Source organism: Peromyscus californicus, unplaced genomic scaffold (genome assembly GCF_007827085.1).
Source record: "Peromyscus californicus insignis strain IS unplaced genomic scaffold, ASM782708v3 Scaffold_15__1_contigs__length_86483966, whole genome shotgun sequence".
In the NCBI taxonomy this organism is placed as follows: Eukaryota; Metazoa; Chordata; class Mammalia; order Rodentia; family Cricetidae; genus Peromyscus; species Peromyscus californicus.
In genome coordinates, this window is record NW_026294447.1 from 6,831,572 (window position 1) to 6,903,660 (window position 72,089).

The 72,089-nt window shown below is 37.8% G+C and overlaps 1 non-coding gene across 1 annotated transcript; it reads left to right on the top strand.

Moving 5' to 3' along the window:
• Nucleotides 1–43,188: 43,188 nt before the first annotated feature.
• On the top strand, nt 43,189–43,292 carry LOC128111289 (U6 spliceosomal RNA). The gene has a single exon (XR_008218555.1). It is a non-coding gene; the product is annotated as a U6 spliceosomal RNA (small nuclear RNA).
• The last annotated feature ends 28,797 nt before the right edge of the window (nt 43,293–72,089 follow it).

The following is a 72,089-nucleotide window of genomic DNA, read 5'->3' on the forward strand; positions in this document are numbered from 1 at the left end:
GATTCTTGGTAACTGTTTTTTCTCTGGTAGGCTCTATTTGCTGGCAGTGAGTAGAGGCATGGCTCCTTTAAGAGACAGCTTCCTGATTCGGCGTTAGCAGCAAAAACCACACAACTCTTTTAAGAGGCCCTGCTGCAAAACATTTATATGGTGTTTATGAGCAGTCAGCAGCATGCTACTTGGTGGCAGCATGGACCTAAATCCTCCCAAGAGCTGGGGCAATAAATGTGGCTCCTACTAGTACCTCCACCATGAAGCTAGATTCTTAGGAAGCCAAGGAATAGGATGGAGCCAGCTGCATTAATTCTAGCCACACCTGCTTAGCAGATTAAATACTCACGTGGTCAGAAAAAGGTAGAGATATGCAGTAAGGATAGATTCAGAAAAAACAAAAACCAATCTCTAAATGGTTCACAGTATGTTTAAAAATATATGTAGGCCTCTCTTTTCAAGAGGGCATAGACAGTCATTAAAAAAGAACTATGTAGTTTTAAAATAATAAAGTCCTTAAAAAGGGAGTAAAGTAATATTACAAAACCACATAAAAATAGAAAATACACAGAGTGTCTGGATATTGTATGTTATTATGTTGTCTTTGAATTGTTTGGCAGCTGAGGATAGAGCAACAGCTGCTAAGAGACATTTGATTATAAATGTTGCTGGATTAATCCAACCTATATATTTTGAAAATGCCTTGACTTCAAAATTTAAGTCAGTCAAAAGATATGTTACTTTGGAGAAGAGGTTATGCTTTTATTTCCACAGGAAATGAGAGGCTGTGGATTCATTCTGTGTTAAGAAAAATCAGATTTAACTTAGGAACACCTCCTGAAAAATCTCCAATGGGAACAAAGGGCCCAAATGATTCAATGTTTCAGAGAACCTCTTTTGCAGTTTCCTCTGAGTTCTGCATCCAGAAAGGCTTCAGGGCTCCTTGTTGAGATGATCCAGCCTCATAGACTACTCCAGTCAGGACTTTACCATAATCCTAAATTTTCTCAGGGTCCTCATAAGATTAACAGCACCCCCAATCAGCAGTAAGTTATAACATGACCTTCTAAAGCTATTTTAATAATAAAAAAAAAAAAACTTGGAGTCAGATATTAGGGTGAAAGCTGAGAGATCAGAGGAATAGATCAAGCCACAGCCAACCTCACCTCACCAAATCCTCAGCCTATCCTGTTTCCACGAATCCTCAGACTGAAAGTCACTGAGCCCTCACCCCTGAGGATCTTGGTTGAACTGCTAAAAAGCTTCTAGTTCCTGGTCCTCATGACTTTCTGCTTCCTGCCTTCACTTCCCGGGATTAAAGGCATGTGTTCTTCCCAAGCAAAGACATGAGATCTCAAGTGCTGGGATTAAAGGTGTGTGCCACCATGCCTGACTCTGTTCTCAGTATGCCTTGATCTCACAGAGATCCAGATGGACCTCTGCCTCTCCAGTGATAGGATTAAAGGTATGTGCTACCATTGCCTGACCTCTATGTTTAATATAGTAGTTGGCTTTTTCCTCTGATCATCAGATAAGCTTTATTGGGTTGCACAAATAAGATATCACCCTAGGAAGTAGTCTAGAAAACTATGCCTACATTCTCAAAAAAATGGATTATGGATGTTTGTCTTTGTTTAGAGGATTTGTTACAAATTGTTATTGGTTACAGTCAATCTCTTTCTAAAAGAAGAAAGGGGGATATGATATAGAAATGATAGGGGAGAAAGGGTAGATTACTAAATCTACTTTAATCTGGAAAACAACTGTTAATCTTACATATTTTATATGAGTATGGATTTTAGTTTAGTGACATAAATTTAAAGTTAATTTTGTTATACTTTATGTGTATTTCTAATTTTGTTTAGAGTGTTATATTTGTGTAGCTCATTTAAAACTGTAATATATAATTAAGAAATAGAAATTAATAGTCATCTATAATAGCAAACTTATAGTCATGTTAGCATGTTTTCAAGGTCATACAGAGATATATTTCAGATAGATAGACAATCTTCAAATACTTCAAAGACCTACAGAATATGACATTTAAAATGTTTTAAGAACTTAGACTTTTCTTGACAGCGAGACAGGTCTGCTCCTGGCAGCACTAATTTCTTCAAAGAGAGTGATAGACAGTGAAGAAACTCCATATAGAGTTTGCTTTTTTATGGCAAAAGCTACCCATGTAGGCAAAGAAAGTGCTCTTGCCTTGACTGCTGTCAGCATGCTGTACAAATTGGACAAACCAGACACAAAAGAAAGTGACTGAAGAATTTTGCTCAGACAAGGTGGGACAGTCCTTCAAAAATCCTGCTTCACAGATAAGTCTGTCAGATATGCTAGGCCTGTAGGCCAAAGATGGGTGCCCCTACATTGCACAGGAACTTTGGGTGACTGTCCAGGCAGTCTAATGTCCTTGTCATTAGGTAACATTCTATCCTTCTGGGGTCTTTGATGAAGTTGAAGATGAAATAATTATAATTATAGTTTTCCTTAGTCATAATAGAAAGTAAATTAGATATAAAATTTTAGACTCACCAAGATAAGATAGATAATTAAGTATTTTTTCTAATTTTGTCAAATACAAATGGATTGTATATTGTTACTGTAATTTTATTTAATAACTGTTTTTGTTTTACTATATTAAGGTTAAAACCTTCCTTTTCAATCAATTAGATAAAAAGGGGGAAATGCTGTGGCTGTGTGATAATGCTCTGGTACACTGTAAAGATTTGTCACTCAAATTGTTTTAATAAAATGCTGATTGGCCAGTAGCCAGGCAAGAAGTATAGGGATAATCAGTCTAGGAAGATTCTAAGGGCTGGATGATTCTTCAATATGATGAGCATTTAACTGCTCCTGTACCAGCTGTTCTAAGGCATGTAATTTCTCTGATGTTAAAGGCCATTGCTGAACCCATACAGGTTTGGCTGTTAACCATTTTAAAGGTAGAGCTGTTGGTGTCTTTGAAAGATCAGCAGCTGTTGTGCCTTTACCTTTTGATATTTTTCACTGAAACATATGTTAGTTTATGGTTCATTTCTGAGATTGGAGGAATGTTAATCTAGGTATTCCATTGCTGTAACAAATCACACATGCATAAATTTGTTGCAATGTTAGTCACATATGGCATTAATTTTCCTCTCTGTCCCTCTGACCCTATACATTCAAGCCATCACATGCTCTGTTTTACCTGAGATAATATTCCAATCTCTAAAAACTGAACATTTACCTCCTGAAGAGACCAATTTGGATACAAAGATTCTTGTATAATTATTGTTACATCCACATCTGTGTCTATAAGACTTTCAATGACAAAATCATTTATTTCCTTTTTTAATTTTGGTCTTTGTTCATTTATAGAAGTTTGCCAAAATATTTGCTTTATAGTTTCTCCTGAACTTTTTGTTCTCTCTTCTATAGCTGTTCTAGCATCTACAGAAGTATGGTTTCTTACAATAGGCATTAAGTTCTTTAATTGCTCTGGGAAGGAGTTTCCTCCATGATGACAGGAAATGACTGAACTGAATTTAACATGCTGGTCTGTGAGAGGCCCCTGTAAGGCATTTCCCAATGGCAAAAGGTTACCTTGTCTGTCCCTTGTTGATCTACATTTGTTAGTCCAATGCCTACCTTTGCCACACCTTTTGTATACTCCAAAAGGGAGGAGTGTTCTGTAATTATTCTTAGCAAAAAACATTGTTTCTAGGAATGCCCTGTTTAAAGCCCCTTTTTAGGTGACCTTCTTTACCACAGTTGAAACTTCTAACATTTCCATTTTTCTTCAAACCTGAAATCACCTCTCCTATCCAAGCATCATCATGGTTATGAGATTCAATATTGATTATATCTTGGATGCATCCCTTCAAGGGTGCTGATCTTGCATTTATTGGCCTAATTCCCCTTTTGTATTGTGCATTAGCATTTTCAAAAGCCAGAGATTCAATTACTATTTGTCTAGCTTCTGAATTTGGTATCATTCTATGTGACATGAATTGCTAAATGGTCTTATTAATAGAAAACCGAGAGCCAGATACTGGGGTGAAAGATCAGAATAGCCAGCCACTAGCTTACCTCTGTGAAATCCTCAGCCTCAAGAGAGCAAGTTCCTATTTCCTCATACCTTATATACCTTTCTGTGTCCTGCCAAATTACTTCCTGGGATTAAAGGCGTGTGTTACCACTGCCTGGTTCTGTTTCTCTCATGTAGCCCAGTGTGGCCTTGAACTCACAGAGATCCTGTAACATGAATTGCTAAATGGTCTTATTAATAAAAAACTCAGAGTCATATATTGGAGTGAAAGCTGAAAAATCAGAGGGATAGAACAAGCTACAGCCACAAGTTCTTACCACTAGGAAATCCTCAGCTCAAGAGAGCTACTTCCTGTTTCCTCTTGCCTATATACCTTTCTGTGCTCTGCCATCTTACTTTCTCTTTCTGCCTAGCTACATCACTTCCTCTTTCTGCCCAGATCTATCACTTCCTGTCTTTTTGCCTAGCTACATCACTTCCTCTTCCTGCCCAGCTCTATCACTTCCTGTCTGTCTTTATAGACCTCCAGATCTCTATGGTTAACTAGTGCTGGGATTAAAGGCATGTGCCACCATGCTTGGCTCTTTTCCCAGTGTGGCCTTGAAGCCACAGAGATCCAGATGAATCTCTGCTTCCCGAATGCTAGGATTCAAGGCATGTGCTACCACTGCCTGACCTCTATGCTTAATATAGTGGCTGGCTTTTTCCTCTTACCTCCAGGAAAGCTTTATTTGTTAGAGCACAAATAAAATATCACCACAAGATCCAGAAGGATTTCTGCCTCCCAAGTGATAGAATTAAAGGTGTGTTTCTTACAATAGGCATTAAGTTCTTTAATTGCTCTGGGAAGGAGTTTCCTCCACGATGACAGGAAATGACTGAACTGAATTTAACATGCTGGTCTGTGAGAGGCCCCTACCTGACCTCGATGTCTAATTTAGTGGCTCTGTACTCTGATCCCCAGGTAAACTCTATTGGGGTAAACAATATATCACCACAATTGTATTTGAGGACCAGCCTCCAAAACTGCTGTAACCAAATCTTGAGAGATAATTCTATTACAAATTGACCACAAGTTTAACATCTGCTTCACAGAAGGTGAATGCATACCATATGAGACAATTACTTCCTTGAATCTCCTCAAATATAACATTTTCACAAGAGTCCATTCAGCTCTTATAATCTGGGGGATATACATCTTTTGGTAGTTGTTCCTGTAAGGTTACTGGATAAATTAAGTTTGGCTATTTGAAAACCTTAAGGTGCTTCTCTGTAACCTTATAACTCAGTGTTAAGATTGATTCTTTCATTTCCTCTGTCTGGGTCTGAATATCTCTATGATCTGATTTAACAAGTTTTTCTAAAACTTTTATCTTGGCGTTCATATTGACCAATATTTTTAATTACAAAACAAAAATGACCAAACAAATAGTATTTATAATTGACATTACATAAATCCCATTTAAATTATACTCTCATTTAATTGATCCATTTTTTAAAGCATCTAGTGTATTATCAAGTAGAGACCTAACTCTGTTCATTGTAAAAATGTTTCCCATTTTTTAATGTGGGAAAAAACTATCTCCCTGTCTTCTTTAAAAAAACAAAACCAAACAACAACAACAAAAAACTAATTCCCCCTTTTAAGAAATCCTAATTGACTCACCAAATCTGCTATGATGATTTGAATATGACAGTGAAGTGAGGCAGCTGCCTGGTGTAGCAGCAGCCTAAGAGAGGGCCCAGAGAAAGCCACAACTCACCAGGAAAGGGAAGAAGCCAAAGAGCCAGCAATCTGCAGGGGGGATGTGTGAAAGCAGCTACTCCTGTGGCTTTTGGTGGAGCCTGCTGCAGAGAGGCTGGAACAGAAAAACATTTCAAACTCCCTCAGAGTGCTTGGGAAAGAAAAGGAAAATCCAACCAGTGGCATAGTAACTCCTGTATTTCCAGACTGAGCCAGTGGCTGCAAAGCCACAGGCAAGCAGCTTTTTCATGAATTTGTGCCACAAAAGTAGGATGCCAGATGTAGCATGAATCCTAATTGATCTTAATAAAAACCTGGAGCCAGATAATAGGGGTAAATGCTGAAAGATCAGAGAAGCAGGGCAGCCAGCTGTTTGGGTGGAAGCTCCACCTCAACCCTGGGCACCCTGGCATCCCTATACCCACAGAGTCTGGAATGTTCTGGATTTACCTCAACTCCTTCCCCCATCCTTTCCCCCAAACCCACCCCTTCAAAGCCCGGCCAACACAGCTCCTCTCTGAGGGGCCTGGAAATCACTTGGGAGCACTTTACCCATTAAACTTGGACTTTTCCAATTTGGTCTGATTCGGTTTAATTACTGTGTCAGCAGAGAGGCTTATCAGGGTGCAAAAGACTTATCTCCAGCCACTAGAGTTCTTACCTCTACTGAATCTTCAGCCTGAAGATTGGCCAGTAGCCAGGTAGGAAGTATAGGTGGAGTTACAGACCAGGAGAATTCTGGGAAGAAGAAGTGTAGAGTCAAGAGTTACCAGCCAGACACAGAGGACGCAAGATGAGAATGCTGCACTGAGAAAAGGTACCAAGCCACATAGCTAAACATAGATAAAAATTATGGGTTAATTTAAGTGTAAGAGCTAGTTAGTAATAAGTTTGAGCTAATGGCTGAGCATTTACAATTCATAGAAAACTCTGAGTGATTATTTGGAAGCCTGATGCAGAATGGGGTGGGACACAGAAAAGCCTCTCACTGTAGCTATTATTGGACAAAGAGTAGCACTTGCACAAAAGAGGCAGAATCCCATAGAGTTTGGAAATGCTAGTGGGTCTCTGCCAAAAAAATCATAGGACCAGGAAACTGGCTTGTAAGGGACAAAGCAAACACAGGAGGACTCTGGAGCCACAGTCGCCCACACAGGTGATTGCCTGGGATGGGCCTAAGCTGCACCTTCCATACAAAGTAATAACTAAGAGTAGAGATGACAAATGTGGTAGGTTTTACTATTAACCCAATCAAGCTGGTACTCTGATAAACACTTCTGCTCTACAGTGAACTAGGAATGTTATTCTGGAGTCAGACTGCTCAGAAACACACATTCACCTCTCTTTTCTGATTTTTCTCTACGAGTAAAACCACTTCGGCAAAGCTTAGGCTCATTTTCCATTCTTAACATAGGAGTTTTCAGGGAAATTATACATTTAGTTGCTAAAGAGCATTCTGACAATGCTTTCATATCTAAATAAAGGAGCAGTTGTCCACTACCAGTGCAAGATGAAAAACATGTCCCTGAGCTTGAACGTGTTGCTGCTGTTGTTCCATAACTAGTTCCTGAGAAATGATTGAAAATACGAATATTTGTCCTTTTGTGAATAACACATACTCTCACAAAATGCTGTGGTGCTGGCATATTCCTGAAGGCTTTGGTATTCAGTACTATTCTGGGCTATTTAAATCCAAAGGAGTAGAATACTGCTGCTGATTTTTTTATACATCATCATCTGTGATGTTTAGGAAGTTGACTGAAAAAGTTTAAGAATGGATTGCTGTGAGAGGTGAGTAAAAGGAAAATGTCAAGGATGATTCTAAAATCTTGTCTTGAGTGAGTAGACTTTGATTTCATGAAATTAATTAGGGAGCATAGTCAGAGAAACTGCTTAAAGTGTTGGACAGGAGGTAATGAGTTCAGTAAATAATTGTCATTATGAATAGATTGATTAATGAATCTAACCAAATACAGGTATGCTGAAATAAAAAGATGATGTAGTTTATTTAAAATGGAACCCATTCAACCAATTATTTCAACATTATCTAATAAATTTGAAGCACAAATGACTTGTGTGTCTTCTGCTAGATGATAATGAGTAGAACAAATGTCTACATTTCATATTTGTTCTAAAACATGGTCACGGTACATATTTAAGATATAAGCAAGATTCCATTGAATAAGATTTTCTATAATTGTGATTTTTGTCATTAAAATGTCATCATTTTGTTTGAATATGCTGCATGATGCTTTGTTAGGAAAGCATTTGTTCAAGGCTTGCTTTACTATGAAAGTCTTGTCTAAAATGATTGCAAAAATCTTTCCACCTTTAATTAGATTTTTACTATGTTCCCAAAGATAAATGGATCCCTAGTTTAGATGGTAATTTTTGAAGCTACTTTTAAAATGTCACTAAATATTAATTTCCCTGGTTATCTTTCCTCGGCCAATGATAACATTCTTGCTGACGTACTCATATTGCCTATTTGTATCCCAAAGGTGATGAGGAGATTTGAAAGATAGAGACACCTCAGCAACCATGCCAGCTGGCTGCCAGCTTGGACATATGGACAGAGCAGAGAGCATACCAGTTCCCTACGCAGAGAGCCAAGAGCTCACTGACATTTGCCAATGACTGAAGAACATGCCAATATCACTACAGTGTAGTCAAGCGTGGAGTGAGCCATGTTAAGGATTCTAGAGAGGAGAAGATGGCCACCTAGGTCGGGTACCACTTTGTGACATAAATGTGCCTCATTTGGCATCCATTTTGCATGTCTGCTGCTAGGCTTCCATCTGTGGACATAATGTCAACATAATATCAGAGATAAAACTGAAGACTCCATGGCTTCAAAATATATTTTCTGCTAGCTACCCGATGGCTGTTTGGGGACATAAAGTTGAGAAAGCAATCCTTTCTGACTGATCTTTTTTTTTAGATAATAGACATTTATTTCCTCCTGGTTCTGGGGTCTGGAAAGTCTACGATAGGGTGTCAGCAAGTTTGCTATCTCGTGACTGCTGCCCTCTGCATCAAGATGACATCTTCCTTCTGTGTCCTCTGAGGGACATGGTTGAGAACACAGGGAAAAAGGACCAGGATGCTGTGTAATGCCTCTCTTAGAGGGACTTTAGTGACATTCCCATGTGAGAAGCCCTCAGTAGCTCTTAAGCCCCCATGGGCTTCACTTCTTAATGCTATTGCAATGCTGATAAAATTTTTCACCTGAAACTTGGAGAGAATACATATGTTCAAAGCAAATCTATTGAAAATAGATTCTTCTCTTGAGGTGGTCCCTGCAGGTGTCCAGGCAGGGACGTGAGCCATGCAAAGAGATTAGAATGAAAACCCAAGCCAGGTGGTGGTGGTGCACGCCTTTAATCCCAGCACTTTGGAGGCAGAGGCAGGCAGATCTCTGAGTTTGAGGCTAGCCTGGGCTAAAGAGTGAGTTCCAGGAAAGGCTCAAAAGCTACACAGAGAAGCCCTGTCTCAAAAAAACCAAACAAACAGAAAAAAAAGAATGAAAATCCAATGCAGATAGACTAGGTTAACTTAGATAATACTTCAGGGAGTCTAATCACAGTCAATTTATTCCCAATATAATTAAGTCGAGTACAATTTGAAAAAGAAAAAGTTTCTTAGTATGATACAATCCCTGGTACACAAAGAAGCATAATTACATTGAAAATCAACTCAGAGAACATGTCATTTCTTCCAAAAAGATGGATTCTAGAGATAGACTGCCTGTACTAGCTTAAAGGCCTAAGGGTTTGTCCTGGTCTCAGTCATACAGATAGCATAGAGGTCATTCGGGCTATTAGCCACCTCTGGTCCTGTTCATGTAAGCTCATTGATATGGCCTGGCCCAATAGAAAACACAGATCACCAAGTTGTTAATCACTTCCAGCTCTCAACTTTCTAGATGGAAAAACAGGTTGATCCATCTTTCCCGTTGGAAAGACAGTTCTGTATACTTAACATTCCCAGTTTCTCTGAAGATCTGTGGGCTTTAGGACCTTGGTGCTATGCTCCCAAGATTCTCTCATACAATACATCCCAACCACAGTTTCCTCTCCCTCCACTTTTCCGGAGTTGTTTAGAAATCTCTACGGGACCTCCTTGAGAAACAACTCAACTGATTATAACCCAGTCCCAACACTGAAGCCGTGCCTTACTATACAAGACGGCAGGTTCAGACTCCTTATCTTCCTTTATTAGGAGTGCTCACTAGGGCCCCCGCACAGATTCCAGGAAGGTTCCACTGTACTAGGTTTCCACATCACCATCCAAGTGTGCCCCAATTCCAGCTGTCACTCCCCACATTCTCTCTCCAACTCTTTCCCGATCTGATTCCTCCCCCTCCTGTCCCCACCCATTCCCAGTCTGCCTATAAAATCTATTCTATTTCCCCTTACCAGGGAGATCCAAGCTTCCCCGTGTAACACTCCTCTTTACCCAACCTCACTGGTCTGTGGATTATAGTTGATTATTATTTACTTAACAGTTAATATCCACTTATAAATGAATACAAAACATATTTGTCTTTCTGGGTCTGGGTACCTCACTCAGGATGTTATTTTTCTAGTTGCATCCATTTGCCTGAAAATTTCATGATGTTATTTTTTTTAACCACTGAGTAATATTCCATTGTGTAAATATATAACAGTTTCTTTATCCATTCTTCAGTTGAGGGACTAATTTTTTCCAGTTTCTGGCTATTATTAATCAAGCTTCTATGAGCATAATTGAGCAAGTGTCCTTGCGATAGGATGGAGTATCCTTTGGGTATATGATGAGGAACAGAATTGCTGGGTCTTGATGTACATTGGTTTCCAATTTTCTGAGTAACCACCATACAGGTTTGCAATGGAGGAGTGTTCCCCTTTCTCTACATCCTCTCTACATGAGCTGTCACTTCTGTTATGGATCTTAGCCATTTTGACAGTATAAGATAGAAACTCAAAATAGTTTTGATTTGCATTTCCCTGTCGATTAAGGATATGTAATACTTCTTTAAGTATTTCAAAGCTGTTTGAGATTCCTCTATTGAGAGTTCTCTATTTAGATCTGTATTCTCATTTTATAATTACATTATTTATTTTTTAATATTTAGTTTCTTGATTTCTTTATATATTTTGGATATTAGACTTCTATTGGATGTGGAAGTGGAAAAGTCTTTTTTCCAATCTGTAGGCTGCCTCTTTGTCTGATTGAAGTTGTCCTTTCCCTTACAGAATCTTTTCAGCTTCATGGGACTCCATTTATTAATTGTTGATTTTAGTGCCTGCATTTGATGTTCTGTTCAGGAAGTTGTCTCCTGTGCCAGTGTGTTCAAGGCTGTTCCCCATGTTCCTTTCTATCAGGCTCAGTGTATCTGGTTTTATGTTGAGGGCATTGATCCATTTGGACTTGATTTCAGCAGGGTGATAAGTATGGATCTATTTACATTCTTCTACATGCAGACATCTGGTTTGACCAAACCACTTGTTGAAGATGTTCATTTTTCCAGTATGAATTTCTGTCTTTATCAAAAAATCAGCTGTATGTATCATATGTATGTGGAATTATGTCTACTGACCAATGTGTCTGGTTTTATGCCACTATCATATGGTTTTTATTACTATAGCTCTGTAGTACTACTTGAAACCAGGGATGGTGATAACTCCAGCCTGCCTTTTATTATTCAGGATTGTTTTAGCTATCCTGAGTTTCTTGTTTTTCCATATGAAGTTGAGAGTTGTCCTTCCAAGATATATAAAGAATTGTGTTGGCATTTTGATTGAAATTTCGTGAATATGTAGATTGCTCTTGGTAAGATGGCCATTTTTACCATGTTAATCCTACTGATTCAAGGTCATCTTTCCATCTCCTGGTAGGTTCATCAATTTCTTTCTTCAAAGACTTGAAGTCTTGATCATATAAATATTTCAATTTCTTGATTAGAATTACTCAAAGATATTTTATATTATTTCAAGCTACTGAGAAGGGTGTTGTTTCCCTGATTTCTTCCTCAGATCTTTGTCATTTGCAAATAAGAGAGTTACTTTTTTTTTTAGTTAATGTTATATCCAACCACTTTGCTCAGTGTTTATCAGCTATAGGAGTTCCTTGATGGAATTTTTAGGGTCATTTACATATATATATATACGTATATATATATTATCTTATCATCTGCAAGTAATGATACATTGACTTCATCATTTCCGATTTGTTTCCCCTTGGTCTCCTTTAGTTGTCTTACTGATCTAGCTAAAACTTCAAGTACTATATTTGATAGAATGCAGAGAGTGATCAACCTTCTCTTGTTCCTGATTTTACTGGAATGGCTTTGAGTTTCTATTTATTTGATGCTGGCTATAGGCTTGCTGTAAATTGCCTTTATTACATTTATTTATGTCCCTCATATTACTGATTTCTCTAAAACTTTCATCTGGATGGAGTGTTTGATTTTGTCAATGGCCTTTTCTGCATCACTGAGATAATCATGTGGTTTTTTCTCTCAGTTTGTTTGTATGGTAGATTATATTTAGCTGTAGTAATTTTTACAAAATTTTACAAGAGTGGGTGCCCTTGTATTTGGGGTATAGATGTTAAAAATTGAAATGTGTTGATTTTTCCTTTGATAAGTATATAGCATCCTTCCCTATTCCCTTTGATTAGTTTTGGTTTAAAGTATATTTTGTTAGATATTAAAATGGGACACCGGCTTGCTACTTAGGTCCATTTGCTTGAAATACTTTTTTCCAACCCTTTGTTCTGAATTAATGTCTATCCTTAATTTTGAGATGTGTTTCTTGGATACAGCAGAAGGAGGGACCCTGTGTTCACACCCATTCTCTTAGTCTGTGTCTTTCTATTGGGGAATTGAGGCAAATGATATCGAGAGATATCAATGAGTGATGATTGCTGATTCCTGTTATTTTGTTGTTGTTCCTGTCTCCTCTCGATTTATACACCTTTGTCCGCTCACCATATCACATCCTTCTTAGTGCTGGGATTAATGGCGTGTGACTTCCCAAGCAAAGACATGAGATCTCAAGTGCTGGGGTTAAAGGCTTGTGATTCCCAAGTACTGAGATTAAAGGTGTGTGCCATCACTACCTGGCTGTTTCTCTCCTAGACTGAGTCAATCTCATGTAATCCAGGGTGGCTTTGAACTCACAGAGATCCACACAAATCTCTGCCTCCCAAGTGCTAGCATTAAAGGTGTGTGCCACCACTGCCTGGCCTCTATGTTTAATCTAGTGGCTTGTTCTGTCCTCTGATCTTCAGGCAAATTTTATTCGGGTACACAATATATCACCACACTTTTTATCCTTGCTAATGTTAAAATTCTTTTCTATTGAATATTATAATAATCAGGTTAGGAAAAATGTCTTCTATAATGTTGGTGAAAATATTTTCTGGACCTTTGAGCTAGTGTTCTTCCTCTAATCCTATTATTCATAGGTTTGGTCTTTTCATAGTGTGCCAGATTTCCTGGATTAGATTTATTTTTGACAGATGTATCTATTTCTTCTATCATATCTTCACTACCTGAGATTTTCTTTTCCATCTCTTGTATTCTGTTGGTGAAGCTTGCTTCTGTAGTTCTTGTTTTCATTCTTAAGTTTTTCCAGAATTCACTCAGTTTGTGTTTCTTTTTTGCTTCTATTTCCATTTTCAGGTCACGAACAGTTTTATTTGTTTCCTTCAATTAGTTTATTTTTACCCCCTTGGTTTTCTTTAAGGATTTATTCATTTCCTTCAATTGTTCATGTGTGTTTTCCTGGGTTTCTTTAAGATATTTATTGATTTCCTCTTTAAAGACATCTATCATCTTCATTTAGTTGGCTTTATGGTCTTTTTCTTGTGCTTCTGCTATTTTGGAATGTTCATGGTATGCTGTGGTAAGATAGCTGGACTTACATTGCTCTAGCTGTTGTGAAATCATGTTCTTATACTGGTATCTATGCAACTGGGTTTGGGGTGATTATAGGACTAGGTGCTGATTTCTGTGTTTGTCTTTGTTGGTTGGGAGTTTCATTCCTTGGTTTCTATTTCTTCTTTGGATTTTCTCAGAGTGTGTTGGCTGAGTGTTGCCTGTTTTACTGGCCTGTTCAGTTGTTGTATTCAAGGTGAAATGGTTGCTGATGTTGGAGAATGGGGGAATGGGAGATCTGGGGATGATAGTCAGAGGGATCCACAGGAGGCATGGACAGGAAGGAGGGGAAGCTGTAACTGTGTCTGTTACAGTGCTTGGGACAACCTTGAAGATTAGGTCTGGGAGAATCGAGAGAATGGGGAGATCCATGGGCAGCTTACCTAGTCTTCTGGCAAGCATGTCCTGTAGTTGAGCTGGGACTGTCTGTCCAGGTTGGGGACAGGGACACCTATTTGTTATTCTCAAAGACTTATTTTTGAAAGGACTTACACTTCAAAGTAGAAGCTCTCAGTGAGGACAGCCTATATCTCTTGGAAATCTGTTCCTGGTGGTTTTTGGCTTTCTTTATTCTCTAGGCCACATGTTTAGCATGTTCTGAAGTCTTCTCCTTGTTTTTCTGAGTGCATTGTTCCTTCAGAGCAATACATTTATTGTGTTGTAGAATATGTGGAATAAAAGAAAGCTGAATCTTGGGTGCTTTGGTCCTGGGTTTCTTACTTTTTTTAAATTTAAATTCTTTCTGACAGCATATTGGTGGACATCATCTTCATTTGGATTTTGGTAGCTCTTTTGTCTCCCAACAGATGAGGCACAGTAGCAGCTATCTTGTCAGAAATATGCTTCTCTGCCTGTTTTTTGTGTTGTGTTGTTTTGTTTTTATAATAAGCAAGTTGAGATCCCTCATAACGGCATCCACAGTGCATCTGTGGACAGATTTGCATTCCTCTGCGTAGTCTAGAAAAGGAACGCCCCTTATTCGACAGCAAGCACACTCTGCTGTGGCTCAAGTCGCCTTGCTTCGTGCAAAAGCCTTCTTTGTCATTCCCACCACTGATTCAGACCACACCACCCTCCCATTCTTCACCCAGGGCATCAGTACCACTTCTGTGGCTGTATGTTCTCCATATAAAGCACATAACTTGCATTCATTGTCCTCTTCAAGGAGTTTCTGACAGTCAGTGGCTAGGAAGGAGATACTCATCTTCATCTTGACACAGTCAACCACCTGGGAGATAACACAAAAGGATATACAGCATTAAAAAAATGTGGTGCTCTGGGAGACATGTAAATGTGGAATTGAGACTAAGAATTTATTTCAGAAATTATCAATAATATATTTAAAATATTTTTATATTATTGCACATGTAATATAAAATTATTAAGAAAATGCAGAGTGAGTGGAATATATGGAGTTACTAGTTTAAACAAGATATTGCATAGATTTTGTTATTGGCATTAATATTTAGTAGCATTAGCTAAAATAACTATAATAAAACAAGCCAGATGACACAGTTGTAGCAAAGTCTTACTTTGATCTGCATGGTATGTATATGAGGACTTCATTGGACTCTGTCTTGAATAGGTCTCAAAACTATACTACTTAAATTATCCAACATTGGTCACAAGAACTTCTCCCAGAGAATTTTGGCCATGACACTCATAACTGGCTGGTATCAACACAAAGGAGAAATGTAAATGTGGTTACTTTTATTATGAAACACTAAGTAAATATTTTTTCTGTAAATGCATTTAGTAACTAAAAAGTAATTACAACATTCATTAAAAAGGAAGCAAAGTTGACAACTGCTGAGAAGAAACTGCAAAGAAAACATATTCAAAGTAGGAAAGGAGACCAAAATTGTACAATACAGGAAAGCAAACAAATATCACCACTAACAAAATCCTGAAAGAAGAGTATGGAAAAATTAAGATGAACTTTAGACAACATTTTCAGGTTTATTTTGTTTTATTTATTTATTATTTGTGTGTGTATACACACATGGGCACATGTGCATCTGCTGTGTGTGCTAGCAGAAGGCAACGGATTCCCAGACTGGAACAGTTGTGAGCAGCTATTATGGGAAACTAGCTCAAGTGTCCTGCAAGAGCAGCAAGTCTCTTAACTGTTCAGCCATCTTTCCAAACACAAAATAACTTTCATGAAACATTTGAATAAGTTATATTTCTATTATGAAACTTCACAAAAAGTAAAACTCTGGCACTTACTCATCGATTACTGCTGAGAGAGAGAGACTCAGTCTTCGTTAGGAATGAGTCCATGATAGGTTATCCAATTCCAACTAGTCAATCCTAAACATAAACATATACAAGGAACATCAAATGGACACCACAAGTCCATAAACATGAGACTAATTAAGTTAGAAGAGGTCATGAATTTGAAAAGAATTGGCAGGCATATGAAGAGTTGAGGGAGAGAGGGGAAATATGTTAATATAATACTCATATATTAAATCCTTAAAAATTAAAAATAAATTTAAAACATATTTAGAGAAATGAATAGAAGTAATTTAAACAGGTAATGTTAACAAGTAAATTTAATCAAAAGATAGGGCAGACAGACATTGTTAATATCAACAAGTTAAGGACAAATAATTTAGTCAATATTAAAGAGCTCACTGTATAAATAATAAAATAAATTATAAATATGTATAGTAAATTCACAGATGATACCAGGTCTTTTTATAGCCAAAATCATGTTTATTCCTAATAAAATAGGAAATTTGATAAAGCTCTTGGAAAATATCAATATACACTACTACTATAGACAGTAATCTTAAAAAAGCCAAATCTTTAATAATATATATAGTTTTTAACTTAAGGAGTTTTGCTAGTAATTTTCCTAAGAATAACCATGAATGATCACAAAGACCTCATTGAGTAAAAGGCAAATGTTCATAAGTTATAAGCATCTAAATGGTAATTCTTAAATCAAGCATAAATATGTCCATTGGGTGAAATATGATAAGACCCTTAAATTGTAGAGAAGTATTTGAAGATAAATTGTCTCTAATACATTAATTTCAAAAGTAGATGTGAGACAGTAAAGAAGATGTGTTGAATACATATTTCATTTTCCAATGTGATTGATAGTATCATAAAATTCTAGCTGAATTCTTTGTATCTGTCTTTGAACGTCAGCTCATTAACCTGTTCCCCAACTATTGATTCATCATTGAAGGCACTAAATCTTGAGCCATGCCCTCTCAGAGCACCCAATGAAAAGAGACTGCACATGTAATAGTCCTGCAATAAAATGTCGACCTTTAAAACAACTACATCATCAATTAATATCATCACCCCTCTCTCCAAAAACATTAGAAAACTATCACGCTTATTGGGTAGATAATATTTTTTACAAAATTATAAGTTTTTGTTGATGACTCAAATTTTATAGCAGACCTTGTCAGCTTTTTTCTCAGAATGTCTGACTCACTTTTGGGGAAACTTCTGTCCAGCAACTCAGTTGGGTGTGTGAGAGCTTGCCTGTCAATCATGATTTTAAGTGAAATAGCATTTCATGGTATCATTTGAGGTAGTTGTTGAAGAAATAGTCATCTCATACTCAGCCTTCAAGAAGGAAAAAGATCATTTTCTGAGAAAAGACATGAAGGCCCAGAAACTGTATGCATTCAGTGTGTCCTCTACAGTTTATATGGAACACTGAACAGAAGAGGATCAGGGCTGACAGAATTTAAAGGTTGAGGGTATCTGAAACCTTTGTAGACTACGAGATTTATGATGAAATGTTGATCCTGATTACTGAACCACAATTAACCTGTTGAAATTTGGATAATAGGCCATAACATTGGCAGCAATTTTACATATTCTGTGGTACATTTTATTATACCTTTCATTGATATTACAATAGATATTTTCTTATCATTTTTCATAAATATGTAAAATGATATATTCTATTATTAAATCTAATATTCTATCCAACTATAGTATTGCTTATTATTACAAATAACTATAAGACTGTACTCTCTAGTGATAAGAATAAGTAAAAAACATTCACCCCCAAGTCTAGAAAGGCAACTCTGGAAGTAGCCTTGTAGACACTAGTTTTCAGGGAACTAAAATGAAGGTTTGTGCTAGGGTTTCAGCCCATAGACTGTTCTGGAAGGTGTTGTAGAATATTTTTTTAAGATGTGTTATATTTGTTTATTCTGTGGAACATTTATTTGATGATGCAAAGATGTGTTGCATTCTTTTATGTTACATTTGTTTAACTCTGTAAAGCTATGTTACTGTGTCTGTCTAAAACATTTGATGATCTAATAAAGAGCTGAACGGCCAATAGCAAAGCAGGAGAAAGGAAAGGCAGGACTGGCAGGCAGAGAGAATAAACAGAAGCAGAAATCTGAGAGGAGAGAAAGGAAAGGCAAGAGAACGAGGAGAGGAGGACACTAGGGGCCAGCTGTGCAACCACGCAGCCACGCAGCCTCACAGCCACACAGCCACACAGCCAGCCACTGAGTTAGAGTAAAAGTAAGAGTTACAAAAGTAAGAGAAAGGTAAAAGTCCAGAGGCAAAAGGTAGATGGGATAATTTAAAGTTAAGAAAAGCTGGCAATAAACAAGTCAAGCTAAGGCCAGACATTTATAAGAAAGAATAAGCCTCCATGTGTAATTTATTTGGGAGCTGGGTAGCAGACCCCAAAAAGACCCAAAGAGCAAAGAGTAAAGAATGAAAAAGAAACAAGAAGTTGCTTCCTACAAGTCCTCTCTGATTCCAATAGTCTGCTACAGTGACTATGGATCCTTGACACTGCCTTAGCAAAATGAATTGGATATTTAAAAAATTGCCCAAGTGTGCAAATTTTTTCCATTTAGAATATTTCTAGCTTAATCTAAACTAACTTTACCAATTGCTAAATGATTTCTTTTTGTGATTGTTGCATCAGACAGGACTTTTATCTAAACTATTTATCCTAATCAGCAGTTGGAGAAGAAGAATGTTAAATAAACTGTCTTATTTTGCCTCTTTTGCTGGATGTTTACTAGGCTGTTGTCAAAACCCAGAATGTTTAATAATTTGATGGACAAACTTAAAACAGAAGTGGGAACTGCTCTTGAAGAGATTTATTTGCTATTTTTTTTAAAGTACAACAAAAGGAAAATGTGACAGGCCACCTCTTGATACCCACTTTGAGTTAGAAAGCTCATTATGGTCTTTGCCTAGAATTCAATTCTCTCATGTTGAATAAAACAAACATTTTCAATAAAAGTCAGAAAGACACAGATAAAATTCAGATGTCTTTCAAAAAAAATCATAGAAAACAGAAAACTTTAGGGTCAGGCAGGAAGGCTCTCCAAGGTCTCACACATACTTATGCAAGGTTACTTGTGATGTGCCAAGAAATAAGACTTGTAGCCATGGGACTGTGTTTTGTCTGAAACCCTATGGGCACAAACTTAAGAGAGTTATATCTTAGGAATGTGACAGTAAACAACAATCATAATGTCAACCAAGGAGACAATTTGGACGCATATCCATTAAAGGAATTAGTGGGGCTGTTCATTTTTAAATCCTTATTAATCTTTTTATGTCTTGGGTAATACCAATTCCCTCAAGCATGCTATTTAAAGCTTAGGGAAAATGCATCTACAGGACTCATTGCCAGCAAAGAAGCTGTTTTCAACATCTGGGAATAAGAATCACAACCAAATATAGATTATTGGGTCAACTTGCTTTGGGAAATGCTGAAATTACAGAACGTGAGTTCAACATTTTCCTGAGTTGCTGGCTTCTGGGTAGCTTGTTCAGAATCTTCCTGGATCTATATGCTGATGGAGAAAGGATAGATGTGATCAGGCTATCATTTATCTAACTGCGAGCAAAAGCCATGAGGCATGCTATTAGAGCAGTCCTTTGCCTCAGTGTCTCTTCAATGAATTTTTTCTATTACTATGAAAACCCAACCGTTTACTTTTAGATAATTTTTTTCAAGGGAACTTAACCCTTGCCACTCTCCCTGGAGAAGCCCATATGTGAACTTAAGTATGTCTAATTCTTTTCCCAAGTACTACTCTGTTTATTAACTCCAGTGCTTATGGTCTACGGTTAAATTGTCCTCAGAAACTCCAGGTGTGCTGCAAAAACCAATCCAACCCACTACTACAATAACCCGGTGTTTACTGCTGCATTCCACAATGCAGTATTTCAAATTGAGACTAAATTTTCTAGACCTACGATATGGTAAATTATTCTTGTAGAGATATTATTCCACATGTTTTAGTCATATGGTAATTAAGGTGGAAGACTCCAAAGCTATCTTAAAAGCAACTATCATTTATTTATCTTTTATATAGAGTCTGCTAATACTATTCTTGATGTTTTTATTGTTCACTTTTCACTTAAATATTTCAAAAGAATGATCAAACTTCCTAACCTATCATTACCTTCTAATTGACTGTTGAATTTCCTAAACCAAATAATTCAGCATAAGTCATTCTCATGAACAGTAATGGACTCTTCTTTCCCATCCCACTGGCAACTGTTCACTCCTGTTTGAATAGGCAGTTCTGAAATGATTCTTGGGCTTTGGGCCTTCACAGTCCTGTTTCTATCCATCTCATTTATGAATACTTCGCTTCTTATGCTAAACTCTAAGTTTTTAAAAACCCTTGGCTTTTCTTCTTTTCTTATCTGTTCATGCATTTCCTGATCTCTGTCCTTTCTCTGGTAGATTTAATGAGGTGTGTGTGTGTGTGTGAGAGAGAGAGAGAGAGACAGAGACAGAGAGACAGAGAGACAGAGACAGAGAGAGAGAGGCAGAGACAGAGACAGAGAGAGAAACACACACACACACACACACACACACACAGAGAGAGAGAGAGAGAGAGAGAGAGAGAGAGAGAGAGAGAGAGAGAGAGAGATATCTAGTAAGACTAATTCTTCTCATAAGTAGCAGCAAGATTTCCTAACAGCTGTGTCCTGCAAACCCCACTTGGCTTTTTCTCATTGATAACTAAACAAATGCAAAGTCTATTTTTCCACTGACTTCTCTGCATGTTCACAATCTCTGTTGATTGCACCACTGTTTTAGAAATTTAACCACCTCTAGGACCTATTAATTTCCCTCCCCAGCATCCCCCAATCATCTAACACTCCTGACAGTTTAAAACTGAAGTATTTGCTTAATCTGAACTTCCCACTCCATCCCAGGGATACTTTTATTAAACTGTGCTTTCATCAACCATTTCTTGGATAAATGTAATATCCTTCTAACTGTTTTCTCCTTCTAGTATTGTGATTAAAATTTATTCCCTCTATTGTAGTAATATCTTATAATACTCTACCCTGCCTGATATCTGCCTCTTAAGAGCTTATAGTATAGTTCATGGGTCTTAATATGCATGGAATGTGTAAGTGAGTGAAGTTAGTATCTTTGGATTTATTTGGATTTAATAGTAAACCTTAGAATGACCATAAAATTGCTCATGCAAGAGACAATTGTACCTTGATCTATTATGATAAGTCTAATGGTAGGTAGCTCAAGGTGGATGTGGATATAAATGAGCATAAAAATTATCAGGCATTAATTAATAATAATTCTTACATTTCCCTTCTCAATGAACATTTTATTACTCTATTCTACCACTACTGTTCAGAAAAGGTTCCCTTCTTAAATTCCTTATGAAAAAAATCATGATTAGAAAGCAATGGTGGGGACGAGAATTGTGCATAGAATGACCATGTTAGTATGTGTAAGTGTCACATGCTGAAGAACTTACTTTGTATGGCTATCTCTATATTTGCTTTCTAGGTGAATTTTGTTTCTCAGTACCTTTTGTTCCTTATTATTTTTATGATGGGTGCTAGGTAGCATTCTTAGTTGCCCTGGATTTTGTCAGAGCTTTCAAAATATGAAAACAAATATGTGGTTCTCTCACATTCTGAAATAACTAAATGCCTTAGTAAAGGCATTATTTTAAGGATAGAGAGCCAAGATGTCTGTTGGTGTCAGATGATAATAGACAAACATGGCTGGATAGGATCATGATATAAACGACAAACAACTGCTGAATCTAAACAAGGGCCCTTGCTTCTAACATCTTAAAAATCTTCAGTGGTTTTTAAATATGTGCTTATTGATCTTACCTAAAATATAAAACATGAAAAGTTTAGGGTTCAGGCCCGTGAGAGGCTCAGCAGATAAAAGTGCTTACTCTGTACACCTGGCAACCTGAGCCCAGCCTCGAGAACCCAGGAGAGAAGTCACTTGGGAAAGTTGTCCTCTGACCTCCACATGCATGCTGTAAACACCACACACACACACACACACACACACACACACACACACACACACACACACACACGCACACACACACACACACACACACTGTATATACACAACAATAATAGGAAAAAATGGAAGTTGAGGGCTCAAATCCCTTTGTTGACTTTTAATAATATGCTACATAAGCCTTAAAACCTTAGTTTCCTTAAACAGATTTTAGTTGCTGCCCCAGTTATCAGTTTTTATAAGTAAACAGGAAGATGGAAGAATCATCAAGTCTTTCATTGGATCAGTGAGGAATTTTTGTAATTTCTTACTTTTTCGTGGGTATAGCAGGTGACTAATGTGTTCCCCTAAGGGCCACTAAGATTGAGAGCATATGGAGAGTATCCTGCCTCTTGCTCATGTAGACAAAAATCAAAAGATTAGCCAATCCACCTTTGATGTCTTTGTAGTAAAAGAAGAACAGAATGGAAGTTGTATAAGGGGGAGTCAGAGAATGAGAAAATGAGAGAATAAGAGAGTGAACAAGGAAGAGAGAACAGGAGTCAGAAAGAGTGAGTGAGACACAGAGAGACAGATAGAAAGAGAAAAGAGAATCGAAGGGAAGGAGAGAGAATAAAAGAGGGGATGGATGGACACACACACACAAAGGGAGAGAGAGAGAGACAGAGAGAGAGAGACAGAGAGAGAGAGAGACAGAGAGAGAGAGAGACAGAGAGAGAGAGACTAATGCTTACCATATACTTTCCTAGTCAAAATCGACAGTGTAGAATGCATTTCTACACTGACCCTGAACTCCATCTCCAATGATCTTTTCTCAACGCTCTGTTCAGGCCCTGATCTTGGTGTTAGAGACCAGCCACCCTCCTGGGTGTGGATTTGATGATAATAGGTACCAGCAGGCCCTGCTCAGTATGTTTCCTATCTGGAGAGAGTGTCTGAATGCAAATTGTTTATAGCTTCTTTGTTTCCTAATGGAAACTACTTCCAGAGAAGTCCAAAATCTTACTCAACATCAATTTATACTCTCCCTTTAAGATAAAACAGAGAGACAAGCCAATCTCACTGTGATTTAACGTAATAAATCCCTTACATTACTATTTGAAAAGCAGTGTTCATAACTTATGAACTTAAAACCTTAGATTCCTGGATTTTCATGATCATATTCTAATTTCAATGCTGTAGCATAAGATGAAATAATTTATTTCATTATTTATATTCTTCAAATATTTATATTCTCAGGGTCATAGTATTTTGTGAGCCAGCTATTATGTGCAGGGCCTGAAGTTTGTAAAGCTCCGTGCAACCTGAGGTAGCTTAGAATTTCACCATTCCTCACATGAAATATTTACCCTAGCCTGTGGTTCCCTTCTTCAGACTGTCTCTGGCATTTGTCTTCCCCTTTATATTCCCTCAGCTAACATTATGGACTATCCCCTTATAACCTCACATCTGGATTATTACAGCAACCTACTTAGGTAGTCTTGTCAAAACCATTTTTGAACTATGTTGCAGGCTACTACAAGGTAATTCTTCCTACAAACACGAATTTTGCCCTGTCCCCTGTTTAAAACCTATCAATAACTCCTAATCCTTAAGAATGGAACCATTGTTATAAGGTCTTTTTTCATTCCCAACTCCACAGCAACTTGACAACCTTCTCTACTTTCCAAATAAACTCCTTTATTAATTTTTTTCCCCTGTCTCCTTCTGTATACTTTAAATATAGTCAACTTTTTGCTAACCCACAGCCTATCTAGCTCTTTGCATTTATTTATAGAAATTCTCCTCATTCTTCAAGGCTAAATTTCCCTCTCCTTTATACAGACTAATAGACAATACTTAACTCACCAAGTAGCTTCCATTTACAAAGATATTTGACACACACCGTTCAGTTCATCTTTTCAGTTAGAAGATAACGTTAGTGAAAATCATGATAGGAATTCATATACCAGGCTTTGTTGGGCTTCACATGTGCTTTGCTACTTATATCATCTTGAGGAGGATCAAAATGACTCATCCTTAAAAACAGTTTCTATTTGTATATAACTTATGTGTATAATCTTGCATTTCCAAATAAATTGTTGACCTAAAGAATTAGAATTCATTCTGCATTTTACAATGCACAAAGCTCAGAATAGTTTCGATGAAGTGCATTTGTGCACTTGAGGGTGTGTGTAAGTCCGTGTGTGTGTAAACCCGTGTGTGTGTGTAAGCCTGTGTAAGAACAGAGTGTCTAGTAGTGTAGTCTTCTGGTTGTTTGTCTGGGAGCTGTGATCACATAAAGATTTTCCAAATTAAGCATGGACATGGATATCCTAAAAGACAGGGCAAATATATATCCAGACACTCAACTGCCATGTGTTTTCCTAAGAGTCAACTACTTAATCAAATACTTGTAGTAACTAACTAATTGTTCATGTAGGTTAAAATAGAAACATTGTTAATAATATTATTTATTATTATTATTATTAATTTTATTATTTTAAGTCAGGGTCTCACTCTCTATGTAGACCAGGCTGGCCTCAGACTCACAGAGATCTAACTGTCTTTGCCTTCTGAGTGCTGGAATTAAAGGTATATGCCACTATGGTCTGCTTTGAATATAATTTCTTCATAGCTAACTAATACACCATTGTATATGTGCACCACATTTTTTATGCATCCATTTGTTGATAGACATATACGTTGATTCTACTTTGTAATGTGAATAAAACAGCAACAAGTAGGAGTGTAGAAGTATTTCTGTAGAATCTGTAGTTCATGAAGTACCTGCCAGCAGTGGTATAGCTGTATCGTATGGCAATTTCTGGTGTTTTGAGAAATGTCTACACTGACTTCCAAGTGGCCATATTAGTTTCCACTCTCACCAACAGCGTTTGAGTTTCCTTTTCACCGCATCCACTTCTGCTGGTTGTTTGAATCCTGACGTTGGGCATTCTGACATGGGTGAGGTAGAATGTTAAGATGGTTTTAGCTTGTATTTCCCCCTGGCTAGGAGGTTGAGCATGCTTTTATAGTCTTTCTTAGTCATTTACATTCCTTGTTGTTAAGAATTTTCTGATAGTCCCATAGCCCAATATTAACTGGGTTGTTTATTTTCTTAGTGTTTATTTATTTATCCATGTATTTATTTACTTACTTTCTTACTTACTGACTTATTTATTCTAAGTTCTCTGTATGCTCTAGACAGACTTAATCCTCTGCTGGATGAGTAGCTGGCAAAGTTTCCTCTCACTCTGTGGGCTGCCTCTTCTTTTACTCACACTTTCCTTTGCTGTGTGGAGATTTTCACTTTCCTGATAGCCCATTAGCTGATTATTAGTTTCATTTCCTGTTCTGTCAGAATCTTATTCATAAGGTCCTTACCATGCCTCTAAATTGAAGCATAAGCTCTCATTTTTTTCTCTAGTATTCTCTGGGCATCGGGTCTTATGAAGAAGTTTGATCCATTTGGTGTTGAGTTTTGTACACAGTGAGAGATAGGGATCTAGTACCATTACTCTGCACACTGGAGTCCAGTTTCCTCAGCACTATTTGTTGAAGATGCAATCTTTGTTGCACTATACATTTTGACATCTTTGTCAAAAATCAAGTAACTGTTCTTCAATTATATTCTTTTGATGAGTATGTCTGTTTTGTGCCATTATTAGGCAGGGTTTTATTGCTTTGATTCTATAATATAGTTTGTAATGTGGTATGATAATATCTTTCACTATATTCTTTTTGTTCAGGATTTCTTTTGTGCCTCCATATACATTTTTTATTTGCTTCTCCTTGTCTGTTAACACTGTTGTTTGATTGTGATTGGAATAGCTTTTTGTAGGATTCAAGTTTTCACAATATTAATTTTTCCAGTTCATCAGCTTGGGATGTCTTCTAGTGTTTTGCTTAATTACTTTCTTTAGAATCTTAACCCTTTTTTGAATGGTCTTCTGTTTTCTTGGTTAGTTTGATCCCCAGGGGTCTTATTTATTTATTTATTTATTTTGCTTGTATGTAGGTATTATGAATGGGATTGTTTCAATAATTTCCTTTTCAATCTGTTTAACATTGATATATAGGAAGACTAAGACACCATGGGAAATGCAGACACCAATCTCACACAACTCAGGAAAGTTCCTCTGTGCTTTTCTAGTTTAACAGAGGTTCTATTCGTGCTTAACTTAGAACTTATTTTCTTTAAAAGACACAATTAAAAAAGTAAAAAGACAAGACAGATTGGAAACAATATTCTTAGTATATATTTCTGACAAGGACTGTTTTTCAGAATGTGAAATATTTCCTACAACTTAAAAAAGACAAATAATCCAATTTTTTAAAATAAAAGAGTTCATATACTTTTATATAAGAATACATATATCTTCTTATATAAATTAGTCATATAAGTGCATATATATGACCAATTACACATTCAGCTAGCTGAAGGTTGTGAGCTATGGAGAAAATTCTAATTAGTATCAAATAATGCCTCTACATATACATTCATTTCTAAGCTAATGTAAAATGCTTACCAGGATGTCTGCTTTCTTACTTCCTGGATTATTTTGTAATAATCTAATAATAAAAAATGTTGGCTTCCCGGAAGAAAACTGCTTGTGGGAGACAGGATCTGAGGGAGACAAGAAGGGGTTATGGGGTGCATACAATCGAATCACATTGCACTCATGTATGAAAAACGCATAATGAAGTACATTATGCAAAATTAACTTGCAATTATAATAAACACTATAAAAAGGATTGACTTCTTGATGTACATAGAAAGGTGGGAAAAATATTTGAAACAAATTTCTCAATACTAAACAGCATGCAGAAAAAGACTTGTCATTCCTAAGAAGACAGACAAGCAAGTGCAAACTGTAAATTCTCCAAAGTGACATGGAAAGCAGCATTCAGGGTCCAGGACAAGAACCATGAGCCCAAAAGGAGCAGGAGAGCCTTGTCCTTACAACTCTTAGAATGACAGACTTCTGTGCCCAGCTCTCCTCGCTTTTGTTCTGTGGGCCCTGAAACACACTTTGAACTCAGATATCGGGATACCTCTGAGTATTGTCCCTTTTGCTGAGGACAGCTTTAAGTGCCTGGTGTCTTTTGAGCTTCCACATGAATTTCAGGATTGCTTTATATAGTTCTGTGAAGAATGCCATCCGAATTTTGATGGAGATTGTATGGAATCTGTAGAATGTGGCCCTTTTAGAAGTCATTCTGCTGGGCTATGACATGGGAGAATTTCTGTCTTTAGGTCCTTTATGATTCTCTCTTCAGCACTTTATAGTTCTCATCATAAAAGTGCTTTGACTTTCTTGGTTAAGTTTATTTCTGGGTATTTCATTTCACTTTATTTAAAGCTATTGTAATGGAATTGCTCTTATTTCTTAGCATGTCTGTAGTTGACATATAGAAAAAGCTCTGTGTCGCTTTGCTGGAAAAGTGGGTCAATTTTGAAAACTTTCAGGAGGATTATTAGGATGTTTTAAGTAGTATTATCTGCAAACAGGGATAACTTGACTTATCTGTTCCTATATGTATCCCTTTTATTGCTATTAGTGTTGCTTAAGGTATAAACTCAAGCAGTATATTGAAAAGAGTGGCGAAAGAGTCACCTTTGTTACATTTCTGATTTTACAGACACACTTTCATTTCTCCCTATCTACTATAATGTTGGCTATAGACATTATACACATATTGCTATACTACATCTTTACATTAAGGTCTGACTTTATTTTCCTAGAGAAAATAGAGAATTTGGGGTTTTGTCAAAGGCTTTTTCTGTATCCATTGAGGAAGGGTGTGTTTTCTATTGTGTTCATTCTTTTGTAGGTATTGAGCTGTCTTTTGATCCTTGTAAGGAAACAATTTAACAATAGCTTATTATCTATTCTATATATTGTTGAGCTTTTTTTTGACAGGATTTTACTAAAGACTTTTGCGTATACATTCATTTAGGAAACTGGTCTATAGTTTAGTTGCTGTGTGTGTCCTTTCCCAGTGCATAGAATGAGGTTTAAAAATCTCCTTCTTCTTCTGTTTTAGAGAATAATTTACACACATTTGTACATGCTTTTTGAAGTACTACTTAGGATAGCTACATTATAGAATCACAATGGATGAATGTATACATTCAGTGAGGATTATATACACAATGTGGTATTATTCTAGATGTTCATAAATGGATGAATGTATACATTTGGTGAGGAATATATACACAGTGTGGTATTATTCTGCCATAAAAAGAATAGGATTATGTCATTTATGAGAAAAGTGATGAAACTGGAAATTCTCATGTTAGATGGAATGAGCCAGACTCACACAATTGAATATCATGTGTTTCCTCCCATATGTAGATTACGGATTAACAAGAGTGGATGTTAAAGCAGGAGAGGACTGTTTAGGAGGAGAATGGGACCAGAGAATTTGGGCAGGGATGGACAAGAGAGGATAATGGGGCATTGAATGTAATAAAAGTACATTGTATACACATATTAATAGGCAACATTCAAATCTATTATATTGCATAATTAATACAGACTAAAAATCACATCTCAAAGTATTTTGGTCACAAGAAGAAGGTAGGGGAAGCTATATAGGAAGAAGTTTTTGTTTATAAATATCCAAGCTGATTGCACAGTGCATATGCACATTCAAAAGGCAGAATGTGTTTATTTTGAAATAAGTCAAAGTTGAATAAAACTTAGGATTTAAATTAATAATCTAATCCAATACAGTAGTGGTAGCATTGTGATAATGGTAGTGAGACTATATAAGTAGAATATGTTTACTAGAATAAAATTGGGTAGAGTATGACATGCTTTCTAGAAATACAGCTATGCACATCTAAACGATTGTTTTTGTCAAAGGTATAAGAAGAGGTGAACTATAGACATCTACAACATAAATAGAACAACCAAACATGTGTATGTGAAGAAACAATCCTGAACTCTCTCACACAAAAAATATTAGGAATCTAAATATGATAGTTAAAATGCCACAGCTTGAATAAGTAAGCATAGAAGGACCTGGGGAGATGGATCAGTGGTTAAAAGTATATGCTGACCTTGCAGAGGACCTGAATTCATGTCTCAGCATCAACACTGGCCACTCACCACTACTTATTACTCCAGTTCCAGGGAATCTGATGTCGTCTTTTTACCTCTACATTCACCTGCACATACATGGCATGTAAATACACACACACAACTCTCTCTGTCTCTCTCTCTCTGTCTCTCTGTCTCTCTCTCTCACACATACACACACACATGCACTTACACATGAGTAAAAATAAAATTTTAAAAGATGTAAAAATATATAGGATCAAAAGTCAATACCTATGCAAAAGATAAAAATTTTATAATCTATGAAGATGAACTAAAAAAATTCACATGAATGTTATCAAATTATAAAAAAATCTTTAGAAAAGATGTTATTTAAAAATGAAAAGGCAAGTCACAAGCTTCTATAGTCTGATGCATATTTTGCACCTAGAATATATAATAAATATGCAAATCAACATAAGTTACAAATTTGAGATAAGTCCAAAGACTGGTAGTCTGTTTGACAAGCCATCAGAGAAGGACACATGAAAGTTATAAGACGTTCTATCAGCCAAACACGGCAAGGGCTGCATATTTCAGAAAGCTTTCCCGTTTTCCTCTCAAAATTTATATTTATATACTAATTTAAATGGTCCATTTATAGTTAACTTATGTGTATGTTACAGAGCCAAAGAGTTAGAAAGATGACAAAAGGATCCTACTGAGAGATGGCTAAGCTGACTGGGGTGTCTGCCTCCCTGCCATGCACAGTCTGCCTGGAGACGAGCAGGCTTCCACTGAGGATGTGGACTATACCTGGGCAGAGGCAGCACAATCTGCTCTCGAGAGAAAAGAGACAATGTGATGACATAGGCAAAAGATGTCACCGAGGCCACAGTATCAAGGCAAGCCTCTGTTTATTTTTCAGGTACTTCCAATCAGGCTAAAATTTCTGGATGGTTTCTTTTTTAAACAGATTAGAGATAGAATTTCTGATGATACATTTTATCCACTCCTAAAGCCAAATAGCATTTCTCCAGAAAAGATGACTCTGTATGGAAAAATGTGGTGGGTGGGTGTAGATACATGGGGTCTTACATGACAATCCGAGAAAATTTATGGCCTAGATTTATCACGGTCAGTACATCCTTCACTCTTGGGAGTCTCAGTTTCTGCATCAATAAGTTGGGGATAATTACACCCAATCTTTGTAGGACCTTTTGTAAAATGATGTACGTACTCTGTATATTGTCCTTTTGACTCGGCACTTACAAATATGTTTTCTTCCCCCCAGTTTCTGGTCTCTACTCTAGTTCGTTTATTCCTGCCGACTAGATTTAAAGCTTCTCCCAAGTTCCCATTTGTGCTCTGCCCCACAGGACTCCTTAAATGTCAAACTGGGTTCAGATTTTCAGAAGCTTGCGTAATATTTGTAAAAGAGCCATGGAAACGTATATGTCTGGCCAAATGACCTTGGCCTCTTCAGGTCTGGTGGAGCTAGAGTGTGGGGAACTGCTTTCTGCTTTCTCAGACAAACTCCCTGACACGCAGAGATTTATTTGCCCACGGTATATGTCACCTCTGTCATATTGCTGCAGAGAACCCTTAGTGAGCCCGTGCATTGTGTGCATCCGAATACTGATGTGTCCTCTCTTGCAGCACTCACAAGAGTTTAGCCCTACATCTGTGTATTTCTAACTGTAATTTGTCTCTTGCAAAGACAGTGTTTTCTCCTCGTCTCTGCTCTGTCCTAAGTGTCCAGAAAGAAACAAGATGGAGAATGTTGCCACAAAGTGTCCAAGACGTTTTTCTGAGTTGTTCTCACTTACTTTCATTCCTCCTCCACACCCACTGTGGCTTTGCTATGATTTATCAATATGTATTTAAATCTTAATGAATTAGGAAACTGTGAGACCAACCAGATTTCTCTTTCATCATGGAGTAGTGGTTAAAGGCAGAGACTGTCTTATAAGTTCTCATTTTCATTTTGTTAATGACAAGTTCAATTTATAGGAATAGTGGGGATTGGGCAATGGGGTTCTAAAAGCCCATATTCACTCAGGCTGAGGAGCTCCAGAGCAACAGGCAGCTGAAGAGATGTGTCCTGCTCCTCAAACACAGAAAGCGACAAGCTAATGATTGCCCATTGAGGCCTTGGACTCTGAGACTAGCCTTGTGAGACCGGTGCTGAGAGGGCGCTGTCCTGTCTTCCGCCCCCTACTTGGAAACCCACTCGGCTTTTTCCATTAGTGTTTCTTCTACTTGGAGTGGTTTAATTCACCCTCAGTGTGTGGTCTGGCTTCATCCTCACCAGAGCAGAGACTGCAAGGACCGAGCCAAACTGTGGTGGGCCCATGGTAAAAACTGCTTCTCTTTTCCATTTTAACAATTGTGTTCTCCTTTAACAACTTAGAAGCTGTAACTGGTCGGAGGGGGTGGGTTTGAATTTCTATGAATGGAATGGTTTAGAATATATGCAATTTAAAAATAAGTAAAAAGGAAGATATAATGCTGTGAGCTGTAATGCAAGGTGAAATTAATAATAATATTATCTCTTTATGCATGCATTCAGAAAAGGGTCCACCTGTCTTCAGGAAGCCTGGGATTGCTCTTCTCTGCAGTCTTGCCATCACACTCTTCTTTATCTGTTTACCATACACTGAACTACTGGAAAGACTCTAACTCAGGCCTGAATTCACGTAATCCCCCAATGCCAGGCTGTTTCGGAGGCTGAACCAATGTCTGAGCAGCACAGTTTGAAGGAGTGAATGGGGGGGGGGGGGTAACTCCTTATATGATGGAGTACTGTATTCACTGCCTTTCTGGCTTCCTGTAATCGAATGATCATATGAGAGAAATGAGAGTGCCCAGTCTGGTAGTGACACTTCTCTATGGTGAAGTTTAGATTCATAATATAAGTTATATAGTAAATTGTATAACAAATTTAGGACATATGTGCAGCTACAAACTGAAATTCTACATGACACTTTAAAATTGATGTTGAAACCTCAGACAATGCACTGAATTTTACTGCCTCAACTATTAAAGTCTGTTAAATGGGATAATGATGGCTGTCTCCACCTATATTAAGGGATTAAGGAGTTATTGTCTGTAACGGGATTCCGAAGTCACCTGGTCCCCAGATGCACTGCTTTTCATAATGAGAGTAGACATCGATAAATAACAACATTTCTTCCTTGTTTATTGCCTGGCTTAGTATTCAACGCAGACTGAATTTAGAAGTTTTAAATTTCATATCGTAACATTTTATAAAAATAATTTGCCTGCAAACTCAGATCCACCCTACTGTAATTAATTATACCTCATGCTTTTAAAGTCAAAATAAATAAAAGACAGGATATTAAACAATAGCCCATGATGTTTTGGAAGTCAGTAAGTAGCCCAGGCTGGCCTGGAATTCTCAAACCCTCTGCCTCATCATCTCAATTGTGAGGATTGTAGGTGTTAGTCACTGTGCTTGGTGAGGCTGTGTTGTATTATTCTATGGTCGGTATATCATTCCGTTCCTCAGAACTTCAGTTTGGGTTTACTCTGGATCTATGCTTTCAATTAGGAGTGTTTCTTTAACCATTATTGTTGACTCCAATTTTTATTTATATGTACTCATTCAGATAATGTTTATCAAACATCTTATATGAGTTAGGCTTAGAGTTCTACCAAAAATAAGGACAATGAGCACCCTGCCCAGGGAATAGGAGCTGATTCAGAGTTGTATAGGGAGTGATAAAATGAATAGTGATCTCAGCATGTGGATGGTATTTGAAGAATTAATTAAAATGTATGAAGAAGTAGACACTGTAAAGATCTCTGGGAAGAACATTCCAAAGATGCTACAGGCTGAGAAGGAGGTGAGGGAAGGGAGGTGCGCCACTTCCCTAGCCGACATCAGAACCAGGCATGCCCTAGGTCACCCATGATAGGCACAGGGTGAGTAAGAATTTTCAGCACAGTGATGTTATGACAGGGTTAGATTAAAGGGAACTAGTGGCATTAGTTTCCAGCACTGCAGGGACCCATTTCTCTTAAACTGTCAGGAAAAATCATTCCATGAGATAAGAGCAACGTTCCTCTTAGTGACGGGTACTAGAGCTCAATTTGTGAGGAAGTAACAAATATCTTCACAAGCCTGCCCAGCAGAATCGTACTTGGCATTAAGATAGATGAATTATATACTCCCAGAGACTTGTTTCCTTCAAGAGATGACATGCCAAATTAGTGTTACAAAATACAAATCCTTCTTTCTTCTTAATATTTTAACACCTTATTGGATGAAAAAATAGTCCCAGGAAAATAAAAAGTTTGAGAATATGGAAAATTTATTTTTATTTTTTTTTTTTTTTTTGGTTTTTCGAGACAGGGTTTCTCTGTGTAGCTTTGCGCCTGTCCTGGAACTCACTTGGTAGCCCAGGCTGGCCTCGAACTCACAGAGATCCGCCTGGCTCTGCCTCCCGAGTGCTGGGATTAAAGGCGTGCGCCAAATTTATAAAATAATCATTTCAAGAGAGCTAGTTGAAGTAGTATACTTCATGGGGAATAAATAAGATTTAATATGGTCGTCAACAGGGAGAAATAGAAGACATAAAATATAAAGTGTAAGAATTGCAGGATGGGATTTTACAACCATCAGAATAAACGAGGAACATTTTTGCAAATCACAAGATATAACAGGAAAGTTAGAAACTAAAATCTCAGCAGAGTGTTGCTTATCTAATTCAGGTTGCTGTCAGAATTTTCTCCAGGGAGGAATGAGTGTCAGAGGTGAGGAGGAGAGGAGCGGCATCAGTAGGAGGAAGTGACAATCAGGTGAAAGGTTGAAGTGATTTATCCCAGTCTTCACGGTTTACATACGCAGAAATAGAGCTAGTCAGATTTCTCTTAGGTTCCTATGGCTGGGAAAAATCAAGTAGCAGCAGAGAGACATGAGCTGCTGATTGAACTGAAACAAAGTGAGTTTATGTAACTCTATTTGGAGAAGCGGTAGTAGAAATATCAAAAAGGATGAATTAACTGTTTCATGTAATAAAACCATACAAAATGTAATAAAATTATGTAACAAGATGTATAACAATTACATGCATTATAGGTACATTCTTACATTCTAATTGAAATGTAATTTGCATAAAGTGTATCACCGAATGCATGTTTTCTCAGGGAACATAATTATGTAACTAATGAGATGGAAGAACAGTACACATGGGAGTGAAATGAAGTCAAATCTGCTTAGTTCCAAACATCTGAGTGATTTGTGTGCTTATGGTAACCAGTGTCCTCACTCTTATGAATTACATTTATTTACTTGTTGATTATGAAGCATTACAACTTGAACGCAATTTCAGTATGAAGGAATTCACTGATGTTTGGCTTCCATTGCTCATTTCACTTATTAGGGAGGCTCCTTTAATTTTTTGAGTATAGCAAGATTTGCCCTTGTTTTGTTACTATGCCTCCTCCCATTGCGCATATATATATATACATATATATATATATGTGTGTGTGTGTGTGTGTGTGTGTGTGTGTGTGTGTGTGTGTGTATAATTTTATATATGTTTAATTTTATATATATATATAATATTTGGATATTTTTGGCCATTTGCAGCCATGAATAATTGAGCTTTGAATACTTTTACACCTTCGCTTTTGTGTGCATGAGCAGCTAGGAAGGCAGACTCATGATAGAATGTTAAGACACCATTACACTAAGCTTTGTAGATAATGTCAGTTTTCCAAAATAGTTAGATAAAACTTCAAGTCTTTGAAGAAAGAAATTGAGGAAGATATCAGAAGATGAAAAGATCCCCCATCTCATGGATCAATAGAGCTAACATAATAAAAATGGCAGTCTTGCCAAAAGCAATCTATAGATTCAATGCAATCCCAATCAAAATTCCAACACAATTCCTTACACACCTTGAAAGGAAAATACTCTACTTCAGATGGAAAAACAAAAATCCCAGGATAGCTAAAATAACCTGTACAATGAAAGAACTTCCAGAAGTATCACCATTACTGATTTCAAGATGTACAACAGAGTAATAAAAACAGCATGGTATTGGCATAATAATAGACATGTTGGTCAATGGAACAGACTCAAAGATCCAGACAGACCTACAGACACCTGATTTTAGACAAAGAAGCCACATACACAATGGAAAAAAGGAAGCATCTTCAACAAATGGTGCTGTTCTAACTAGATGTCTGCATGTAAAAGAAAGCAAATAGATCCACATTTATCACTCTGTACAAAACTCAAGTTCAAATGGATCAAAGACCTCAACATAAAATCAAATACACTGAACCTGATAGAAGAGGAAGTGAGAAATAGCCTTGAATGCCTTGGCACAGGAGACTACTTCCTAAACAGAATGCCAATCACACAGGCACTAAGAACAGCAATTAGTAAATGGGACCTAATGAAACTGTAAAGCTTCTCTAAAGCAAAAGACACCATCAAAAGGACAAACTGGCAGCCTACAGAATGGTAAAAGATCTTTAATAACTCTACATCTGACAAAAGGTTAATATCCAGAATATATAAAGACCTCAAGAAACTAGAAATCAACAAACGAAAAAAAAATCCAATTAAAATGGTACAGATCTAAACTGAGATTTCTCAATAAAGGAATCTCAAATATTGGAGAAACACTTAAAGAAATGTTCAACATCCTTAGCCAACAAGAAAAATGCAGATCAAAATGACTTTGGGATTCCATTTTATACCTGACAGAATGGCTAAGATAAAAAACGCAAGTGACAGCTCATGCTGGTGAGGATGTGGAGCAGGAAGAACACTCCTCCACTCCTGGTGGGAGTGCAAACTTGAACAGCCACTGTGGAAATAATATGGTGGTTACTCTGAAAATTGTGAATCATCTACCTCAAGTCCTAGCTATGTTGTTCTTGGGAATATACCTAAAGGACTCTCCATCCTACCACAAGAGCACTTAGTCAATTATGTTCATTGTGGCTTTAGTGATAAAAGACAGAAACTGGAAACAACCTAGATGTTCCTCAACTGAGGAATGGATAAAGGAAATGTGGTACACTTACACAATGACTATTACTCAGATGTTAAAAAAAATGATTTCATGAAATTTGCAGGCAAGTGGAACTAGAAAAAAAAATCATCCTGAGTGAGGTAACTCAGACACAGAAAAACAAACACGGTATGTATTCATTTATAAGTGGATATTAGCTGTTAAGTAAAGGAAAATCATGCTAAAAATTCACAGACTCAGAAAGGCTAAGTAACAAGGAGGGGTCCAGGGGGTGGGAAGCATGGATCTCCCTGGGAAGGGGAAATGGAATAGATTTTGTGAGTGGACTGGGGATGGGAACAGGAGGAATCAGGAATGGGTGAGACATGGGGGAAAATAGTGCTGGGAAAGATGGGTGGAACTTGTGGGCATTGCGGGGGGGAGTGAAGTGGAAACCTATTGTAGTGGAAACTCTCTGGAACCTATGTGAAGGTGACCCTAGTGAAGATTCCTAATAATGGGGGATCCCGAGCCTGAACTGGCCATCTTCTGTTACCAGGCAAGGTTTCTAGTGGTAGGAATGGGACACCAACACAGCCACAAAACCTTTGGCCTACAATTTGCCCTGCCTGCAAGATGTGCTGGGATAATGGTGGTGCAGAACCTGTGGCAGTGGCCAACCAATAAATGGTCCAACTTGAGGCCCATGCCAGGAGAAGGAGCCCATGCCTGACACTGCCTGGATGGCCAGGATCTAGAGACTGGACAGCCCAGAGACCTAGGATAAAACCAAACATGACTAGCTAAACAAACAAACAAGCAAACCAGTCAATGAAATAGAATATCTTAATAACATTCTGCTGTACTCATAGATTGGAACCTAGACCAATCGTCACCAGAGAGGCTTCACCCAGCAGCTGATGGGAGGAGAGGCAGACCCGGAGCCAAACACTAAGCTGAGTTCAGGGGAACCTCACAGAAGATGTGGAGGAAGGATTGTAGGAGCCAGAGGTTTTGAGGACACCATGGAAAACAGAACCCACAGGATCAACTAAGCAGGTCTCAGAGCCTCAGTCATGGAGCCTGTACCGGTCTGCACTGGGTTCTCTGCTTATATGTTATGTTTGTTAGCTTGGTGTTCTTGTGAGACTTCTGACAGTGGGAGTGTGGGAGTGTGGGGGGAGTGGGGTGTCTCTGACTCTTTTTTTTTTCTGTCTGCTCTTGGGACACTTTTTCTCCTATTGGGTTACCTTGTCCAGCCTTCATGTGAGAGTTTGTGCCTAGTCTTAATGAATCTTGTTACGCCATGTTTGTTGATATCTCTGGGAGGCCTGCTCTTTTCTGAAGTGAAACAGAGAATGAGTAAATCTGGGAGAGAGGGGAGATGTGGCGGGGGTGCGGGGGGGGGGGGGGGTGATGGAAGGAGGGTAGAATGTGATCCGGATGTATTGTATGAGAGAAGAACAAATTTAAAAATGTTACACTCCTCACCATGTACATTGAGGTTCTGTGATCAGGTTCTGGTGATCCCTAATTCTTGTTTCTTTGTGGTTTTTATTTCGGTTCCTGATTACCAGCAAGTTTGAGAAACTTTTTTTTTTCAGAGCTGAGGACCGAACCCAGGGCCTTGTGCTTGCTAGGCAAGCACTTTATCACTGAGCTAAATCCCCAACCCCAAGTTTGAGAAACTTTAAAGTATATTCAGTATCTTTTGGAAATCATCTTTTTCTAAGTTTCAGCTTGAAGTTTGACCACTCAAATAAAATCTGTTATCCTTTTCTTCTTCATTCACAGGAACTCTGAATATATTCTGGGCACATATCTTTCACTAAGTAATATATTGACAACGTCCTTTCAAACCCATGGCTTCCTTTTCCACTCTTCTCATGGCAGGTCTCAAATCAACAAAAATTTTTCAAATTTTGATACTTCAGCTTATCAATCCTTTTCTTTCTGGATTATATTTTATGATGTTAGTGAATAGTTTATGGGAAGAGTCACATAAACATTTTCTATCAAATGGGATGTCTGGCCTTTCTCTTCTAAGGTTTGCATTTTCACCTTCTGTTTTTTAGTTCTGCTCTTCCTTAGGGCTGACTTCCATGCATGAGAAATGAACTGCCGCTTTTCCCACAGATAATTAATTCACTTGATGTAGTACGTGTTCCCTAAAAGACCATGCTTTCCATTCTGTATTATTTGCTTTATTGGCATATAACTGTTAAGTATCATGTATATGAAAGATAGAAACTGATTTTATTGTTCATCACAAGCAAGCTAATCAATAAACATATTGCTTAATAATTTTGCTGTAAACCAGATGTGTGTCTGTTTATGTTGCATCAGTCAAATTTGATTGTTCATTCACATATAATGTTACTAATTTTAGTATGGTGGTTTTACAATATTTTATGTGATTTTTATATGATTATATATTTTATAGTATATCTTCTAAACTTTGTTCGTCTTTAAGACTTTATGATTATTTCTTTGTTTTCTTTTGTTTTTGAGACAGTGCCTCACTGTGTACACCTGCTGGCCTGAAGCTCCAGGCTGGCCTTGAACTCAGAGAGATCCTACCTCTCCTTGCCTGTTGTGTCCTAAAATAAAGATGTATGCTACCGTGCCCAACTGATCTATGGTAATTTTTTATAACTTTTACATTTTTATATAAAATTGGATTTAATCTGCTAATCTCTGCAAACTTTTGTTGAATTTTGGACAGTATCTAGAAAAACACTCAATGCTGTCTAAGAATATCTTCCTCTAAGAGGATCGAGTTTCCTTATTTTACCTTCACAAATGGAACACAAAAAAAAAAATCCCTTCCATCCAGATCTGTCTTAATCTTAGCTTGTTCCTGAACTCTGTGATACAGTATTTGCGGGGATCATAGTTTACCAAAGTGTAAGTGCTTTAATGAAATGTAGTTTTATTTTTCTTCTTTGTTTGTTTTTTTTTTTTTTCACATATCTGCTTATATTGTAAGAAGCGGTTGGGACACTATAGCTACTGTTTAAAAAGTTAATTTATAAAATCAGGGATTTGGTGAAGCTTTCTGGTGGGTTTCCTTGGGGACTCATGCATAGATACCACAGGAGGAAGGCTCCAAAGTCCAAGAAGAATGAGGTCATGGGGCTATGAAGAACTCCTTGAAGATATCACATGCATATTTGCACATGCATAACCTTGCATATGCTGAACCAAGCTTTGAAGAATATGCCTCTGGCCATAAGTACTACAGCCAGACCAGGAACACATCTGGGTTTTCCTTTCATGGCCTCTTGCTCTATTTGGATGCACAGGCTGATTTTCATTTGAGACAGCTACACATTGTCTTCTCTTCTTAGAACTGTGAGAGTCCCCAAACCTCTACTAGGCTCTTTAATTTCTAAGCACACTTTTAGAGTTCCTTAGTGTCTTGGGGTAGGAAAATGCCTAGGGAAGGAACATAATGTGTGCAGAATGTCAGTCATTTTTTTCTGAAATTCTCTGAGTTACTATCTTTAACTTTCTATTCTGATGTTTATAGTCAGTTTCTAAATCTGGGACTGACACCTGCTGTTAAGGTCAAAGAACATAGGAACAGAAGAGTTTACTCCAAGGCATGTCCATTCTCTGGGAGAAACTTGGTGCTTGAATTTGATTAAGTTGGCTTAGTTAATTTCCCTTTGTGTGGAGGGATGTATGTATGACCAAGGTCTTATAGGTGCTTGAATGTGTGGCATGTGAATCCTACAATCTATATGTTGTATACTGCTTAATACAGAAGTAATCTTCTCATTTGGTAAATGTGAGCAGAATGAGCAAAAGTTAACATATGGAGCAAGCATGGACAGAGAACACAGGAGCTTAGTCTCCAGCTGAGACTTACCTCTCCCTCAAACACTGCTGTAAAAATATATGCACACCCCAATATCAGCAAATTTGGAGGCAGTGGCCAGCAATATTTTCCTCTATAAGCTTCTACATCCCCACATACAATCAATTCTTGTTCTGTGATAGGTTTTGCTCATTATTTAAGACCTGCCCTAAGAGTAATTCCCTTTCAACTCACTTTATTTATTTCTATAACAACATGATTTTGTAATTTGTGGCTTTTGATATTTTACCAAATGTATGGGATTTGAACTTAGAAAAACTAAATTTGATTCCTATATGAGGTCTTGCGGTCTTTGGGAAGTTTTCTCTAAGAGTTGGTTGTCACATCTGTAAATGGGAGAAATACTACCTACCTCATTATTTTAAATATATTTATTGAATGTATATTTTATGCTAACCACTGAATTGAGAAGTGTATTAAAGAGAATGTGAATGTACACAGCACTATCACAACAAATATATATTATAATCACTCAACTTTAAATCCTTTTATTTCTTCATGAGATCAGTAACAATTGATAAGGAAATGGGAACTTCATGGAAATTCCAGGCTTTAGAGTCTGAATAAATGTGTAAATGTACCTTGCATGCCTGTACTCTCACTGTGCTAGAGCCAAGTTATAGTCTTTGACATCCTTTGCCCGTGGTATTAATGAATAAAGACAGACACAAACAAACCATATGTATATTAAGTGCATCTATTCCTTCACAATTACCTGCATATAGTAGCTGATTCATCCAACCCCCTAATTAAAAATTTGGTCTGCTAAGTTGATAGAGTGCTTGGTTATCAATCCCCAGTCAAGCATAAACTAAGCATGGTGGGAAATGACTGTAATTCCATACCTCTGCAAGCGAGTGTAGCAGACAGAGCGGGATGCTTCCGGTCATCCTCAGCTACATAATGAACTTGTAGTCAGCCTGGCATTTGTGAAACCCTGTATCAGTAACAACAACATAAACAACAATAATGAAATAGTAAAATAAATTAAAGAAGACGTACCAACGGAAAAAAACTTAGCTGTAAATGGGGCAAACTGGGTTTAAATTTTGTGTCTCTCATTTACCGCCCCTTTGTTCTATATTTACAGCATGTTAATTATTTAGTTAACTACCTAAAAATCAGGCTTCCTTACCTGTAAAACCCAGTAAAATAATGGTGTTTGCGTTGTAAGAACTGTGAGGCTCGAAAAGTAATTTTATATGGAAAACTACACCACGGAGCAAACAGTAAGTGCTCAATAGCTGTTGGCTATCATTGTCATCTGGAGCTTAGGCTCATTTCCAGTTGTCCTGATGTACTTGTTAAGGAGCAATTTAATCTGCTTCTTCCACTCTCATTTTCCATGATCCTCAATCCCAGGTGAGAGCACTGGAAAAGGTTTTCATTTTAAATGCATCTGGGCAAACGAGTTGTTCCACATAAATCAAGTACCCCTTGAGGTTCCTGTCTTTCGAAGTCTGAGAATGTGGGTAGTCCTGGCTTCAGCACCCTTGTCCGGTGTGTAGGATGTTCTGGCAATCCAGATGGATTGCCAGAACTGGAGCCTGAGATTTGGCCTGTGGCTGGGTTCTCTTCACTTCCTCTTGGCCAGGCTTTTGGGCCAGGAAAATGCTGTAATCACATTTCTTCTCCCCAGAAAACCCCTAGAGATCTCCTCTCTTGGACTTGAGGGTAGACATTCAAGAACTACCTTCCTTGGATGCTTTTTAGTTGTGATTTAATTTTTTTTCAAACCATCTGCCTTAATATGTTTTGCCCAACCCTTGAATTTTTTTCCTATTTGAACCCACAGTCAGGGAGCTCTTTACATTTAAGCTTATCCCAGAAATGTATATTTTAAAACAACTTTTAAAACCCATTCTTGGGCTATTGCACTCCTTATTTGCTTGCAGACTGTATATTTACATGTTTAATCTGACTATACATTTTAATGCACATACTGGCGCAATGAGGAATTTTATGATGACAGAAAAGCCAGCAAAAACTAGTTTAGATCACAAAAATATGCAGGAAATGAACTTTTAAAAGATCTATTTTTATATTTAGTTGACACAACCATGACTTCTTAGTGAAGAAAGGCAGGGTGCCCCCAGAGAGGAGTCTTCCATGGCTGTGATTCACAGTCTATTTATTTGGAGCCTGGAGTTTTGAAGATAATTTGAAAACTGGAAGAGAAAGTGGTATCCACCCAGCTCATTGTTCAGAGCCACAGGTCATGGAACAGAAATTTCTTGCCATGTTATGGGATCTAGCAATGACAGGAATGATTGTACAGACTTCCAGCGGATGAACCATGCAAAGACCTTTTCCTTTTAACTCCTTCAACCTATGTGCTATCCAGAATTTGCATTATCTGTTTGAAGGCACACTATGGTTCCAGTGACACAGAAGTATCATGAAAAATATGTGTTTTTCCCAATATGATCCCAAAAAATTACCAAAGCTGGTGAGTCGAAAAAAGAAAAGTTCTCTCAGTAGCTAAGAGAGACTTGCATTTCTTAAAGATGGGGATTCAATGTATATCGTCCAGGTATCTCCTTTTCTCAATTCTGTAGGTAACATTTTAACTTACCATTCCAACCACCTTCATAGATGTTAGTCTTATTGAATCACACACTGAGACTTCAGGTCCCTAAAGAGTGCTCAGCACCTTCTGGAAGGGGGCTGTGGCAAGATCATGGATGGACACCCACAGCACTGTGGATGAAGAAGTTGGCAAGTTTCACCCTTGCCTCCTGTCCACACTTTCCAGTCTCCTTTTCCGTTATGGCATCATGTATGAGGTCTAGCATGCATGGCATTCTTACAGAACATGTGGGAAGCGTTGGTTAATTAATTAGATTGGCCCGTGTCCGGGGCATTGGAGGATTAAAATACACCTCTAGAAAAATTCAAATCCAGTTTTTCCCTCATTCCTTGCTTTCCGGCACTCCCTGCCATGTGTATAAAGAAAGGCTGATGTGTCACTTGGGATGTTTCCTGGACTTTTATAAAATGTTCTTCTGTAAGATTTTATATTCTCTGAAGTCTGACATTTCCTGAATTTTCATTAACGCTGATGGCAGGGAAATTATTACCTAGTGAAATTTGTAAAATCAAAGTAGCCATGGGCCTCTCTTAAGTAGAATCTTTAATATGCTTAGGAGCCTGGCAATATAATTGCCTTTTCTGTAGATCCTTCCAGCAGAACAGTTTCAACCCCATACTAGTAAAACTTAAAGAAGGATTTCTTCAAATATGTAGAATATTCAAAGGTTTATAAAAACATAAGACTTGACTATAGAGACACTTTCTTGGAGATTCAAAATAGGCAGTGAAGTGCTCACTTCGCCAGCACATATAATAAAATTGAAATGATACAGAGATTAGCATGGCCCCTGAGAAAGGATAATGTTTAAATTAATGCAGTGTTCCATATTCTCTCTCTCTCTCTCTCTCTCTCTCTCTCTCTCTCTCTCTCTCTCTCTCTCTCTCTCTTCTTTCTCTATGTTCCATATTCTCTGTCTCTATCTCTGTCTCTGTTCCTCCCTCCCTCCCTCCCTCCCTCCCTCCCTCCCTCCCTCCCTCCCTCTCTCTCTCTCTCTCTCTCTCTCTCTCTCTCTCTCTCTCTCTCTCTCTCTCTCCTACCTGCATGATCTTTGAGTATATATTATGGCTTCTGGTTTTGGTTTTTTTTTCAGGATTCCCAAGCGTGTGAACAAATGGTTCTCCCTTCCACATCTCTCTCTTGGGCTCTTCCACTTCTGTGTTGTCATACCATGCTGTGTTTGCTTTTGTTTTACCTTATTATGTATTATATTCACTTCTCTCCTTGGGAAGCCAATTTATATTATTCTGAGATGGAAAGGGGTGATCCCCACAGGAGGATGGGAGGGGATTTGGGGAACAACTTGGAGGTGTAGAAGGAAAGGAAACTGTAATCAGGATATATTATATGAAAAATCTATTTTCAATAAAAGAAAAAATTAGAAGTAAAATTTATCATTATGAATGGGTTGGGAGGGAGGAAAAGGAAAGGAGTTGTAATTATATTATAATCTCAAAAACAATAAGAGAAAAAAGTTGTGTAAAAATAGTGAATATATACATAATTTTTATAGCAAATCATAAATATTTTATCAGATAGTGAATTTGATTTTTTAATTTTTTTAATATTTTATTCATAAAATTAGTGGACATCTTATTCAAACATATTAAAGTGTTTTTAATATTGAAATATTTTTATTTTAACAATGTTTTTGACCAATAACATTGCTATGCTTAAAGAAAATGAAGTCCATAATTTTACTACATTTTACATGATTGCTTATTACTCAATAATTGAGACAAAAATATCTTTTCTTCCTTATGATGATATTTGGCAAAAATATTAAACATTAATATATAAATAGCCATACCCATATGCATCAGCTTATATGCTATCAAAATATTTTTTATGCTGGTATCTGCTAAAAGTTAATTCCAGTGTAAATGATTGCCATAGATTTTCAATAAGAACAGAGTTTCAAAATTATATATACATATATAATCATATATGTATACATAAATCAAATGTGTATACAAAGCATATGGACATACAAATTATGTACATATACACATACTAAATATATGTACATATGTATAAAATATACATATACATACAAATATATATATAATATAAACTTAAGTTACTGAATCAGGGAAAGAAAATTCTTGAATTCACTGCTAAATTAAATCCAAGTTATTGCAAGCAATAAATAAATGCTTTCCTAAATGATATTGACTAATCTGTAATTTTTTGTAAATTATGTAATTATTAAAAGTTGGGATTAATGGCTGGTTTGCGGTCTTTCCTTTGCCTTCAAAACACAGGAGAGTTTATTTGTTGGTCAATGACCCTTTTAAGTTAATTAATGATTAGGTATTTGTTTATACTGAAGCTATTATAAATGGGAATTGGCCGAATGTATGAATGGTATCTAAATACTTGTTACCAAACATTAAGTAGAAGGAATTGCTGAGATGCCACTGCTTTGGAGAATTGGAGGAATCATACATATTTGGAATGGGTACCTGACTAACCAGGTACAAAATATAAAGCGACTTTGTTTTGGACAATTGTCACTTTTAAATCGACTAATTTTAGACTCATCTAGAAGGCATATCAATGAGATATATAACTAATATAGAAAATTTCTACCAAGAGTAGGATTATTGCTATGAGATACTTGACCATGTGATTCTTGGGCTTTTGGAACTTTGGAAGAATAAGGAAGAATTTGGTGCTATGGACCAGTGAAGCATTGGAAGTCTATCAGCAGAGCATAATTGGACCTTTTAATGGGAGTTTAGAAGACCAAAATTCCAAGAGAAATTCAGAATGGAGTTGTGAATTATGAGGTGCCAAGGACTGATTGAGCAAGGACTCACTGGGAACTGGGCTACAAGTCATTTTTATTCTATTTGGAAAAGAATCTGATTATTCTCCCCATCTTTTGAATACTTGAGTGGGGCCAAATTCCAAAGTAATGGAGACATTCATCTAGTGGATGCAATTTTAGGACAGCAAATGTATCTAGGATGCTCACTATTCTCAGGCAGGTCTAATGAGAGAGGAGACAGTTGTGGACACTGAACATTGCTTAGGAATGGAGTATGAAGATATTTAAATTTGTGGATAGGGGTAGAGGAGAAAATATGGCTGAGTGGTGGTGGTGCACATCTTTAATACCAGCACTTTGGGAGGCAGAGGCAGACATATCTCTGAGTTCAAGTTTAGTCTGGTCTATAGATAGAGTTCTGGGACAGCTAGGGCTACACAGAGAAACCCTGTCTCGAAAAACAAACAAAAAAATCAATAAACAAACAAACAAACAAAAAAGATCAACTGGTGGACACTGGGCCTGGGGTGATGGTTCAGGACATAATGGAACTTGCTTTGTAAGTATAAAGGCCTGAATTCAAATCCCCAAAACATAGGCAATGATGGTGATATTTTATTTGTGCTGAAATGTGATTTTATTTGTATGTTAATAAATAAAAGTGCCTGGGAGTCAGAGCTAATAGCAAGCCATTTAGCAGAAGTCTGGCAGTGGTAGCACATGCCCTTAATCCCGATCACATGACAGGCAGATCTCTGTGTGTTCAAGGACACCACCAGCATGGAGACACACACTTTTAATTTCAATACCAACCATAGAGACCTGGAGGTCTGCATAGACAGGCAGTGATGAAGAGGTCATGTGGTTGGGTTTACAACCAATGAGAAGACAGAACATAAAGCCAATAAAAAGACAGACACACAGGAAGAAGGTCTCTCTCTCAGGGGAAGGACGACAGCGACAGTGAGGGGTAAGAAGGCGGTCTTGGTCTCACCTCCTAGCTACTGCTCTCTGATCTCTGGGCTTTTAACTCTGCATTTGGCTCTGCATTTCTTATTTAATAAAACCGTTCAGAATTATATCTACAGGTAACAGTCTGGCCATTGCTGTGTGTGGTTTTAACCCCAGTATTGGATACCAATAACAAACAGATACCACCAATAACAAACAGATACCACCAATAACAAACAGATACCACCAATAACAAACAGATACCAAGAGCTTGCTAGACAGTCACCCTCAGGGAATAGAAAGTTTCTGTTTCAATGAGAGACTCTGTCTCAAGAGAGTAAAGTGGATTAACAGGAGCTCTGAACTCTGAAGGCGTGCATATGGGTGTGCACGTCTATACTCAAATGCTTGCACCACACACACACACACACACACACACACACATAAAGTCAACTTAGTACTTCTCACTAGGAAAGGTATCCTGATGGAAAGACCACACATACCAAATGTTCTAATATGTCAAAATGCAAATTCATTTGAAATTAGAGTACCTGAATTGAGAATAACATTTAACATGCTCCTTGCTAAAAAAAAAAAAAAAAAAAACCACTACGGAGTATTCTTCCATGTTCTGCCACCAAGTCAGAGAAAGACCAACTATAGCTGTGGTAGAAAGGGATCAGAGTATAAGACAGGTTCACAGCAGGACTTGGAAGTGTCATCTACAGGATACAGTGTGGTTTGCTCCAAGCTTTTCCCGGGAGAGGTGAGGGAGCAGAAGTGAGTGAGCGGAAGTGAATGAGCAGGGGCCCTAGGCTTGTTAGTTGGCAGAGATAACTCTCTGGGAAGAAAGTGAAATAAAGGCTGGGGACAGTGTCAGGGGCATCACCCAATTTTCATTAAGAGGCAAGCTCCTATCCTAAAGCTCTGAGTAGCTGCAGCAAGAGAGCCTTATAGCAGGGATCTATGTCAGGGTTCAAGCTAAAGATAAATCAGGCATCTGGTTTACAGACAGCTTTCAGACAAGGTCAGTCCTCCAGGCCCAGGGACATCTTCCACATAAGGCTAGGTAAAGAGCAGGAAGCTTTGCTGGAGGAAGGGAGTTTCCACATTGCCTAGCTCAGAGAGAAAGCTGCTAGGCTATTGCAGACTGCACCCTCTACCAGCCAGCAAAAATCTCCCAACAGTACTGGTTTGGCATGCATGCAAAATGTAAACGTTAAAGAATCCTGAGGTTTTCATCAGTGTTCCAGAAAGTCCCTGAGGCTATGCAATGTGTGGTGGGATAAGATTCCTTATAATGAGACCCCCAACAAACTACTATATGAATCTGTGAAGATGGAGCTTATGATGGCCATGGGCAGTGATAAGTATAAATTGGAGCTGCCCCAAGAGAGAGGCTACTTGTTTTGCAGATAGCAGACCTGGAAAGTGGGACTATACAAGTCTACTGAACCCAGATGATTCCATAATGAACCCAAGATACCATACATGAAACTTCAGAATTCGTTGTTTGCTCTACTAACATCTGGTCTTGTTCTGTCCTGATCTTTCTTTGATGTATCCGCATTCTCCACTTTAGGAATGAGATTATTTATTCTTGAATATATTGAAAGGCTATAACCCGAACATTTTATTGTTATGTGGGGGTTCACAATTAAGAGATTTTACTGAATCACATAAGGGAGTTTGGACTCTGGGAATCTGAACAATTTTGAAACTGTTAAAATTGTGGGGACTCCTGAAAATGAACTAGATACATTCCATAATATGCGATGGCCATGAGTCTATGGAAGCTATGGTTTAAAATGATATGCTCGGGTTCCAAATAGAGAAGGGGTGGAATTTTGGTAGTTAATAGTAATTATCCACTTGACTAGATATTACAGTCACCTACAGACTTGTCTATGGTAGTTTTTCAAGGAAGCTTTAATTGAGGAGGAAAAAATATACCCTAGGTGGGTGTGGCATTATTCATGAGCTAGAATCCCAGACTGAATACAAGGAGGCAAAGTTAGTCCAGCACCAGTGTTCATCTGTCTTCATTTGCTGACTGTGCATCCAATGGGACCTCATCTTTCCAGCACCACAGCTGATTCTGCTACAGTGCCTTCCACATGCTGATGGACTGTATCTTCAAACTGTGAGCCAGTGTTAACCCTTTCTATTGTAAGTTCTTTTCACAGGTGTTTTGTCACAGTGATAAAAAGTAACTTATACAGGCCCACCCAAGGAAAGGTTTCCCTGAGCTGAACTTACCCAAACAAGACTAGCCTTCTGTGTGTTGCTTTATGACATGATGGTTGGGAATACTGATGACAATAAAGTTGTGTTTGGAGCACAGAGGAGAAGAGTGGTCACAAAGCTCCATCCCCAGCAGGGGAGGTATTGGCTTTTTCTTGGTGCTGGGAGAAGGAAAGTCAGTTTCTTTAATGGTACGACACCTGATGTATTGACCACACCCCAAGGTAAGCCACACCCTGAGGAGCAGTTGGACAACATAAAATCGATTCAATAGGCCAACACACACACACACACACACACACACACACACACACACACACACACACACACACACACACACACGCGCGCGCACACACACGCACACACACACACACACACACACACTCACACACACACACACACACACACGCACACACACACGAGGGAATTGGGGAATGAAGTTGGAATGAAACTAGCTCCCATAGGCTCATATATTTGAAAGCTTAGTCCCCGGCTGGTGTAACTACTAACAAAAGAGTAGGAGGTGTGGCTTTGTTGGAGATGATGTGTCACAATGGGGGAGATTTGAGGTTCCAAAAGCCCAAGTCATTCTGTTCCCAGTTCTCTGTCTCTGTCTCTGTATCTCTTCCTCCTGCTGGAGGATGTCTTCCTGTATGCTGTGAATATATGTTGTTTCCATTGATTAATAACTAAGCTGCTTTGGCCTATGGCAAGGCAGCTTAGATGCAGGCAGGAAAGGAGAGAGACAGGAAAGAGAAAGGCAGAGTCTGGTGAGACACAAGCCAGTCGCCTAAGCAGCAGCATGTAATGGGATGCAGGTAAAGCCATGGAACATGTGGCAAAACATAGATTAATAGAAATGGGTTAATTTAAGATATAAGAGCTAACTAAAAAGAAGCCTGCCATAGATCATACACTTTGTGTGATTATTTTTTAATAATTATTTTATAAAGCCTCTGAGTGATTATTTTATAAGTGACTATGGGACTGCGGGCTGGGTGGACTGGAGAAACCTTCCAACTACTGCCTTCTGCTTCTGGATCAGATGTAAGTGCTCTGCTACTATTTTAGCACTTCAGTACCATACCTGCCTGCCTTCTGCCAAGCTCCCCACTATGTTTTAAGTCCCTAATAAATGCTTTCTTCTTCAAGTTGTCTTGGTCATGGTGTTTTATCACAGTAATAACTAAGTAGCAAGTTACTAAGACATGTAAGAAGGTGGGGATGATTTGGGTGAGTTGGAAGATAGGCATGAATTAGATCAAAATAGGCTGCATGAAATTACTAAAGAATTAATAAAATATTATTTTTAAAAAGGAAGTTGTGCCTGGATTTTTTTTTTTGTAATGTTATGGTACTTCCTTTCATGTGTTCTTTATTAGAACTAAGCTACTTTGTATCAGGTTAAATTGGTTCTATTGTGTAAGTGTTTATCAATTCAAATTTAACACTGTTCCTAAAAGATTTAAATCATTGATTGTGTTGTGTGTATCTATCCCTAAGAGAGGCTTGGGTTTACCACTTTGAATAAAAATGTGATTTTTTAAAAAAAATATATTTGGCCAATGCATTCATTGGGAGTTAGGGAGAAAAATCTATTTCAGACGTCTACCTACTCATTACATCACATGAGTAAGAGTTTCATTTAGCCAAGTACTTCAGTAAAGAGGAAGCCCAAGGGGAAAGCTGAACCACCCATCCTCTTTGGGGGGAAGCTAAGGCAAAGAAGACATAAACGGCATCACATGTCTAGACGGTAAGGAAAGATGCCCCAGCACACAAATGGTATTTGTCAGAACTTGGCCCAGACAGAGCTGAGACAGGAACTAGACAAAGGTCTGTTACAGATGTGTCTCCTAGTTTAACAGGCCAGGCCTTGTCTTGAGAGGGTCTAATTGACCAGGGCACCCCAGAGCCCCTTAACGGGAGGCTTTCTTGTTTTATGCCTTCCCTCAGTTATCTTTTATCCTGAAGGGCCTGGAAACCTTAATCATAAAACCAAACTAAAAGATCAATTGTTTTCAAGTAACAAAAGATGCTAATGCAGTTTTTATAGTGCAGCAGGTCTTGTTATGTTGGCAGAGGCTGAGATTTCCTATAACAAGCCAGAATTGCTCTCTGAAATTAGTAAATATGTAATTTAGAAGGAGTCTATCTTTGAAATATATAAAATAAATGACCTATTTTATTGGATGATATTGTGCATTGTTGTGTGATCTAAAGAAGAGATGAATCCTTGTCTTGAAAGCAACATCTTTAGAACAGTAGATCCCACATCTCTACCTTTTTAAACTTCAAAGAAAAACTATTCTTTCAATTTCATTTTTCAACTCCTGCCTCAATTAAAAGCAGTAAGTGATTATGAAACACCAACTATATGCTCAGGAGTCTGCTCACAGGAACATTAGCAAGATTAAGCAACCTTCCTTTCTATGAGACATGAGAAATTTGCTCAGAGAGGATACATCACAAGTTAAACAGACAGCAGGGTGAAGTAAGCCCAGCAAGGTGCTTGCATGGAGTTTGGTTGCTTCAGATAATATTAAAGAAGTTTTGAGAAGAATTGACATAGTAGATAGTACTGTAGAGAAAAGAATCCAGACCCTGAAAAGAGCAGCTACAGACCCAGCTTATTCAATGTCTAGCAATTAATGAACAGATTTTTCTTATAAATATTATTCTGCTAAAGAAGCATAGCAATAAAATGACTCTTTGTTTGTTTGTTTGTTTTTGGAAACTGGGTTTCTCTGTGTAGCTTTGTGCCTTTCTAGGCTGGCCTCGAACTCACAGAGATCCGCCTGCCTCTGCCTCCCGAGTACTGGGATTAAAGGCATGCGCCACCACCACTGGACAATAAAATGACTCTTAATGGCATACTGTTATATACAGAGATCAGTGCCTGCTCAACCTTCATCAGAGAAACATCTCGGGTAGATAGGAATTAGCACAGAGTCTCACAACTGGATATTGTGCAGAGAGCAAGAGAATTTGGAGTTCTCAGTCCTAAATGGGATGTCTTCGTCACCCCTACCCCCCAAGTTCAGAAATCTATGCAGAAGAGGAGGCAGAAAAGCGGTAACAGCCATAGGTCACAAATGACTCCAAGGAAACAATACCTTTCAGACACTATGGGACTGACGCACGGGTGCACTCACAAGACCTGAGCAGGTTCAGGCTAGATGGGGTTCCAGCACTGAGATAAACAAGGAGACTTGGGTTCACACTCCCAATCAAGAAATATTTCCAATTGATACCTACTGGCAAGAGGAAAATCAGTCTTCTCCAATGGAGTGTTATTGGGTGTATATCAGCCATACTGCAGGGCAGGCCTCATTCCCAGGAGTAGTTGCCAACACAAAATGAGCGCATTGCTATTTTTGTGAATTTGTTTTGTTTTGATTTGTTTGAGCCTTTCATTTTATCTTAATTCTCTTTTGGGTTTTTTGTTTGTTTGTTTTGATTTTCACTTTTTGTTCCTGGGTTTGTTTTTTTTCTTTTTTTTTTTTTGAGAGAGAAAGAGAGAGCAAAAGAGAAAACATGAAGTTAGATGGGTAGAGAAGAGGAGCTTGGAAGTGTTGAGAGAGACGAAAAATGATCAAAACACATTATATGAAAACTTCTTAACTAAAAGAAATAAAAAGTCTCATTTAAAAAAGAAAATAGGTTAGGGATCTTTGATGCTTAGAGAAAGGTTAGGTTTCCATGTTTACACATTGGCAAGAGTTGGTTTAATATAACAGGGTATCTCTGCCTTTTCAGGGAGCAGATGGATTTCTTCAGAATGGACATGAGCTCATTTGTCATTTGCATGTGTTTTCCAGGGGCCTGGTCTTGCTTAGCACTTGTGGCTTCTCCCAGGCCTCTCCAGTTGAGTGACTTGGGTCCATCTCACGTGTAAGGCAGCTGAAGCACAGACTGACTTCTTGCTTACCTATCGTCATGTACCAGAAGAGCAAAGTTGGTAATAAAAGCGAAAACTATAGCTGTGATCCGGCCTCTGAATGAAAACCTGAGCAGTCGTACACTTGACACATTTCTGCTTCTGCTTGTAGCCGAGTACCTGTCTCTGATGCTGAGACAGTAAATGTGAAACAGAAAGACAACCAATTCAATAAGCGGTTGGTAATCAGTGAGACCTCAGAAAGAAGAAACTACGTGTAAATAAGTGTTACGTTTGCCACAGCAGTTACCAACTCAGATATTTAACAATTAAAATCAGTGAGTGTAAAGGGTATCAGGAAGCGTAAGGCAGGGTTTTTCTTTTTAATCAATCAGGGCTCTGAGAATAAAATACCAGAATTTTTATGCCCCAAACTCAAGATGTGAATGGACAAGATCTCCCCTGATTAAGACAATATCACATAATGTCAGCTTGAATGATGAATTAGAGTTGCTCTTTCAGGGGGCATGAGTTTGGTTCCCAGCACTCACGTTGGGCCTCTCACCACTACCTGCAACTCCAGGTCAAGGAGGTTCCAGCACCCTCTTCTGTCCCCTGTGAGTCCTGCACACCATGAGGTACACATACAGACACATGCATATAAGTGAAAAATAAAAATAAATTTTAGAAAAATATTCAGATAATAAAAAATAAACCTAACAACTACTATTCATTGTACAGATTCTCCTCAAAAGATTCCATACTTTTAAAATGTATGCTTATGTGGGTCATATTGTTAAAATAAAAAATAGTTGGTGATGAGTTATAACTGAAACATCTTTTAAACTCAATCTCCTAATACAATAAGCAAAAAATTGGAGAATTTAGTTCTCATCAAGAAACAAAGGTCCTTGAAAATTAGACCCATCTAAAAATTCCTTCTCAATTTTAAGAACATACTAGAAATAAATTGGTCCTCACAATTTTAAAATTAAAACAATGTAGCTAACATATATTGTAACTCATTGCTAGATAATTTAATCAATTAATTTTCATATACAATCTGGTATATGAAATGAAAAACAAAAATGAACAGCTGTGCAAACACAGTGAGAAATGATATAGATACTAGACACACCAAACACGACTGTTTTCCTTTTCCTCCTTTCTTCCTTTGTTTGTTCCCTCCTCCTCCCTCCTCTCCTCCCTACCCTCATAAACCCTATCCTGATATTAAACTCATTCCTAAGTATAACTCTGGGACTGGAATCAAGGGTTCCACCACCACAACCAGTTTATAAGCTCAAGGTTCAAAACTAGGACCTCCTATAGGCTATCAACAGACTCTACCAACTGAACTAGATAGACAGAATGACTTTTAATATAAATATATTCATATTCTCAAAAAAGGTTAAAAATTTTCTTTATATAGGAGGAATCTGTAAAATAGGATCAAAATAAATTCTAAATATAAAAAATGTAATCTTGGCCTCTCTAGCACTTTGCTTCTTCCTATTCTCATGTGGTCTTCATTTACCATGGTCTCCTATTCCTTGTTCTCCCTCTCTGTTGTTGATCCAGCTGGGATCTCCCGCTCCCCCAAGCTCTCTTTCCCTCGACCCTTGCCCTTCATTACCCCCACTCATGTCCAGGCTGTTCATGTAGATCTCATTCCATTTCTCTGTCATTGGGCGATCCCCGTGTCTTTCTTGGGGTCCTGTTTTCCAGGTAGCCTCCCTGGTGATGTGAGTAGCAGACAAGTCATCCTTGTTCCACATCTAGTATCCTGCTATGAGTGAGTACATACCATGTTTGTCTTTCTGAGTCTGGGTTACCTCACTCAGGATGATTTTTTCTAGATCCATCCATTTGTCTGCAAACCTCATGATGCCATTGTTTTTCTCTGCTGAGTAGTATTCCATTGTGTATATGTACCACATTTTGTTTATCCATTCTTCAGTTGAAGAGCATCTAGGTTGTTTCCATGTTCTGGCTATTACAAACAATGCTGATATGAACATAGCTGAACAAGTGCTCTTATGGTGTGGAGAGGCCCACAGAAATCCACAAAGATACCCACACAACAGACTGCTGGCAATGGTCGAGAGACAGCCCGATCTGACCTACTCTGGTGATGGGATGGCCAAACACCCTAATTGTTGTGCTAGAAACCTCATCCAACTACTGAGGGATCTGAATGCAGAGATCCATGACTAGGCCCCGGGTGGATCTCTGGGAGTCCAATTAGCGAGAATGAGGAGGGTTTATATGAGCGAGAATTGTTGAGACCAAGGTTGGATAAAGCACAGGGACAAATAGCCAAATGAATGGAAACACATGAACTATGAACCAATGGCTGAGGGGTCCCCACTGGATCAGGCCCTCTGAATGGGTGAGACAGTTGATTGGCTTGATCTGTGTGGGACCAGATCTTGTGCTCATTGCATGAGTTGGCTGTTTGAAACCTGGGGCCTATGCAGGATTGTTTGGCTCGGCCTGGGAGGAGGGGACTAGACCTACCTGGACTGAGTCTACCAGGTTGACCTCAGTCTGTGGGGAAGGCTTTGCCCTGGAGGAGATGGGAATGGGAGGGGGGGTTGGGGGGAAGGTGAGGGGGACGGGAGGGGGGAGAACAAGGGAATCTGTGGCTGATATGTAGAACTGAATTGTATTGCAAAATAAATTAAAATAAATTAAAAAAAACAGTATTAACACTACAAAAAAAATGTAATCTTGGAAATTAAGTATTAAATATTATAAATGCCAACTGTGCTACAGGTAATAAACAATATAAATAATTACTGGATAGAAAAATCTTGAAAATCTGAAACTTCAGTGATTATTTTACAAACAATCAGAAAAAAAATCTGTGTTATGCTCATAAAAGCAGCAGTAATTTTTAATAGTCAAAAACCAGTGTAATGAGTTTTTTAAGATTTTATTCTTTTTTTTTTACTTATATGTGCATGTGTGTTGTTGTGTATGAATTAGTGCAGGAGAATGCATTGCCTGGGGAAGCCAAAAGAGGGCATCAGGTCGTCTAGAGGTGAAGTTAGAGGCAGTTGTGAGGCACTTGAAGTGGGTGTGAGAACCACGCTTGGGTCTTCTACAAACAGAGCGCCTGCTGAGGTCCTCTCAGCTCCTGCCATCGATGTTCTTTCTGAGTGCTGTAAGTACTAGTGGTAAACCTACAAGTCGGTAAGTAAAGTTCTCAGCTGCAGGCAAAATAACATCTCAGGAGAATATGTACTAGCAAGAAATGAGCATTCTACTTAGAGTAAAGCAGAGTGTACTGTAACTAGGAATGGAAAAATCAAAAGGTTGTATGTAAGAGTAAATCTAAGTGGACATTGTCTGCAAATGTTGATTTACCGTGTGCAATATAAAATATTGCAGATTTAAAATACCTTCCAGAAACAGTGAAGACAGATGAGAGCTGAACTAAGGAAAACTCATTAAGATGTTAGTACTTATGGGCGGTGGCATATGTATTAATTAGAAATAAGGAAAAAGAAAACCATAGAGTAATTAAGGAATATGTAGCTAACAAACCAATAGAAGGTAAGAAAAAAATTGAAAATATAAAAATTAAATTTGAACCATACTTAGGAAAGTAGGAAACTGAACAATGCTAAAATTAAAGTCAAATCCTTCAGTAAAAGTTCAAATGTAAGTTAACAGAATGATCCAACTAGAGCTCAAAGTTGTCAGTCAAGGCTGAAAAAGAAAAGAAAAGTAGATTACAAAATAATGAAATCATAGCCCTTAAATGTAAAAATTACAAATGCTGGCCATTTATCATTCAACAGAAAATCACTGTGGCTAAACTAATGTCTTATGAAAATACCTTTTAAAGCAGGAAGTGTTACCAGACACAGAGGGATTTCACAGTGGAGCTAATGGTCTCATGTGAAGACATTCCACCATAAATTCCTATGTACATTCCTTTTGGAGGGATTTTAGCGTTTGCTTTGAAATACTAATTTGGAAAACAGGCAAATTATGAAGTAAAGATTAATAACACATTTATGAGTCACATATATATGACCTGACAGCAAATTTTATTACAGATAATCCTACATGGTATAAGTCTCATCAGCATCTATCTTATCTTTTTGATGTGAAGTTTAAGCCTCCAAACTGTAAGATCAGCAAACCTCTGTTGACTTCAAGGGAGCCTGTGTCAGGCATCTCCTTCACTAGCATGAAGCTGAGTGATGCGAGTATGCCTGAGAAATTCTCAGGAGTATGTTTAAAAAGAAGTAAGGACCACGGGGTACGGTGCTTTCCCATTAGTTATCACATGGAGATGGCTTTTGATGATATTATGTGACTGGCATATATTTATGGCCATAGGGTTGTAAGAATGATTTAGATAAAATTATATCAAGCATTTGAGAGGATGCATTTGAGGGAATGAATGGTCAAATGGTTAAAAGAGGAAATGGTGTTTTCCGTTTAAAAACAGGACTTTTTGACACTTGACAGAGAGACATGAAAATTCATTTTTCTGTTACTGAATTGCTGGTTGAAGAAAAAGAATCCTGTAGCTATTTTCTCCCGTGGGAGAAGGTGGGTTTGAGAGCGGCAAGGAGGAGGCTAGTTCTCTACTTGAGGCGAGTGGGAGGAAATGAAAACTCAGAGGTAGGTCGGAGCATCATTAAGGAGAAGGAGGATTTTGGCAAGTGGCTTAGATACAGTTCCAGATGGATTAGTTAGTGAATGAAGAACAGTAGAAAAACAGATTGTAAAATGTGAAAATTCGGTTCACCAATTCACTGTGCAGTGTCAGACTAAGTAAAATGAAGATCACTAAAAACCTTATATCTATAGTGGGAAGTAAGAGGGACTGGTAGGAATACATCTCAAGTCCTGCGGTAGTCCTCTAATTTCCTACAGTGCCTCGCTGGAGTTCCCTAAAATGCCATGCTTATCATCAGACTGTCTATAGCTAAAATATAGGCTATCAAACCCATCATTTTAAATATCAGTTTGACATGCCATTGAATGGCAGGAAATGCTGAGAAACTGTAAAGCATTTTTCCTCCCTTTTTACTTTGCATCATTGACTTTCTTCTAGTTTCAGACTTTTAGAGAAATTCAAAAGAACATAATAATTTGCCCAGAACCAACGTAGTCCAATTCCCTTAGAAATGGTGGACTGATATGATATTCTAAGAGAAGAGGAAGAAGAGGAGAAGGAGGGCAGGGCAAGAGGGAAGAGATGAAAGAGGAGCCATGGTAGGGGTGAAGAAGAGGAGAAGGAGGGGGGATGGAGGAGGGAGAGGAGGAGAAAGAGGTAAAGTCAGGGTGATTTCTTGCAGTGATGTCTTCTGTTGTAGTTTTCTTGAGACAGAGTCTTCCTCTGTAACCCAGGTATGCATGAAGTTGTGATCTCTCTGTCTCCATCTCAGAGCATTGAGATTACAAGTCTGGATCAACATATGAGGTTTCAGAATTGTTTTGTTTTCCTGATAGAGGAAGTCTTTATATATCCCTTCTAAAATCCATGACTCTAATGTCAAATTATAGTGAATACATGGCAAAATGTGATAAGATCAATAAGGAGAGTGGATATAAGATGACAAACTCATGAAACATTTGGTTTATTTCCTAAGTTCCTTGAACGAGAAGAAAATCAATTTTCAAAGAAATATTTAATCTCAACAACATTAGAAAAATGAAAGCAAAGTGTTTTCAGGGCCTTCCAAGAATGACACACACAGAAAGTCTACAAACCCCGTGATGTTCAAGTGATCATCTATAACATAGTGTCTGTACTGGTGAACTACAGATTAAAAGACACATTTTTTCAAAAGATATAAAGCAGTTACAATGAGGCTGACTACAGCATTGGGTGACACAAAGCCTTGAAGAAGACTTGCTGTACACAATGGAACAAAGTGCCTGAATGATATCCCAACTATCTGTTAAAATAATTAATCATAGACGTCAGAGGAATGGCCTGCATTCTGTCCCATCTTCTTGGGTTAGCTTGATAAGAGGAAGCAAAGGTATTTGGACAATATCCTGGGTTATAGTCACTCCTCAAAAAGATATGAAGTCACAGTATTTAAAAAAAGCACTATAATTAAATTTCATCTAGGCATGCTCATTCCCCCACAATCTCCTTTCCAAATTCCTGCAATCAAGAGCAGTTCTGATAAAATTTAAATAAGTATTCTCAAATACAATGAGCAGAGGTCAATGAATGATTAAGTATAGAAGAAAACCCAATAATAAGTATGTCAGAAAAATTTCTCCAATGACAACTGGTATCTTGAATATTAATTCCAACACAGTCAAAAAATAAGATGAGTGAATACGTAAGTACAGATTGAATATGGTAAAATCCTGAGCTCTTGTGAGGAAGAAGCACACACACAAAAGTACTTGATAGAAGAACACAGATTTGTCCAGGCACCTTTTCAACAGCAGACTCAAATACAAGAAGTAATGTTTACCAAATTTAGGAAGTAGGATTGCATGTTTCACTTCACTTGTTTATTTTTAAATTTTTTTGAGAAAGTTTTAGAGATATCCTGGGACTCACTACTTAGGCCAGACTGTCTTTGAAGTCATGGCTTCCCTTCTGCCTCAGCACAGGATTAAAAGGCAAACACCACTATGCCCAGCTACAAGTTGAGGAAGATGAAATGGCTTAGTGTGTTAGACCGAGAAACACTTAAGAAAGCAGCTTCTTCAGGAGCAAAGCTTTGTGATTCAGTCTCAGAGTAGCTAGTCCACAGCCACTTGGCTCCACTGTGTCTGTGGTGGTGCACAGACACAATGTTTTGGAAGAAAGCATGTGGGAAACACAAGTTTTTCCTCATGTGATAGGAAACATCGAAACTGTAACAAGAATGGGCCAGGTCAAGACACCATTCAAAGATGTCTGAGAAGACCTATTGCCTTCAACAAATTCTCAATTTTCACAATTCCATACCTTCTAATAGTTGGCTCAGATTCTGAGTTGACTGGTGAATTTCTCCATTGATGAAGGCAAAGGCATTATGATCTGTTCACTCTCCCCATCTCTGAACACTGCTTGCATTGGGGACCTTCAATACATGAGCTTTTAGATATACAAAAACTGTATCTGTTAGTGCTAGACTTTGTAAGTAGAGATCCATATAATAAAACATAAATTCATTATCATACATGAAACATAAGACTAGCTTTAAAATGAGAAAAGAGAGCAAATTAAGATGACAAAAGGCAGAAAAAGATAAAAATTATTAGAAACAAAATGTAAACAGAATGTACTGAGTATGACTGCAGGAAGAAGTCAAAATGTATACCTAATCAAAATTAAAATATATAAATTATATCTATTAGACAGTCCCTATTGACTTTTCAAGTCACTCATTCACTGTGTAAGGTCTTAGGTTCCAGAATATTTGATGAACTTTTAACTGCTTCTAGCTCTTCACTGAATTTCTGATTTTGTGCAGGTATTATTTTGTAACTTTATTAGTCTATCTGTTTGTCACCTCTTATTGCTCACTGAAGATTTTTTAAAGACAATTTTGAATTTTTTTCAGGCAGGTTTTATTTCTCTATTTCTTTAGGTTAGACTTTTGGTGATTGATTTGTTCTATGGGTGGTATTTTCTTCTCTGATTACTTAAGATCCCTGCAACCTTGCAGTGGAGCCCCTGCACTTGTGGTAGGTGCATCTCCTTTTGCATATCTTTGGCCTTTCACACATAGGCCTATGCACAAGTTGCTGCTGAGTTTCTTAGATGGCTATTTTTTTATGCCAGGTAAGAGGGAGGGTGAGCTTAGAGCTTGATTTCACAGAGGAGCACCACATTGAGTCTGGCATAGCAGATCGGATCCTGGGTCCATAAGGATGAGCCTGAGTCTTAGCTGGGTCTGTCTCAGTGATCCTGGTGCTCGAGTCTGTAGCGTAAAGCAGAACCTTGGGTCTTTACAGACCAAGGGCCAGTTTGACACCAGTGTTTGTTGTTCTAGACATGGCCGCTAGTCCACACAGCCAGACTGAATATCTAGATCTATGGAGGCAGATAAGCAAAGTGATAAGCCAGGGACACATATTGTCAGTGGCATACCTGGTACTGTGGTGTGTTGGTTACCTGGTCATTGGGAATAGCTCTGATCCTGAGTCCTTAGGAGATTCTGAGGGATCTAGAGGATAACCTGCAGCCTTGAGACATAGAAGAAGATACTGAATCTTTTGTCCATGACAGTGGAACTGGGTTCTGGGCATATCTAGGTAGATCTGAAGCTGGAGTTCAAAGCAGGCAGTATGATGTTAGGGTAGAACTGGAAGCTACAGTCTGGGTGGAAACACACACACACACACACACACACACACACACACACACACACACACACACTGCACGCAATGCACCACACCCATCTGACAAATACAACATAATCCTGTGAGGAAACAGATAATGCTGAACCTGAGCATGGAGGTTTCCTTGTCTAGTTATTCTTCCAAACAAGAATGACAGCTCCTAGAAAAGCCGTTTGGTGGATTTCCTTTGGTCTCTTGAATATGATGCGCTTAATTGGAACAGTTTGATAAGTTGTTTCCTGATGATCTTAGCACCACAGGTTTGTAAATATCTTTCTTAGTAAATAGAAAGACAGAACTTTGATCATACTTGCTATGAACTGATATGAATTTGACACCTTATAGTTCAGTGTTATAAATCAGAAGAAACTGAAAGATCAAGCAAACTTTTAACATTCAGTTAAATAGATCCATTGCTTGTTCTAATGAAGGGAACCACACTATGGATTAACAAAAACACATATATTTATCTAGCGTCTTGTGATAAAAAACAAGATTATGCCTTTTCAGGTCTTCACTGAATTCATGTTGCCTGAGTTTGTTTCTCTCAGTTAGCTTCAAAGCTGAAGTAGTTTCTGACATGTGTAAGCTGACATTAGCCCTGCCTTCTCCCCTAATTTGAACAGAGTAATTAGAAAGGCACATGTACTTGCTTCCAGTTTATACAAGTTCATCTAGTGAAATCCCTTGAGTTCCTCCAATTAGAAAACAAGTTTTTGAGTTAATATCCTTCAATTGTTAAAAACTTGCGTCACTGCGAGAGCTCGGTGAGACGTGAAGGTCCCAGCACGCTGGCAGCTGATTGTAAGGGGATGTGATTGTTCCACATTTAGACTGGAAAGGGTTAGGAACTCCACTTCCCAAAGTGCTTAATGAATGAAAGGAAAATTGGACCCCTGAGCCAGAGTCAATGACCTAAGAGAGTGAAAATTTTCACAGGTTAACAAGGGCCGTGGTTCCTTGCCGTAATTCCCAGCAGAGGAGAATGGCAAAGGGACCACTCTTCTTCTGCCTTGATATCATCCACAAACCCATTTTCTGCCTAAAGAAAATGCCTTGGCAGAGCTCTGGAAGCTCCTGGTGCTGATGGTCTTGAACTTTACGCCTGCTCTCTGTTCTCCTAGTTCATTGATTTAGATGTGTAGTCTGCTCTAGAAGTTCATTCTGACACATTTAATTTAAATGTAAAGAGAGCTTGCTTATTATCCAATAACATTTTATATATTCAGGATACATACCTCACTGTAATAGGAGAGTCAGCTACTTACTTTCTTGTGACCTTGTAGGAGATTCATTGAAATGCAAATGAATATGGCTAGTTTTTCTTCCATTTCAAACTTTTGTTTAAAAAATACTTGTTTCACTTCAATTTGAGGGAGGTTACATAGCTAACCCTGGCCAACACCCTGCTGATGTTTACAGATATAAATTGTTCAATTGGCTGTTATGAGTCATTCCTAGTGAGGAATCTTATCTTAACACCTGCTTTATCTTTAACATCCTTTTCAACTTCTTGTAGAAGGAAAACAATAGCGAAGAAGAAAAAAAATTGGGACCACTCCAGTTTTGAAACACCTGCCTTAGAGATAAAGACTGTAATTTTAGGCACTTGCAATGCCTTTGGTTTGGACTGGAGTTTGTTCTGCATGCTGTGAGCATCTGCTCTCTTTCTCAAGCACGTGCTTGGCCAGGGTCTGACTTCAGTCTAGTGAATTATAAGATCATCTCTGTTACCATGGAAAACCATGGATCAGAAGGTCTCTGAAGATCTGGCTTCACAGTAAATGCCTTTTATGAGCTCAAGAAACATTACACCATTAGCAGCAGGGAATTACCACTAATCCTTCACGATCTGATTCCAGTGTGCTGCTGATACCCTCTGACTTACAGAGGGTATCCCAGGCTTATACTGCCACTGTGGACAAAATAGTAACTTTATTTTTTATTTTTTTAATTACAGACAGGAACTACACAGCTGGAAGCCAGAAGCACAAGATTTGCTTGGTCTATTAAGAAAATTCACAGTTAACTGAATGAAAAATATTTATTCTACCTCATTTATGTTTCTCTTGAGATGAAGACACATCCTACATTGATTTTTGCAAAGAAGTATAGATTCAAATGGTATAGATTTGTTTTAAAAGTAAGTTATTTGCTATACAAATGTCAACAATTCCTGAGTATTCATGCAATTCATGTTATTATGCTGGTTGGCTATATTGCTTTTAAATAACATTTATGTCAAACCTTAAGTGTCCTGATGTGAGGCAGTCCTTGCTTGAAGTCTATTTAGGACAGCAGGCACCCAGGAGTAATCTAGAAGGAAATAGCAAGGAAAGTGTATGCATAAAATTTAGCAGTGTCTGAGAGCTTGCTCAGATAGAATGAGTTCACCATGATGCAAAAGGCCTGTAGTCCTGAAAATAAATCATTTTGGAAACAAGTAAATCAAAAAGCGAAGAATCGATGTCAGGGTCACTCTGTGCTTTGCTCTGTAGCATGGCACTGATACAGTTTGATGAGAATGAGTGACAGGCAGAGGGATCAAAAGTACCCACCCCACCGAGGTGTGACTTTCAGTAACCAGCTTAAGGTTAGTTTAAAAAAGAAACACTTATTTTTGCCCTCATTGGGTTGACTTGGTAGACTGAGACACTGTGGCATAGCAACATCACACCCATGCACACTTACTCCCAGTTACTTGGGAATTTTTGCAGCAACACTGGACACTCAGTTTACAATACCTGAACTTCTGGTACTTTTTTTCAGCAATGTTTATATGCACATATGTAAATAAAATTATTTTCAATTTAATTTTGGGGTTTCTATATATAATGAATTTTTAAATATTGTTTTTATGTATTTAAACCTTACTAAAGCTGTCCTTTGATATAAAGGTGTTTGAGAGAGTAAGGTACTTTAAAAATTTAAATCTTCATGGTCATAACATCTGAAGGTAGACATATTTCATATTTTTTTTCTCAGTTGATATCAACTATGTCTTGAAATACTCTAGTTCAGCTCTGAATAGAACGGTCTCATGTTTTTATTTAAGGAGGAAAACATTTAGTGTTTCACGATTAAGTATGTTATATTTAGGTAGATTAATTATATTACATTGTCAAAAGTTCCTTTTGTCTCTAATTTTTATGTTTATATAAAAGTTGTGTTGGGGCTGGAGAGATGGCTCAGTGGTTAAGAACACTGCCTGCTCTTCAGAGATCTTGAGTTCCGCTCCCAGCAACTATATGGGATCTGATATCCTCTTCTGGCATGAAGGCATACATGCAGATAGAGTACTCATATACATAAAATAAATAAGTAAATCTTTAAGAAAGTTGTGTATTTTATCAAATTCTTTCCCTGTAACTATTGAGATATTCATGTACTTTTTATGATTTAACATTTATACACAAATTTGACTCATTTTCAAATGAAATGGTCCTTCCACACAGGATGAATCCCACTGGCTACGCTGCATGCTCATCTTTACAGTTGCTGGATTCTTTCTGCTGTATTGGGTTAGGAGTTTCATTAGCATTGTTCGGTTTTGCTTTATGTGAAATTCACATTTATGAATTTCAAAAGAAAAGTTCTTAGGGCGTACATTTTCTTCATGTGAGTGATTTGAGCTCTTTGTAAATGCATGGATTTTTAAAAACTTTCTAAAGTATTTTTGTGCTGGAGAGCAGCTCCCGGGTACTACAGAACTGGGTTGTTGTTGAACTGGAGGTTCAACAGCTTTTTGTGACATCTAGCTCTCTTTAATATTGTTTAAATCTCCTCTCTGCTTGGGGTCTTCACGTTAATATTCCCTGTTCCCGAGAGTGTTACAGCTTTTGTAAATGATGAATAACTTACTATTTTTTCAATTTTATCACTCTTTGTTCATATATCTCAGGTCTTTCTTTTTTGTTTGTTTTTTGAGACAGGGCTTCTCTGTGTAGCCCTGACTATCTTGGAACTCGCTTTGTAGACCAGGCTGGCCTTGAACTCACAGAGATCCACCTGCCTCTGCCGCCAAAGTACTGATTAAAGGCGTGTGCCACCATGGCCCCGCAGATCTTTGTTCTTTAAAAAGCACCTGTTTACAAGTGTTTTAGCATAAGAAAAATAGACTTTCATTGATGTGTTTTGCTCTGTTTACTAGCAATTTCAGTAATTTCAAACTGTATTTTGCTGACGCCTCTTATGCCCGCTTGAGCTCTATGGTGGGCACGCTTGCGTGGGATGTCCTCCCCCTTCCTTCCCTTTACTCCAGGCGTATTCTTATCTGTAGTAGGCAGTCTGTGTGCCTCATAGAAACTTTTTCTTGTACCAGTTTGAAAATTTATCCTGCTAATCTATGTTTTTTTAATTGTTATAATAAATATAGTTAAATTTAGTATAATTATCAATGGGTTAGTATTTATATTTTATTATTTAATTTGTTTCCATGTTTCTAGTGTTTTCTTGTATTTTTGGTTGTTATTGTTAATCTATTTTTCTATGACTGATTTATTTCATGTTAAGTAGTTAATTTCTAGTATAATATTTTACTACTTCTCTGAGAGACTGTCTTTTACATGAAAACTGACATCATTCATAATGTATCTTAGGTTAATATCAGCAAACTGCAAATGCTCACTTCCAATACAGCTCTGTCTCCTCTCTGTGCACCACAATTGTCCTGCATATCACAATGTCCAGACGTGATCCTTTTGTCAAGAATATTTTATAATTACTGATGTGCGCCCTTTGCTTTAATACTGTATAGGAGATTTACAAAGGAGAGTGTTTATACAGCCCTGTCTCTTTGTCTGTGGACTGTTCTCTCTTGTAGGCAGGTCTGAGAATGATAACGTTTCTTAGTTTTGGAATAGAGACTGTTTTAGTTTCTCCTTTTTTTTTTTTTCAAAAGATGCTTTTGTTCGATGGACTTTTTTTCCTGCCTAATTGTGTTTTTCTTTTGTTACTTAGAAAATGCCATACCACTGCTTTCTAGTCTCCATGGTTTCTGATGAAAGTGAACTGTTCATCACATTGGCATTTCCCTGTGTGATGATTCATTTTCCTCATGTGGATTTCATAGTTCCTCTTCTGAGTGCTTGATTATTATGTATCTACATGTGTCTTTCTTTGAGTTTATACTACTGGGTCAGGCCCTTTATGGATTGGCAGGCATTTTATAGTTGTACTTTCGTCTTTACTTCCTGCCTACAAAGAGCCTCAGAGCAAGTAAAGGGAAAAAGACTAGTGCCCTGGATGTGGACACGGCCCTCTAAATTGCCAGGAATATGTGCAATTTGTCAGATCACCCTGGACATTTTCCATTTCAAGATTCTTTGAAGGTTTTGTCAGCCTGTGTTAGTTCACTCACATCTACATCTACAACATGCAAGTGTTCAGTAAGAATATGCCACTGATTGTTTCCAGGAAACCACATCACCTATATGGTGGGATGGAGGGGGCTGTTTTTCATATGTGAATAAGTAAAGGATCTTCAAATACAGATGTTGTCCTGGATTATCTTTGTGGTCATAATTTAATTATAAGCGTCTTTATAAGTACAAAAATAGGCACAAGATTGAGAGTGGAGGACTATTGTCACAGTATTTTAGGAATGTCAAGCAAATGCAAGAAACTGAGGTCATCCTTAGGAGCTCCCAGAGCTCTCTAATATGACAGTTTTTAGGGAATAGTTGATTGGAGGTGTTCAAACCAATTCTGTTTGGTGCATGAGCTTGGAGCTATTGATTATCACAACCTCAATAGTTCCTGGATTGTAGATTTCTAGGCTGCCATGAGAAGGAGGCAGCAGAGACAGTGTCATAGACTTTTGTTTTTATTAAAATTTAACTATGTTTCTGAAGTAAAATTTATCTTAATGTCATTGAAAATATTTTTTTCCAATTTTCAGTTTTCTGTCAAAGTTAATTTTAATGATCTCTTAAGTACAGAAATCCACAATGTAGGCTTAAGCATTTTGAATAATACACCTTATACCTAGCTCCACAAACTTCACAAAAAATGACCTTACAGCAGATGGAAAAACTTAAGGTGATAGATATAGAAAATTTGGCAATAATGAAATGTTGTAGAATATGATTTTAACTAGTCAAAGCTGTGTTACATTTGTTTATGCTGCAGAATATTACTTTAACTGTGTAAAGGTGTGCTGGTTTTGTTTGTGCTGCATTTGTTTAGTTATGTAAAGATGTGTTGCATTTGTTTCACCTTGCCTGCTTAAGGCACCTGATTGGTCTAATAAAGGGCTGAATGGCCAATAGGCAGGAGAGGGATAGGCAGGGCTGCCAGACAGAGAGAATAAATAGGAAGATTAGTCTAGACTCACGGGGGAGAACGAGAGAAGTGGGGAGAATGAGGGACAGGCCAGAGCCCAGAAGCCAGGCAGCTGCCAGCCAGCCAGACATAGAGAAGCAGTGAAAGTAGGACATATAGAAGAAAGGTAATAAGCCCCAAGGCAAAAGGTAAATAAAGAGAAACAGCTTAATTTAAGTTAAAGGAGCTAGCCAGAAAAGAGCTAAGATAAAGCCAAGCATTCAAAACTAATAAGAAGTCTCTTTGTCATGATCTGGGAGCTAGTTGGCCTCCCAAAGAAAAAGCCTGGTGAAATAAAATTTATTCTGAATATATACAACAATAAAAAATAGCTCAAAATCAAGCACATAATGAATCCAAGGTGTTTGCGTCAGGCTTCCTGCGGTATATCACAGGACTTCACCACAGCTGTGGTTTTAAACATAAAATTGTGACCTTTACAGGTCTATGTTATCACACCACACAACACCAAGGAACCTTGCTTGAGATACTTTGGCTCAGACTTGAGAAATTGGATGTTATAAATTGTTGTTTTATTGTCTACACACAGTTTTTTGCTCTTATACACACATGATATTACAACTATAAAAAGCAGAGTTTTAGTGTTTTCTAACACTCATTTCTTTGCATATATTAAATTAGCTTATATTTGGGTGGTCTTGTATTTGAATATTTGCTTTTAAAAAATTTCTGTTTGACTTGCTGGCATTGGTTACATGTACACACACACACACACACACACACACACACACACACAAATTCAATGAAGTTTTTCATGAGATAAAAATGGAATATCCATCAATTTCTGAAATGGATTTAGATATATTTCTGCAATTTTTGGACACATATACATGTAATTCTGTAATCAATATATAGATTGACCCTACAATTGACCCTACAAGGGTTAGATGCTCTTTGTCTTACAGTACTGCCAAGATTTATTTCTTTACACAGAAATTACCAAGCATATTTATCTCTTCATGACCAAACTTGTTTTTATCTTTAAGAAATAGTGACATATATGTGTATATAGTCCCCTGTATGTGTATATTCACTAAGAGTTGTTTTAAAATAAAGTTCTTTATGATTAACAATCAGTGAATGCTTGTTTGACAAACTTTAAAAATAGTTTTTTATCTGAGGTAAAGGAAAAAATTCAGGAGAAAAAGATTTAGATTGGTACAAAAACTTTAAGTCTTTCTTGCCTTATGCAAACAAATGATATGATAGACTTTTATAAAAATATAAATTCTACCCTTTTCACAAGATAGGACTCATGTATGGTACTGTTACCTGGGCCAAAAATACTTCACTGGCTTGGTCTTAGATCCTAGTGAAGAAACTATTACTTATTATTAATATTCTACTAACTGTTTGTCTGTATACACAGGTTGTCTCTCAACCCTCAGTGAATAAGCTTACTTTTGCTGGTGATGCCTATTAATACAGAGATTTGCAATTGATAAACATGCAGAGAATAAGTGTTGTGGAGTGCTCATATTCCCTCCTCCAAGGCTAATGAATCATCTTGGAATAGGAGGTGGTAAGAGCTATATTCATGAAGGATTTGCTGTGAAGCAATATTTTCTGGACAGGAGAGGATCACTGCATACATGAACTCAAAGAGTCCATAACTACATTCATGATTAAGCCAACCAAAGTTCCAACAAGGATCATGAAGTCTTACCTCACAATGAGGAGCTGTTGGTAACTAATCGTTGCTAGAGTATGGAGAGTCCAGTTTCTTCAATGATGCCATACTTGGTAGACTGCCCTGCTCCAGTGGGTGATCCTATACACATGCAGATACTGATGTGGATTTGGCAGATGATGATCCCAATTTCTTGCATATGCTTGACACTCCTAAAATACTGTGACAGTAGTCCTCTATCTACTCTGAATTTTGAGCCTATTTTTGTACTTATAAAGACTCTTATAATTAAATTATGACCACAAAGATAATCATGGATAAAGATCTATATCTGAAGATCCTTCACCTATTCACATCTGAAAAGCAGATCACTCCCTCCCATCACATAGGTGATGTGGTTTCTTGGAAACAATCAGTGGCATGTTCTTACTGAACACTTGCATGTTGTAGATGTAGATGTGAGTGAACAAACACAGGCTGACAAAACCTTCAAAGAATCTTGAAATGGAAAATGTCCATGGCAATTTGACAAACTCCACATAGTAGCACTAAGTGGGTTCATTATTTTTTAAAAAAATAGTACATAAAGTTGAGAAGGAATAGTGTGTGGGTTTCATGGGAGGAGTTGGAGGCGAGGAAAAGGATGGTGGATTTTATCCAAACACATTATATAAATATATGAAACTTCCAATATTTTTAAAAGGAAAAATATTGTTCTTTATTTAAAGCCTCCAAAGTTTTAGCTTAGAATTTTCTAAACAAAAGCTAAATAACTCATGCCGCGCATCCTGTGACTCAGAACTGTTTACGAAGCATGACATTCTCACTTGGGAGTTTTTGCATAATCTGTTCTTCTACCTTGGCTGGCTTCTCTTATGAACTTCTTTTACTTATCCTGCAAGATACAACAGTGTCCAAACTCAGCAACTCCCTTCCTGAAGCTATTCTGTAATCCCATGGGTAGTGTCTTCACGCATTTGCTGTACCGTGTGTGTTCCTATTTAAATATCCTTTTACATAGTGTATAAACATTTGCCGTATCTGTTTCTATCACCTTCATGGCTGAAATTGTAGAATTACATTTTAAACCTCAAACTGAGAACAATATCTTCTACATACTGTGAACTAATTGTATATTTGCTGACCAATTGGGTGAGAGAATTGAGAGTTCTTGAGAAGGAAATCCAAGGGAGGAGGTTAACAATGAGGTTGAGTAGCTGGCTGTTTTTAGGCAGGGAAGATGTACATGTTTTGGATAGCCTTCCTTTCTGTGTTCTCCGGCATATAACAGGTAATAGCTCCGTTTACTTCCCTGATGAGGAAAATCCCCTTTAACTAACAGGCATGCCTCTGTACTGAGAGTCAGTACTTCAGAGCTCACAAGAGAAGATTCGGCCTGGGCTGGCCTGGGAGAACTATGCAGCCAAACTATTTCTGTTCATTTTTCCCTCAAACTCTGGACAGAGAAAACATAAAATTGGACATTATTTTAAATGTTAAACAACAACAAAAATGCTCTCACGGATTAAAAGGACAGTGGGCTATTGTAATGATGTCAGACATAATGCACAAAAGAGAAGATAGTAAGAAATCCCCCTTTCAGGAAGTCATACTGGCTGACATGTCAACTCTGTGGAACTTCAGTTTCCCTCACTTTCTGATTGGCTTCCAACAAAAACTGGTGTTGGTAAGATGAATAAATCCTAAGCGCGGGAAGAGGCTGATGGACAGCTTTATGTGGTGTGCATGGAAAAAAATCCTCTTCAGGTAGGAATCCAAATTACTGACTGGAAAAGGGTGGGAAGAATAACTCATGTCAGTAACAAAAAAATTTATGAAAAATCGAAAGGTTGGAACTTTGGATACTTGTAAGCCAAATTTTAACTGTATTATTTCCAATGAATTTTTTGGCTTAGTTAGTTCCCCATTTTATTACCTTGCTTGCCATGAGGAAGAGTGAAATAGACCAGAACACTCAGAGAGCCAAAAGACACAGTATTTTCATAGTATTTTGGGGCAGTCTTGAATTTAAAAATTCAAGCTATAGCACATCTACGTGACTTTTCTTTTGCCAGTACTATAACTACCGTCCATGTGAGACAAAGTTTTCTAAAATTCTGTGACACTATATTTTTATATACATATATAAAGATAGTATTTGTCTTGTGAGGAAAATAATTTGTGTGACAGAAAACTTTATTAACTACTTTCAAATTTGCTTAAAATACAAATGGTTAAAAACTGCCTTTTGGGCACTTCATTAAAAATAATTAGCTAAAAATCACAATAGACATATATACTTATCATTTATTTATCAGAAAAGTAAATATGCTAAAGTGATTGATCTGATAAATGTTAAATTCTGCTTTCCATTGAATCATATCTGTGTTTTTGCAATTTCTAAGTTTAATTCACATTGATGAATATCAACATTTAATGAAAATATAAGAATCTACAGAACAATTTGTTTCAGCTACTTTGGAAAAATACTGTAAATTTTCTTGATTTTTTCTTTTATAGTCTGCCTTACAAAATGATCATCCTGAGTGGGGTAACCCAGACACCGAAACACAAATATAGTATATATTCACGTAAAAGTGGACATTAGTTGTTTAGTATATGATGATCAAGGTATAATCCACAGACCAGACAAGTTAGGTGAAGCGGAAGGCTGTGGGGGAAATACATCTCCTTGGGAAAGGGAAATAGAAAAGATTCTGCTGGTGGACTGGGGGCAGGTGGGGATGGAAGCAGGAGGGATCAGGTGAGGGGACAGAGTCGGGGGAGAGACAGCTGGAACTGGGGAGCATTTGAAGGTGGTGTGTAAACCTAGTGCAGTGGAAACTTCCTGGAATCTATAATGGTGGCCCCAGGAGAACTCTAAGCAATAGAGAATACAGAATCTGAATTGGCTATCTTTCATAGTCAGGCAAGGCTTTCCGGTGGTGGAACTGGGTTGCCTTCCACTGAGTTGTTGTCTGAAAACTGACAGAAGGGCCCCATTGCCCAGGGCAACATCCACACAGCTCATTGAATGTGGAGAGGTCAAGCTGGTGACCATGAGGAGACTTCACCCCAACATTTTAATCTATTTTGGTGGAATGAGGATACTACACAGGCTACAGAAAGAGGAACCTGGGCAATAAACCAGCCACAAAACCTTTGACCTACAATCTGTCCTGTCTTTAAGATGTGCTGGGGCAATGATGGCACAGAAGTTGTGCAAGTTGCCAACCAATGGGAGTGGGTCCAGAAAGCCATAGCCAGATATTATATAGAGAGAGTCTAAATTTTAGGTCTCCATCAGGTCCCTCCCTTTGGAGCTGGGCATCACATGGAAGAGGGGGAAGAAAGATTGTAGGAGTCAGAAAGGATAGAGGACACAAGGAGAACAGAGCATGGCCCACTGAATTAGCTAAGGAGGGTTCACATGGGCTCACAGAGACTGAAGCAGCAAGCATGGGTCTGTGCCATGTCCTCTGTGTCC